General features: G+C 50.8%; 1 protein-coding gene across 1 annotated transcript; it reads left to right on the top strand.

Moving 5' to 3' along the window:
* Nucleotides 1–20,535: 20,535 nt before the first annotated feature.
* On the top strand, nt 20,536–58,759 carry IGDCC4 (immunoglobulin superfamily DCC subclass member 4; the record flags this gene model as incomplete). The annotated part of the gene is made up of 20 exons (XM_080691640.1): nt 20,536–20,599; nt 32,555–32,905; nt 33,491–33,632; nt 41,521–41,657; nt 42,794–42,934; nt 44,885–45,040; nt 45,698–46,111; nt 46,596–46,760; nt 47,705–47,842; nt 48,534–48,704; nt 50,008–50,244; nt 50,347–50,448; nt 51,886–52,069; nt 53,807–53,934; nt 54,232–54,402; nt 54,516–54,653; nt 55,652–55,757; nt 57,019–57,247; nt 57,706–57,867; nt 58,364–58,759. 20 exons carry the CDS (start codon nt 20,536–20,538, stop codon nt 58,757–58,759), a joined length of 3,732 nt encoding a protein of 1,243 aa, XP_080547766.1.
* Nucleotides 58,760–63,118: the final 4,359 nt, after the last annotated feature.

Genomic DNA, 63,118 nt, shown 5'->3' with positions numbered 1-63,118 from the left:
GACTTTTTGTAGGCTTAATAGTACACTTGAACAGCCATCAACAGAATTGCTTGAGCTTTGTTGAGCAGTCTATCTCAAAATTTAAGCTTCATCTGGGACACTAAAAGAAATGTAGCCTTAGACCTCACTCTTAGTTATGTTATGCTCTGTTGAATTAGCTTTAGATAAAGACCAGGATTTACTTTTTAAATTTTTAATTATGCCGGGCGTGGTGGCACACGCTTGTAATCCCTGCACTTGGGAGGCTGAGACTGGAGGATCACACAGGTTCAAAGCCAGCCTCAGCTACTTAGTGAGGCTCTCAGCTACTTAGACCCTGTTTCCAAATAAAATATAAAATGGATCTGGGAGTATAGCCCGGAGGTAGAAAGCCTCTGGGTTCCACCCCCAGTACCACCAAAAAAAAATTTTTTTTTAATTATTACTATTTGTGTGTGTGTGTGTGATACTGGAGATTGAACACAAAGGCTATATCCCCAGTCCTATTTTATTGTTTAATTTTAAACAGGGTCTCACTAAGGTGCGGAGGGCCTAATGTTGCTGAGGCTAGCTGCAAACCTGTTGTCTCAGCCTCCCAAGTACTAGGTTGCAAAGTTATGAAACCACACCTGGCTGTGCTCCTCTGTCTCTGTGTGTGTGTGTGTGTCTCTGTCTGTCTGTCTGTCTCTAGTTTAGTGTGTGTTACTGGGGATTGAACCCTGAACTATACACTCAGCGCTGTATTATTTTTTTTTTTGAACAGGGTCTCACTAAATTGCTGAGACTGGTCTCAAACTTGCAATCCTCCTGTTTCAGCTTCCAAGTCCTGGGATTATAGGTAGATGCCACCATGCCCTGCTTAGGAATGTGAATTTCTAATAAACTTTCTAGGTGAGTCTAAAGTAACTCATGAAGCCCAGTATAGTAGCTCACGCTTGTAATCCCAGCATTCAGGAGGCTAAGACAGGAGGATCGCAGTTTGCGGACAGCCTCAGCTATTTAGTGAAAGCCAAAAAGCACTCAGGGAGACCCTGTTTCAAAATAAAGTTTCAAAATAAAGAATAAAAAGTAGGGCTGGGTTCCATTTCCAGTATTGCAAAAAAGAAAAATCTCGTGGACTACTTTAAGAAACTCTTGAGCTATGCTGTGGATATAACTCAGTGGTAGAATGCTTGCCTAGCATGTTGGAGTTTAATCCCCAGTAAAACACGCACGCACGCACACACACACACACACACACACACACACACACACACACACCCCTCTTCTAGGAGCTGATAATCTAGTTCTGTGATAGAGCTCTTGCTAGCATGCTTCAGGCCCTGGGTTCAGTCCCCAGCATAGAAGGAAGAGGGGAAAAAACTCTTCTGTAGAGAATAGAATTGGATTGATAATAGATGGCCTGTGTGGTGGGGCCCACCTATAACCCTAGTACTTGGGAGGCTAGGACAGGGGCATTGCAGGCTGGAGGACAGTCTTAGCAAGTAGTGAGATTCTCGTCAACCTAGTGAGACCCTGTTTCAAAATGAAAATAAGATAGGGCTGAGGGTATAACTCAGAGGTAGAGTGCTCCTGGGTTCCATCCCCAGTACCACAAAAAAAGAAACAGAGGTGATTTTTCCACTGAACCAATTCATAAGAACCTAAAATAGTCCAGAAAGTTTCTCATCTGTGAGAGCGGCAGGCCCCTTCTTCAAAGAGCAGATGTTAACTTTGTATCTCCATTGTGTGGAGATTCATTTTGAAATTTTTTTCCCCCTCTGTGCCATTTTTGACTCTCTTCCAAAGACACAAAAAGATGAAGTCACAGTGTATGCATTACCTCATGTGGGGGAGGCACTGGGGATTGAACCCTGGGGCAGTCTGCCTCCAAGCTATACCCCAAGCCCTATTTTATTTTATTTTCATTTTATTTTGGTGGTACTGGGGATGGAGCCCTTCTACCTCCATTCTACACTCCCAGACTTATTTTATATTTTATATTTTATTTGGAAACAAGGTCTCTTAAGCCAGCAAGACTGGCTTTGAGCCTGTGCGATCCTCCTGTCACCGCCTCCCAAGCGCGAGGATTACAAGCGCCCCCACGCCCTGCTTTTTTATTTTTATTTTTATTTTAAAACAGGGTCTCACTAAATTTCTCAGGTTGGCCTCGAACCTGCAGTCCTGTCTCAGCCTCCCAAGTACTGAGATTACAGGTCTGTGCCACTACACTCAGCTAATGCATTACCTTTCAAAAGAATGAAATATATTGGTGTGTGTGTGTGTGTGTGTGTGTGTGTGTGTGTGTGTGTGTGTGTGTGACAGAGAGACAGAGACAGACAAGACACTGGGGATTGAACCCAGGGGCATTCTACCTCTGAGCTACACCCCTAGTCCAATTTTTTTTCCCCAACAGGTTCTCATTAAGTTGCGGAGGGCCTCAATAAGTTACTTACTGAGACTGGCTGCAAACTGCGATCCTCCTGTCTCGGCCTCCCAAATGTGGAAATTATAGGTGTGTGCCCCCATGCCCAACTTGAAGCTTGCTTTCTTTTACTAGTTTTATTTCTTACAGAAGGTATATCCTACCTTCCTATAACACTGTTTGTTCTTTCTTTAAGTAGAATGATTCCAGTAAGACCTCTCATTATTATAGACTCATTGATTTCAAGCTGGAATAAATCTTTGATTTATTAACATTCTCATTTGTAAGAAGAGGAACCTACAAACTATAGAGAGGAAGAAATACACTGTGGACACACATTTAGCATGCAGTTGGTGCTAGATTCCAGGTGTCTTGCTTCATGGTAGTTATATGATAATAAAGAAAAGTAAGTTGTTGGGTTGTTTGTTTGGGGTGGTACTGGGGATCGATCCCGGGGCATTCTACCTCTGAGTTTACCCCCAGTTGTTGTCTTTTTATTTGGAAATAGGGTCGCACTAAGTCACAGAGGACCTTCCTAAGTTGTCAAGGCTGGCAAAGACTTGTGTTCCTCCTGTCTCAGCCTCCCAAGTACTGAGATCCAGGCATGCCCTATTTACTTTTTATTTTGAAAAAGGTTCTTGCCATGTTGCTGAAGGCCTAAGCTGCTGAGAGTTGGCCTTGAACATGCCTGTAGTTCTCCTCTTTCAACCTCCGAGGTACTGGGATTATAGGTGTAGACCACCATGCCTAGCTAGAAAAGGTAGATTTTTATAAAAGTATTGTAGTCCTATAAAACATTTTAAAGGTAACCACATAAAAATGGTTAATTTTTCCATTCTAAAGTAAATGCTAAGCATGCTTATTAATGAAACAGTACTTCTAATTAGTATATGATATTCTAAAGTTAATATCACACTAAATACGTCTTCCTTGGTGTAGTGAGGGATTGAGATATAAAGTATTGCCTTTGCTGAAGCCCAAGAGCCCATCTTACAGCAGTTAGATAAACAGACTTGGTCTCTGAACTAAGATGGATGAGTGCCGTTTCCAGCATCTGTGAAGGAATTCCCTGACTCCCCTCTCGGCACCCAGCCTCACCTACATGCCTTTCAGGCCACAGCACCCAGATACATCAATGTGAGGTGCTGGGTCTGGGCCATTATTTCAGAAGTCCCATATAGAGGAGATCATATTTGTATGTTTTTAAATAACCCCAATACAAATTTATTTTATAATCGGCAAAATTGGAGTTGAGGTCTTTAATTTTAGAGTTTAAAGTGCCTGCTGTTTAAGCACTGACTTGTATAAAATGAATTGCATGTCTCACGCCAGTGAGTTTATGGGCTTTCTCGTTTTCAGTTACTAATCATGTAAAATGAAGCATTAGTTTTGTTGCATTTGATTATAGGTTCTTGGTTGCAATAAAGATGCTGTTGAAATTAATTGATTTACATGTTCCTCACCACCACCCCCCATTTGTACAGCCTTGCTTTGATTAGTTACAACACTGGTGTGAGTAATAAACACAACAAGGTCTTGTGCTGCAGTGGAGCAAGGAGACTGCAGGTGAAGGGTTACATGCAGGTTTTAGTATAAATTCTAACCAAAATGCACCCAAGCCAAGCGGGAGGTAAGCAGAGAACTACCTTGTACCTTCCCAGGGTTCCCAGTGGCCAACAGCTATTATTACCAGGGTAGGTGGTTCTTGGAGCCTGTGATTAGCAATTCCCCTGAACAGCTGGTTTCTTGAGAATGCCACTTGGAATTGAAAGTGGCTTCTGCATGCCTTCAAGAATTTTTTTTTTTTTTCCAGTACTGGGGATGGAACCCAGGGGCATTCTGCATCTGAGCTACACTGCCATCCCTATATTTATTTATTTATTTGCTTGTTTATTTATTGGTGGTACCTGGGGTGGAACCCAGGGGCTTTTCTACCTCTGGGCTATACTCCCACACCTATTTTATACTTTATTTGGAAACGGTCTCACTAAGTAGCTGAGGTTGGCTTCGAAGCTGTGCGATCCTCCTGTCTCGGCCTCCCATTTTATTCTTTATTTTGAAACAGGGTCTCACTAAGTTGCGAGAGCCTCACTGAGTAGCTGGGACTGGCTGCGAACCTTCGATCCTCCTGTCTCAGCCTCCCAAATACTGGGATTATAAGCGTGCACCACCATTCCTGGTGGTTCTTCAAGAAAATTTTGGGGGGCTCAGGATAATTCTTTTTTTCAGAGGTATCTTTGGTAGTTTGCTGTTTGCACCTTCCTGAATTCTTTTTTTTTTTTTTTTTTGCTGGGTCTGGGGATGGGACCCAGGGGCATTCGACCTCAGATCTATAGCCCCTGCCCCTGCCCTATTTTTTATTCTTTATTTTGAAACCGGGTCTCACTGAGTTGCAGAAGGCCTCACTAAGTAGCTGAGGCTGTCCGTGAACCATGATCCTCAGGTCTCAGCCTCCTGAATGCTAGGATTACAAGCATGCGCCACCACGCCCGGCTTGCACCTTCCTGGATTCTGTTCTTTCAAATTGTTCTCAGTCTTGAGGGTTTGTTGTGGCAGGATGGTGGTGGTACTGGGGATTGAACCCAGAGGCATTTCACCTCCAAGCTATACCCCCAGCCTGATTTTCTCATTTGGAAATAAGGCCTAAATTGCTGAGGCTGATTTCTAGCCTGCAGTCTTCTTACTTCAGCCCAGGGTATTGGGATTACAGATATGTGCCACTGCACCCAGCTCTTTCCTCTCCCCAGTGCTTGGAATGGAAACCAGGGCCTCATAAATGCCAGGCAAGCTCTCTACCACTGGGCCTACCACATCCCAGGCCCTTTTTTTTTTATTTTTATTTTTATTTTTATTTTTGAAATTGGGGATGAAACTCAGGGGCGTTGTACCTCTGGGCTATACCCTCTTAGTTTTTATTTTGTAATAAGAGTCTCAGTGAGTAGCTGAGGGTCTTGCTAGGTTTCTGAGGCTGTCCTGTAACCTGCAATCCCCATTTCAGCTGGGATTACAGGTGCGTCAGAAAGTACTGGGATAGCCTGGCGCACCTTGTAATCCCAGCATTTGGGAGGCTGAGACAGGAGAATCGCAGTTTGCAGACAACCTCAGCTACTCAGGCCCTTTGCAATTCAGTGAGGCACTGTTTCAAAATTAAGAATAAAAATTAGGGCTGGGGTATAGCTCAGAGGTAGAATGCCCCTGGATACAATCCCCTGTACCACAAAAATAACAAAGTACTAGTATTACAGGTATGTGCCACCACACCCAGCTCCTATATATGTATGTATGTTTATGTTTGTATGTATGTGTCTATGTATTTACTTTTGAGATAGGGTCTCAAAAAGTTGCCCTCAGGTTCAACACCCAGAATCACAAAAAACGCCAGCTTCAGCAACTTAGTGAGGCCTTTTGCAATTTAGTGAGACCCTATTTCAAAAAATAATAATAAAATAGGGCTGGGCATCGCCTAATTCCATCCCCAGTAACAAGCTTCAAGTCTTCTTCATGTGGATATCCATTTTTCCCAGCCCCAAATAGTGAAGAGGCTGTCCTTTTTTTTTGGTGGTGGTACTGGGGTTCCTGGAAGCCCTTCTACCTCCAGGCTACACTCCCAGACCTATTTTTATGTTTTTGTTTGGAAACAGGGTCTCTTAAGCCAGAGGGGCTGGCTTCGAACCTGCGCCATCCTCCTGTCTCCGCTTCCCAAGGGCGGGGATTACAAGCTGGCGCCACCACGCCCGGCTTAGTTTTTATTCATTATTTTGAAACAGGGTCTCACTAAATTGCGGAGGACCTCACTAAGTAGCTGAGGCTGTCTGCAAACCACGATCCTTTGGGCTCAGCCTCTTGAATGCTGGGATTACAAGCGTGCGCCACCACGCCCAGCTGAATGTATGCTGTTAGTACCTTTGTCAAGAATTAATTGGCTTGCATCATTTGTAGGAAAAGGGATGGACCTGGAGAATATTATGTAAAGTAAGATTAGCCAGTCAAAGAAAGTGAAAGGTCAGGTCGTGTGTTTTCACTCATATGGAGGGAGTGAAAACAAAAGGGACTTGAGATGAAGGAGGAGGAGCCTCAGCGCTACAGAGGGGACCTACGGGAGGGCGGGCAGAGGGCTGAGGAAGGAAACACTTCCATGGACACTGTATATACATGAAGTTACCAGGGCCAATCTCGGTTTCACATATGGGGAAGCAGAGGGAGCCCGGGTAGGGCAATTAGCTATAGGTGCGTGGGTTTATTTCTGGGACCTATATTCTGTTCATACATATACAAACTATAGACCAGGCCAGGCTCAGTGCTGCACACCTGTAATCTCAGTACATGGGAGGCTGAGACAGAAGAATTGCGGGTTCAAAGATGGCCTGGACCACTTAGAAAAACCTTGTTTCAAGATAAAATGTTTGGCCGGGCGTGGTGGCGCACGCTTGTAATCCCCGCGCTCGGGAGGCGGAGACAGAGGATCGCACTGGTTCGGAGCCAGCCGCACTGGTTTAAGAGACCCTGTTTCCAAATAAAAAAATATAAAAAATAGGTCTGGGAGTGTAGCCCTAAAGTAGAAGGGCTTCCAGGAACTCCAGTGCCACCAAAAAAAAAAAAAAAAAAAAAAAAGATAAAATGTTTGAGTGATGTTTGAGTGGGATGTAGCTCAGTGGCAGAGCGCCTGCCTTGCAACTGCATTGCCCTGTGGTTCAATCCCCAGGGCCAAAAAAGACACAGACACACAGACATGTGTGTGTGTGTGTGTGTGTGTGTGTGTGTGTGTGTGTATTTTTTTAAAGCCAGGCCTGGGGAGGAAAGAAAAAAAAACTATAGAGCAATATCCTTGATGATTGAGATGTGAAAATTCTGATAAAACTTCTAGCAAATAAGATGGGTGTGGTGGCGCATGATTGTAATCCCGGCATCGGGAGGCTGAGACAGGAGGATCATGGTTTGAGGACAGCCTCAGCTACTTAGACCCTTTGCAACTCATTGAGACCCTATTTCAAAATAAAGAATAAAAATAAATAGGGCTGGGGGTGTAGCTAGGAGGTAGAAAGCCCCTGGGTTCCATCTCCAGTACCACACACACACACACACACACACACACACACACACACACACAGACCATTCACCATGATTAAAGTTGGATTTATTCTAGGGTTGCAAAGATGGTTCCAGATATGCAAATCAATCGAATGAAGGATAAAAGTTATGTTCATCTCATAAAATCTGATACTTTTTGGTTATGAAAATCCTGAATTAGGTAAGGAGCAAACCTCTATATAATAGAGGCCATCTAGCCAGACATGGTGGTACATGCTTGTAATCCCGGCATTTGGGAGGCTGAGACAGGATGGTTGTGGTTCACAGACAGCCTCAGCTACTTAGTGAGGCCCTCTTCAACTCAGTGAGACCCTGTTTCAAAATAAAGAATAAAAATAGGGCAGGGGGTGTAGCTCAGAGGTCGAATGCCCCTGGGTTCCATCCCCACAAGCGCAAAAAAAAAAAAAAAAAAAAAAAGAATAAATAATAGGGCTGGGGTATCACTCAGAGGTAGAATGCCCCTGGATTCCATCCCCAGCATCGCAAGAAGAAAAAAAAAAATGCCATCTATGACAAACCCACAGCCAATGTCATACTGAGTGGGGAAAAGCTGGAAGTATTTTCTCTAAGATCTGGAACAAGACGAGAATGTCCACTCCAGTTTTAGCCAGAGCAATTGGGCAAGAGAAAAAATGAAAGGCATACAGATAGGAAAGGAGGTGAAATTACCCATTTGCCCAAGACCTGAAGACCGCCTATAGATTATTAGAACTGGTACGCAAATTCAGTAGTGTTGCAAGATACAAAATCAACGTACAAAAACAGTATGACTTTCATACACCAATAATGAGATTGCTGAGAAAGGAATGAAAACAATCCCCTTCACAATACCACAAAAAAATCTCTCCAGCTGGCATGGTGGTGCACGCTTGTAATCCCAGCATTCGGGAGGCTGAGACGGGAGGATCGCGGTTCACAAACAGCCTCAGCTATTTAGGCCCTCCGCAACTCAGTGGGACCCTGTTTCAAAATAATCGAAAATAGGGCTGGGGAAGCCAGGCATGGTGGCGCACGCTTGTAATCCTAGCATTCGGGAGGCTGAGACCGGAGGATTGCAGTTTGCAGACAGCCTCAGCTACTTAGGCCCTTTGCAGCTTAATGAGACCCTGTTTCAAAATAAAGAATTTAAAAAAAAAAATAGGGCAGGGGGTGTAGCTCGGAGGTGAACGTTCCTGGGTCCCATCCCCAGTACTGCCAAAGAAAGAAAGAAAAAAAATTAAAAAGCAGGAGGCAGCACAATACTTGATTTCAAGCCATACTACAGAGCAGCAGTAACAAAAACAGCCTGAAACTGGCATCAAAACAGAGGCAGAGACCCATGGAACAGAGTAGAGATCGTTAGAATTTTTATTCTTTATCCCCCACTGGGGCTTTCGGACAGGAGGAGTGGTGTTGCTCAACCCTGGTTGATGCTATGATCGCCTGGGGAGCTTTTAAGAGCACTGATATCTGAGTCCCCCCGGGATCAGTTACATCAAAACAGCAGCGAGAGGTCCTGCCAACTTTTAACTTTTTTATAAGCCCACTAAGTGATCGTCATGTGCAACCACAGTGACGGGTCTCTGAGGCAGAGAGCAAGGGGAAGATTCTATTCAGTGTTAGAGTCTTAGAAATCATCTATCTACTGCTTTACATGTGAGAGGCTGAAGCTGGGATGGGAAGGGATTGCCCCACAGTCATGCCAGCTGCTGACAAAACAATCTGTGCAGCCAGCTCGGCGGTGCGTGCCTGCTGCAGCCTCAGGGAGACTGAGGCAGGGGGATCACAAGTTTGGAGCCAGCCTGGGCAACTTAGTGAAACCCTGTCTCAAAAAATAAAAAGAGAGGCTGGGTGTGGTAGCGCACGCTTTTTTTTGTTTTTGCTTTTGTTTTTGTTTTGCGGGTCTGAGAATAGAACCCAGGGGCATTCAACCTCCAAGCTACATCCCCTGCCCTATGTTTTTTACTTTTTATTTTGAAACCAGGTGTCACTAAGTTGCAGAGGGCCTCATTAAGTAGCCGAGGCTGTCTGTGAACTGTGATCCTCCGGTCTCAGCCTCCCAAATGCTGGGATTACAAGCGTGCACCACCACGTCCGGCTTTGGCGCACGCTTTTAATCCCTGCACTTGGGAGGCAGAGACAAAAGGATCGCGCAGATTCGAAGCCAGCCTTGCTGGCTTAAGAGATCCTGTTTCCAAATAAAAATATAAAAATAGGTCTGGGAGTGTAGCCCGGAGGTAGAAAGGGTTTCCAGGAACCCCAGTACCACAAAAAATAAAAATAAAAAGGGAGCCAGGCATGGTGACGCATGACAGGAGGATGGCAGCTCACGGCCAGCCTCAGCAACTTAGTGAGGCCCTCAGTAACCTAGTGAGACCCTGTCTGAAAATAAAAATAATAAAAAATAAAAAGGGCTAGAGGTATAGCTCAGTACTAGAGCGCCCCTGTATTCAATCCCCAGGACCAGAAAGAGGAGAGACAGAGTCTTCATAAGCCCAGGTCATCTCTGTCCCAAACTCCAATTTAGCAGAAGAATTTGTCAAACCAAGGGTCCAGGGTAGAGGAGGTAGAACCACAGATTCCTGGTCTCCCCAACTTTTTTGTGTGTGGATCTGGGGATGGAACCCAGGGGCATTTGACCTCCAAGCTACACCCCCAGCTCTATTTTTTATTACTACTTATTTTGAAACAGGGTCTTACTGAGTTGCAAAGGTTCTCACTAAGTAGCTGAGGCTGTCCAAGAACCGCGATTCTCCTGCCTCAGCCTTCCGAATGCTGGGATTACAAGCGTGCGCCACCACGCCCAGCTTCTCCTCAACCTTTCTTCCATCCAGAGTAGCTCAGCTTTTCACTTATATATGATTAGAGAAAATAGGTTTGTAGCTTAAATAAAGATGGGCATTCCCTTCATTCTACAGAAAAGTGAGGTCCAAGGGTGCCTCCAAACCGACAGTTGTCAGTGGCAGGGCTGGCACCCAAACTCAGGCCCACCAACTAGAAGGAGGAAAAGGGTCTTCTTCAGGGGCACAAAACCAAAAAGGGACACTTGCGTGTAGTCTCTAGAATTCTCCATCTAGAGCTCTTAACTAAATTTCCTGCTGGGCATGGTGGCACACGCTTGTAATCCCAGTACCTGGGAGGCTGAGACTGGAGGATCACAGGTTCAAAGCCAGCCTCAGCTACTTAGTGAGGCTCCCACCAACTTTGCAACTCAGTGAGACCCTGTTTCAAAATAAAGAATAAAAAATAGAGCTGGAAGTGGAGCTTGGAAGTTGAATGCCCCTAAGTTCTATCCCAAGACCTGCAAAAAAAAAAAAAGTGAATTAAAGCCAAGCATGGCTGTGTACTCTCATAATTCTAGTACTTGAGAGGCTGAGAATCACAGGCTCAAAGAGGGCAGCCTCAGCAACTTAGCAAGATCCTGTTTCAAAATAAAAAAGCCCAGAGCCGGATGTATGGTGCACACTTGTAATCCCAGCACTTGGGAGGCTGAGACAGGAGGATTGCACAGGTTCAAAGCCAGCCTTGGCTACTTAGTGAAGCTCTCAGCAACTTAGTGAGACCCTGTTTCCAAATAAAATATAAAAAATAGGTCTGGGAGTGTAGCCCGGAGGTAGAAGGCCTCTGGGTTCCACCTCCAGAGAAGAAGGGCGCTCGGAACCTGATAGAAGTAGGTTCAAGTGCTGGGCGTAGTGGCGCACGCTTGTAATCCCCACGCTTCAGAGGCAGAGACAGGAAGATGGCGCAGGTTCGAAGCCAGCCTCGTGAGCTGGCTTAGGAGACCCTGTTTCCAAATAAAAATGTAAAAATGGGTCTGGGAATGTAGCCCGGAGGTAGAAGGGCTTCCAGGAACCCCAGTACCACACACACACACACACACAAAAAAAAAAAAAGAAGTAGGTTCAAGTCCAGCAGCTTTGATCACCAGCGACCCTCTGCTTCCCTAAGTGGGGCTGCCTGGACTTTGAATCGGGGTTTCACTGCCCACAGAGTCCAGCAAGGCGAGAGCTAAGCACAGGCCTGGCCCGGGACGGCGCTTGGAAGTGACCTACGAGTTGAAGTTGGCACTCAGCGGTGAGCTGACCCAGTCCCTCCCCGGCTGCCAGTGACTTTGCTCTCCAGGACCTGAGCTATCAGGCCAGATCCCCGGAGAAGAGAGAGGCTGGCAGGGGAATGGAGCATGACTCAGCCCCGGGGATCTCGGGAGAACAGCGGGTTCTGGGCCTTGAGCAAGGGTGGGGAGGTACAAAGCCTGAGCCACTTTCCACCTGCTGACCCAAACACTGACCTCAGGAAGGCAGTATTGCACCTAAGGCCCTGGGAGGAGGGCGTGTGTTACCTGTGAGCCGGTTGCATGCTGCTAACGTGGGGGGAGTTGTGTGTGCACATGTGCTTTGGACTGGGGATGGAACCTGGGATGTTCTGCCACTGAACTACAACATCCCAGCCCTATTTTTTTATTTATTTATTTTTATGGTATTGGAGATTGAACTCTGAGACAGTCTACTTCTGAGTTATACCCCTAGCCACCCCCTTTTTTTTTTTAACCAGGTTTCAAAATTGCTAAATTGATGAGGCTGTCATCCAACCTGCGATCTTTCTGTCTCAGCTTCCAAGTACCGGCTTTATAGGCATGTGCCACCATGCCAGGCTACCCCCAGCCTTTTCTATGTTTTACCTTGAGACAGTCTCACTAAGTTGACCAGGATGGCCTTGAACTTATGGTCCTCGATCCACCTACCTCAACCTCCAGACACGTGCCCCTGTGCCCAGCCAGCTGCTAACATTTGTATGATGAGTGCCCAGCCTCTTGTAGGATATTTCCTCGTGCCATCATCATTCGCTCGGTCGTCACAATGCAGGAGGGATGCTGGTTCGGCATATCACTATCCCCCACCACAACTTGCTCTTTTTGAAATGAAAGCTGAGAGAGACTGTATACCTTGCTCGTGGTCACAGTGCAAGAGTGACCTGCTAACCCTGGCTTAACTCGCTCATTCACAGCACGAGTTGAGCAGCCATCAGGGCCTGGCTCTTGCTGAGAGATCCGGGGATCTGGGGAACGTCAGAGCAACCAGACACGTTCTTTGCTCTCAAAGGGCTCTCTGTGTCGAAGTGGAGATGGATGCAGAGATAAAAAGGGTCAGTGCAAAGAAAGATGTGCTAGCCGGGCGTGGTGGCGCACGCTTATAATCCCCACGCTTGGGAGGCGGAGACAGGAGGATCGTACAGGTTCGAAGGCAGCCTCAGTTACTTAGTGAGGCTCTCAGCAACTTAGTGAGACCCTGTTTCCAAATAAAGTATAAAAATAGGTCTGGGAGTGTGGCCCGAAGGTAGGAAATCCCTGGGTTCCACCACCAGTACCACATAAAAATTAAAAAAAAAAAAAAAAAAAAGAGAATAAGCCAGGCCTGGTGGCACACACCTGTAAACCCAGTACTTAGGAGACTAAGACAGGAGAATGCGAGTTTAAGGTCAACCTCAGCAATTTAATGAGACACTCAGCAACTTAGCAAAATCTGGTCTCAAATTTTAAAATAAATATAAAGAGAAAATAAATAAAATATGAGCCGGGCATGGTGGCGCACACTTGTAATCCCAGCATTTGGGAGGCTGAGACAGGAGGATCTGGGTTCTTAGCATCAGCTACTTAGGCCCTTTGCAACTCAGTGAGACTTTGTTTCAAAATAAAGAATAAAAAATAGAGCTAAATCACCAGATTTACAGATTTACAGCTCAGAGGTAGAATCTCCCTGGGTTCCATTCCCAGTACTGCAATAAATAAATAAATAAGTAAGTAAATAAAAGCTGGGGGTGTTGCTCAGAGGTAGAATCCCCCTGGGTTGGTTCAATCCCCAGTAACACACACACGCATGCACACACACATACAAATTCAGAGATGAATTAATATGCTCTCAATCAGCTTTCATTCATGCAGAAATTTTTGTTATTATTTTCTGTGGTACTGAGGATTGAACCCGGGAGCTCCCTCTATCTCTCATCTCTAACACAGCCCTTTTTATTTTTTATTTTGAGATAAGATCTAAGTTGCCCAGGCTGGCCTGGAACTTGTGATCCTCCTGCCTCAGTCTCCTGAGTCACGGGTATTACAGTGTAGGACATTGTACTGCACTTGCCTTTTACCTTATTAATAATCTTTTTTTAGTTTATATATTTGCTAATTCAAGCCCAAACTATTCAAACTTTCCACTGATTTATCTGTTTTGTTTAATTGCTATGTATTTGTTTAATTTGTTTATTTAATTGCTATATATTTGTTTTATTTCCAATGTTTTTTCTGCAATATATTTTCCTTGTTGAAGTAGAGCATTTCAGATATTTTTTTGTGGGGGGCAGTAATGGGGATGGAACCCAGGGGCATTCTACCTCCGAGCTACAGCTCTATTTTTTATTCTTTATTTTGAAACAGGGTCTCACTAAATTGCGGAGTCTGTCCCTAAACCGTGATCCTCCTCTCTCAGCCTCCCAAATGCTGGGATTACAATCATGTGCCACCGGGCCTGGCTGCGACATTTCAGATATTTAATGAGTTAAACAGATTTTGTTTGTTTTTGTGGTACTGGGATTGAACCCAGGGGCATTTTATTTCCGAGCTATCCCCAGATCGATTTTATTTTTTATTTGGAAACAGCATCTCAATAAAGTGCTGAGGGTCTAAGTTGCTGAGGCTGGCCTCAAACCTGTAATCCTCTTATCTTAGCCTCCCAAGTACTGGGATTATAGGCATACCCAGGCAATTGCTTTATTAATGTAGTATGGTTCTGCCCACCTGTTGAATGCCAGTTTCTGTCCCTTAGGACCTTTTAGTATCACCTGGGTGCAATCCTGATCCTGCTAAAAAAAAAAAAATAAATAAAAATAAAAATAAAAATAAAAATAAAAAGACAATCATATTTTTTCTAATGAGAATCAGCCTAAAGCAAATTTATGAAATTATCATTTTTTCTTTAGCAACAGATTTGTGTGAGTCTGTGTATGTGCACATGTGTGTATGCATGTATGTGGTGCTGGGGATGGAATCCAGGGATATTCTATTTATCCCTGAGAATCATCACAGCTCTATTGTACTTTATATTTGAAAACAGGGTCTCCCCAGGCATGGTGGTGCACACTTGTAATCCCAGTACTTGTGAACCTGGAGGAACACAGGTTCACAGCCAGCCTCAGCTACTTAGTAAGATCCTCCGAAACTTAGTGAGACCTGTTTCAAAAAGAAATAAAAAATAGGGCTGAGGGTGTAGTTCAGAGGTAGAATGCCCCTGGATTCAATCCCCAGTACAGAAAAAAAGATGCACCTCCTACCCCAACTCTCTTAATCCTCTCAGTGATGAATCGGAGGCTGAGCGGTTGTAGCAGGTCTGCAACAGACGCAGGCCAGGAGCTGGGCTCCTACTTCCTGTACTGGGTTTGGCTGGCCTGAGCTGGCCAGGCCACTCTCTCCATCCATTTCCCACTCACACCTATGTTCCCCTCAGAGCCCTTGTGCTGAGAATGGTGTGTGTGTGTGTGTGTGTGTGTGTGTGTGTGTGTGTGTGTGAACTAGGGGTTAAACCAAGGGGCATTCTACCTCCAAGCAACACCCCCAGCCCGATTTATTTATTTATTTCTGGTGGGACTGGGGGTGGAACCCAGGGTCATTCTACCACCAAGCTACACCCCCAGCCCTATTTTTTATTCTTTAATTTTTTTTTTTTTTTTTTTTTTTTTGCAGGTCTGGGGATGGAACCCAGGGGCATTTGATCTCCGAGATACACCCCCTGCCCTATTTTTTATTCTTGATTTTGAAACCGGGTCTCACTAGTTGCAGAGGGCCTCACTAAGTAGGTGAGGCTGTCTGCGAACCATGATCCTCCGGTCTCAGCCTCCCAAATGCTGGGATTACAAGCGTGCGCTACCACACCCAGCTTTATTCTTTTTTTTTTTTTTTTTTTTTTTTTTGCGGGTCTGGGGATGGAACCCAGGGGCTTTTGACCCCTGAGCTATACCCCCTGCCCTATTTTTTATTCTTTATTTTGAAACCGGGTCTCACTGAGTTGCAGAGGGCCTCACTAAGTAGCTGAGGCTGTTCGCGAACCGCGATCCTCCAGGTCTCAGCCTCCCGAATGCTGGGATTACAAGTGTGCGCCACCACGCCCGGCTATTCTTTATTTTGAAACAGGCTCTTACTGAGCTGCAGAGGGCCTCACTAAGTAGTAGCTGAGGCTGTTCTCGAACATGTGATCCTCTTGTCTCAGCCTCCCAAGTACCTGGATAACAAATGTGTGCCACCATGCCCGGCTCTATATTATTTATTTTTATTTATTTATTTATTTTGCAGTATTGGGGATTGAACCCAGGGACATTCTACCTCCAAGCTACGCCCGCAGCTTCATTTTTTTAATACTGTTTATTTTGAAACAGGATCTCACTAAGTTGTGGAGGGCTTCACTAAGTAGCTGAGGCTGGCCACAAACCTGTGATCCTCCCCTCTCAGCCTCCCAAGTACTGGGACTATGATTACAAGTATGTGCCACCATGACTGGCTTTTTTTTTTTTTTTTTTTTTTTTTTAGTGGGGACTGAACCTAGGGCCTGGTCCATGCTAACCACGCAGTCTAAAACTGAGCTATATGCCCACGCCTAATGCTGAGATATAACACAAAGAAATTACTTGGGGACAGGCATGCTGGCGCATGCTGGTAATCCCAGTACTTGGGAGGCTGAGACAGGAGGACCGTAGGTTCCTGGACAGCCTCAGCTACTTAGTAAGGCCCTCTGCAACTTAGTGAAACCCTATTTCAAAATAAAGAATGAAAAAAATAGGGCTGGGGGTGTAGCTTGGAGGTAGAATGTCCCTGGGTTAAATTAGGTGGGGTTTTTTTGTTTTGTTTGGTTTGGTTTGGTACTGAGGATGGAGCCAGGGGCGTTCTACCTCTGAGCAACACCCCCAGTCCAATTTTTTATTCTTTATTTTGAAACAGGGTCTCAATTAGTTTCAAAGGGCCTCACTAAGTAGCTGAGGCTATCTGTGAACTGAGAGCCTATCTCAGTCTCCCAAATTTTTTTTGGGGGGGTCTGGGAATTAAACCCAGAGGCATTCAGCCTCCGAGCTACACCCCCTGCCCCATTTTTTATTCTTTATTTTGAAACAAGGTCTCACTAAGTTGCAGAGGGCCTCACTAAGTAGCTGAGGCTGTCTGAGAACCATGATCCTCTGGTCTCAGCCTCCAGAATGCTGGGATTACAAGCGTGCGCCACCACGCATGTCTTTTGAAATCCGCCCCCCACCCCGTGCGTGGTACGGGTAATGAAACCCAAGAGCATTCTACCTCCGAACTATACCCTCCAGCCTTATTTTATTATTTTTATTTTGAAGCAAGGCTGAGGCTGGCTGGGAACCTGCGGACCTCCTGTCTCAGCCTCCCAAATACTGGGATTACAAGTGTGCGCCACCACGCCGGCAATTCATCTCTTTATATGATGACTGCTTGTTTGCTGGTTCATTTGACAGCTAAATCACCAACTGCTTTCTGGACGACATCTGAGGCCACTCCATCTGGCCCACCTCCCTACTTGGCTTCACCTCCTGCCGCTGTCCTGGCCCAGTACAACCTCCTGCCCTCTTCTTACACAAGACTCTTTCCTGCCTCCCCCAAGTCTGGACCCCAGCCCTATTTATTTATTTATTTATTTATTTATTTATTTATTTATTTATTTTAGTTTTATATTTATTTATGTGGCATTGGGGGTTGAACCCTGGGGTATTCTACCTTCAAGCTACACCTTCCAGCTCTATTTTATTTTTATTTTGAAACAGGGTCTCACTAGGTTACTAAGAGTCTTACTACTTACTGAGGCTGTTTTCAAATCTGTGATTCTCCTGTCTCCGTCTCCCAAGTATTCAGATTACAGGCATGTATCACCACACCCGGCTTTTTTTTTTGGTGTGTGTGTGTGTGTGTGTGTGTGTGTGTGTTACTAGCGATCTAGGGATTGAAGCCAGCAGCACTTTATCTCCGAGGTATAACACCCTCAGCCCTTTTTTTTTTTTATTTTGTGGTACTGGGGTTCCTGGAAGCCCTTCTACCTCCGGGCTACACTCCCAGACCTATTTTTTTTTTTTTTTTGGTGGTACTGGGGTTCCTGGAAGCTCTTCTTCCTCCGGGCTACACTCCCAGACCTATTTTATATTTTTGAAACAGGGTCTCTTACGCCAGCGCGGCTGGCTTCGAACCTGCGCGATCCTCCTGTCTCCGCCTCCCAAGCGCGGGGATTACAAGAGTGCGCCACCACGCCCGGCTTCCCAGACCTATTTTTATATTTTTATTTGGAAACAGGGCCTCTTAAACCAGCGTGGTTGGCTTCAAACCTGCACGATCCTCCTGTCTCTGCCTCCCAAGCGTGGGGATTACAAGCGTGTGCCACCACGCCCTGCTATTTATTTTTTATTTATTTATTTTTGCAGGTCTGGGGATGGAATCCAGGGGCATTTGACCTCCAAGCTATACCCCCTGCCCTATTTTTTATTTTGAAATAGTGTCTCACTAAGTTGCAGAGGGCCTCACTAAGTAGCTGAGGCTGTCTGCCAACGGAGATCCTCCAGTCTCAGCCTCCCAAATGCTGGGATTACAAAGTGTGTGCCACCACGCTCAGCCCGTATTTTTTTCTTTATTGTAAAACAAGGTTTCACTGAGTTGCTGAGGGTCTCACTAAGTAGTTGAGGCTGGCAGCAGACCTGCAGTCCTCCTGTTTTAGCCTCTCAGAGACTGGAATTACAAGCGTGCACCACCTTGCCTGATGCAAGAATACTTTTATTGGCCACTCTGCTCCCAGTGCCCAGAGCAGAGCCTGAACCAGGACAGGTGCCCATGAGTATCTGTGCCATCAACAATGGGATCTGGAACGTTTCCGGTGCTCTTGGGCACAGCGTCTCTGCGGAGGGTGTTTCGTATACCGCCTGTCAGTTCTACCTCCTTCAGTTGTCCAGACCCAGCTTAAACATCCAGGACAACCAGCAGTTCTGTACAGCCTTCCTCCTCGGGCTAATGTCCCCTGACCATGTACACGTTTAATCCCTCCTCCCTGACACACCACGCCACTGAGGACCCTCTTGTCTCTGTAGACAATGAATTGAACCTTTTACCCTGGGCCCCAGGCACCTACACAGTGCTGGATACTGGTCTAGATTCCTGGATCTCAGCAGTGAGCCTTACAAGTGAAAAGCCATGTCCTCATAAAGCTTACACTGGAGGAGGGGGGGGCACGCTATAGCACTCTGTGTGTGTGTGTGTGTGTAAAGGGGGGAATTGGACCCAGAGCCTTGGGCATGCTAGGCAAGCACTCTACCACTGAGCCATATCACATCCCTAGCACCAGGCTAAAATAAAATAAGTAGGTCTAAGCTGGGTGTGGCGGTGCAGGTTTGTAATCCCAGTACTTGGGAGGCTGAGACAGGAGGATCACGCTTCACGGCCAGCCTCAGCTACTTAGTGAGACCCTCTGCAACTTAGAGTCTGTTTCAAAATAAAGAATAAAAAATGGTGCTGGAGGTGTAGCTCCGAGGTAAAATGCCCCTGGGTTCCATCCCCAGCACCACACACACACACACACACACACACACACACACACACACACACACACACACCACAGTAGGTCTAGGAGTATAGCTTGGTGGTAGAGCGCTTGCCTAGCATTCCAGTGACCCTGAGTTTATTCCCCATCACTGCCAAAAAAGAAAAAGAAAGGTGAAGAAAATAAGTAGAATGTAGCACATAGGGCATGTTAGAAAGTGGTAATTATTGAGGACAAGAACAGAGCAGATGGAGCTGGGTGTGATGGTCCATACCTGTAATCTCAGTAGTTGGGAGGCTGAGACAGGTAGATTGCAGATTTGAGGCCACCCCTAGCATCTTAAAGGGACCTCAACAACTCAGTGAGACCCTGGTTCAAAATAGAAAGGGCTGGGGTATAGCTCAGAGGCAAACAGTCTGGGGTTCTGGGGTGATGGCCATGCGGAAGGTACACATTTGGATGTCAGCAGCATAAGGGTGCTCTTCAAAGCTCTGAGGACCAGATTAGACCACTAAGAGAGCAAGTGTTTCAGGGAAGGGGGAATGAGCCTTGTCAAATGCTGCAGATGGTCAGCCAGGCGTGGTGGCACAGGCTTGTGATCCCAGCATTGGGGAGGCGGAGACAGAAGGATTGCGATTCGCAGCCAGCCTCAGCTACTTAGTGAAGCCCTTTGCAACTCAGTGAGACCCTGTTCCAAAATAAAGAATAAACCGGGCGTGGTGGCGCATGCTGCTAATCCTAGCATTTGGGAGGCTGAGACAGGAGGATCCGGGTTCAGGACCAGCCTCAGCTACTACTTAGGCCCTTTGCAACTCCGTGAGACCCTGTTTCAAAATAAAGAATAAAAAATAGGGCTGGGAGGTATAGCTCGGAGGTAGAATGACCCTGGGTTCCATCCCCAGTACAGCAAAAAAAAAAAAAAAAAAAAGATAATAATGCTGATGGGTCCAGAAAAAAATGGGGCCTAGCGGTGTAGACAAGGTCAGGTGCCATTCGCTCTGCAAAGTACAGGCTCAGTAAGGGTTATCGGACTACAGATGGGAACAGACAAAATGGCCAAGTCACAGAAGGAGGCACAGGAAGACACGGAGACCCAGGTAGAAGGACTGCGGCACGTGGGTTGGAAGGAGCCTAGAGGCGACCTCGCCGGCCCCCTCGCTCTCCAACAAGAAACGCCTGCGGGCCGGGCGGCCGCCGAGCCCGCGCCGCGCTGCAGAGGGGCGCCCGCCGGCGTCTCCACCCCCGCCCGGCCCGCGGCATCGCCCGTCCATCCTCGCGGGGCCGAGCCTTCGGGTGCGCGGGCCGGGCGGGGGTGGAGACGGGCGCGGAGCCGAGGCCCCGAGGCGCGGACGCTCCGGCCGGGCGGCGCGCGCCCAAGATGGCGGTGGCGGGCGGGCGGGCGAGGCGCCGCGGCCCCCCTCGGGCCCGGGCCCCCGAGGCCGCGCCCCCGCCCGCCTCCCCGGGCCGCAGACGCCGCGCGCCGTCCCCGCGGCGGCCGGGCGAGGCGAGGCGCCCATGGCGCGCGGGGCGGGCGGGCGCGGGCTGCTGGCGCTCGGCCTCTGCCTGCTGGCGGCGCGCGGTAAGGGCCGGGCGGCGGCGCCCCTGGGCGGCGGGCGGGGGCTGCGGGGCTGCGGCGGGTCGGGGACTGCGGGCCGGGGCTGCGGGCTGGGGGCTGCGGGCCGGGCGGCGGGCGGGGGCTGCGGGCCGGGGCTGCGGGCTGGGGGCTGCGGGCCGGGCGGCGAGCGGGGGCTGCGGGGCTGCGGCGGCGCCGCTGGGCGGCGGGCAGGGGCTGCGGGGCTGCGGGCTGCGGCGGGTCGGGGACTGCGGGCTGCGGGCCGGGGCTGCGGGCGGCGGCGGCTCCAGCGCCCCCAACTTGGCGGAGGGCGTGGCCGGCGGGGTCCGGGTCCGGGCGCGGGCGCCCCGCTTTGTCCGCGGAGCCGGGGCCGCGAGGGCCTGGGCGGGGCGGGGGGACGTGAGCCCCGGTGCGCGGCCACGTGGAGGGCGGCGGCGGGCGGGAGGCAGGGCCGGGCTCGGGGGCGCGGCGGGGAGGCCGGGCGCGGGCCGCCGGCACGCCCCCTCCAGCCGGGCCGCGGGCGCGGGGCGGGGGTCGCCCGGTGAGAGCGGGAGACAGTGTCCGGGAGGCCAGGGGGTTAAGAAATGGTTGTGTCCCCCGGCCCCCTTCCATTCTCCCGAGAGGTGCGAGAGCGAGCCCCGGGTCGCCGGCGGGTGCCACGGCGTGTCGGGCACCTTCGGGCCCGGGCGGGGCTCGGCCGCTCCCTCGCCGGCCAGGCCGGCTCCGCGGGCGCGGGCTGGGAGGCCGCCGGGCCCTCCTGGCTGCCCTGCACGGCCAGAGCGGCCGCGCCGTGCCCTGGCGCAGTCAGCGGGCCGGGACACTTCTGCGGAGTTCTGACCGACCTCCCCGATCTCGACCCAAGGCAGCCATTCATCCCACAGCCTTTACTGCCCACGTGCCTGGTACCTAGACTGCCCTAAATAAGGAGCAGACGTCCTTGGAGGGAGGCTTTCACCCTCTGGAGGGGGCGCTGCGCAAGAGAGGCTTCTGAGCCAGCCTGGGAAAGTCAGGAAAGGCTTCAGAAAAGGAGAAAGTGATGGAATATCGAGGTAAACTTGGAGGGGGAGCCACCCCCGCAGGAGGACGGTGGGGAAAGTTCCAGAAGGAACATCATGTACAGACAGTGATGATTTTCTTTAGATCACTGGAGCAAAATCCAGCTGGAGTTTAGAATACAGGCGTGAGAGCCCAGAGTGGTGGCGCATGCTTGTGAGCTCGGTATTTGGGGACTAAAACAGGAGGATCACAGGTTCGTGGCCAGCCTCAGATACTTAGTTAGGCTCTCTGCAAATTAGTGAGAACCTGTTTCCAAATAAAGAATAAAAAATAGGGCTAGGAGCCAGGTGTGGTGGTGGACACTTGTAATCTCAGCACTTGGGAGGCTGTGATAGGAGGATCACAGGTTGGTGGCCAGCCTCAGCTACTAACGTGAGGTTTTCAGCAACTGAGACCATTTTTCCAAATAGGAATAAAAAATAGGGTTGGGGATGTAGTTCAGAGGTAGAATGTCCCTGAGTTCAATTCCTTGTACCACAAAAAAGAGAGAGAGAGAGAGAGAGAGAGAGAGAGAGAGAGAGAGAGAGAGAGAGAGAAAGAAAACAAGTGTGGGAGTTGTACAGGTGGGGAGAAATGGACCAGGAATCAGAAAGTAACAAGAGAGGAGGCTGAACCAGGCATCGTGGTGCACAGGTGCACACTTGTAATTCCAGTACTTGGGAGGCTGAGACAGGAGGATTGCAGGTTCATGGTCTTGCATCATCACCTCTGCAACTTAGTGAGACCCTGTTTCAAAATAAGAGAGGAGGCTGAGCTGGGCATGGGGGTGCATGCCGGTAATTTCCGGACTTGGGAGGTTGAGACCATAGGATCACAGGTTTTAGGCCAGCCTCAGCAGCTTAATGAGATAGATTCTCAGCAACTTAGCAAAACCCTGCTTCAAAATAAAAAAGGAGCCCGGCATGGTGGTGCACGCTTGTAATCCCAGCATTTGGGAGGCTGAGACAGGAGGATCGCGATTCGCAGCCAGCCTCAGCTACTTAGTGAGGCCCTTTGCAACTCAGTGAGACCCTGTTTTAAAATAAAGAATAAAAAATAGGGCTGGGGGTGTAACTCGGAGGTAAGATGCCCCTGAGTTCCAATCCCAGTACCACACACAAAAAAATAAATTAAATAAAAAGGGCCAGGTATGGTAGTGTACGCTTGTAATCCCAGGACTTGGGAGGCTGAGACAGGAGGATCACAGATTCATGGCCAAACTCAGCTACTTATCAAGGACTCACTACTTGTGAGGTCCTCTGCAATTTAGTGAGACCCGGTTTCAAAATTAAAAAAAATATATAGGGCTGGGGGTGTATCTTGAAGGTAGAATGTCCCTGGATTCAATCTGCAGTACTGAAGAAAAAAAAAAAGGATGCTGAAGGCTCAGCTCTGGCTGAAGGGCAGTATCCCCTGCTGAGGCTTCTGGCCTGAGGGCCCCTGGTGAGCCCTGGGGTCAGCTTTGCATCAACCACCTAGCCAGTGTGGAGAAGTGATTGGGCAGGGGGAGGTGGGAAATCTCGGCCCCCTGGGAGGCAGTGGTAATCCGAGACAGGACAGTGGCTAGTAGTAGTTGAGGTGGCCAGGAAGGCTGGATTCTGGAGACATTAAGGTAGTGGAATCAGGAGGACATAAGAATAAAAAATAAGAAAAAAGGACTGCTCAGCAAAAGGATAATGCTGATGCCTGCCCATTCTCCTGTAGCATTGCCCCGCACTGGACTGGGGACTGCAGAGTTTATAGGAATGGGACTCCTGCCTGAGGGCAGTGGCAGAAAGCAGAGCTCTTTCACCACACGCAAAAGGTGGGGCTCCCCTTCCACTCAAGTCAACAGAGGGCATGGAGAACCCCGGGGTCAGCAATAGGAGAGCTCCAAGAACGGGACACCTTTCTTCTCATCAGGGGGCCCAGGCCTAGAGGCCATCTCAGTCCGTTGGGGTGGCCTTCTCTGACCACATTTGGAGGTTAGGAGCCACATCAAACATTGGGAATATCTGTCTGTCTGTCTGTCTGTCTCTGATATTGGGAATTGAACCCAGAGGCATTCTACCTCTGAGCTACGCCAGGAGCCCTTTTAATTTTGAAACAGGGCTTTACTAAGTTGCTAAGGCTGGCCTCAAAGCTGTGAACCTCCTGCTTGAGCCTTCCAAGAACTTGGAATTACATGTGGGCACCACTGCACCCACCTGGAGGCTTGTCTGTCTGTCTATCTGTCTCTTTCTCCTCCTTGGGATTGAATGAGGGGCATTCTGTCTTTGAGGTAGACCCTCAGCCCCCCCCCCTTTTTTTAAACAGATTTTCACTAAGTTGCTGATGGTCTTGCTAAATTGCCAAGACTGGTCTCAAACTTGTGATCCTCCTATTTCAGTCTCACAAGTACTGGGTGTGTGCCACCTTGCCCAGCTAAGCTTCTCTTAATAGTAAATCTTTTTCAGAAGTTACCTAAATCTTCACTGACACTGTAGGTCCTTTCCTGGCCCAACTAACCACACATTTGTGTGTAAATTAATATTTTCTCTCTTTTCTCCTAACAGTGTCTCATTCAAGGTAAGGGATGTCACATTTAGAACACATGGAATATCAGCATAGAAAGAAACTTAGGAATAATTTTAGCGTGATCCCATTTTACAGATGAGAAAACTGGGTGACTTCCCAAAGTGACACGATTAGGGACTGAACTGAGGTTCGCACGGGTCTCCTGGCTCTTGGACACCGTACAGCTGGAGCAGCTACCCTTTCCAGGGATTTCTCACATACATGCCCAAGTTCACCCTCTCTGCACTGCTTTCCCGCATATGAAAAGCTAGCAGCTCTAGGCTCTACCCACCCCTGATTCATCTACCTGGGATCTGGAACTTTTATTCCAGATGTGTGTGTGGTACTAGGGATTGACCTCGGTGGCATTCTACCTCTGAACTACACCCCCAGTTCTATTTTTTATTTTTATTTTGAAACAGGGTCTCATTAGGTTGAGGAGAGTTTCACTGCTACTTGCTGAGGCTGCTCTCAAATCTGTAATCATCCTGTCTCCGGATCCCAAGGCTTGCCCTGGGATTACAAGCATGTGCCACCACGCCCGGTTTGGGTTCTGGAATTCAACCCCTCTACCCACGCCACCACCTTCTATTCCCTCCAGTGTCTGAGGAAGAGCCACCGGACAGGACACAGAATTAGAGATGCAAAACAGACGCCATTGCTAGGTGGGCCCCAGGGCCCACAGGGGGGAGAATAAAAGTGGCTGTGAGAACCAGGCGTGGTGGCGCCCGCTTGTAATCCCAGCATTTGGGAGGCTGAGACAGGAGGATCGCGGTTCGCAGCCAGCCTCAGCTACTGAGTGAGGCCCTTTGCAACTTAGTGAGGCCCTGTTTCAAAATAAAGAATAAAAAATAGGGCTGGGGTGTAGCCTGGAGGTAGAATGCCCCTGGGTTCTATCCTAGTACCTCAAAAAAAAAAAAGTGGCTGTGGGGGACAAGACCCCAGCCTGGTCAGAGGTGGGTGATGGAAGCCGGCATGGTGTGCATGCCTGAAATCCTAGTATTTAGGAGGCTGAGACAGGAGGATCACAGGTTCAAGGACAGCTTCAGTAACTTTAGCAATTTAGCAAGACCCTGTTTCAAAAAAAAAAAAAAAAAGTGGGCGTGGTGGTGCACGCTTGTAATCCCAGTATCTGGGAGGCTGAGACAGGAGGATCGCAGGTTTACAGCCAACCTCAGATACTTCATGAGGCTCTCTGAAACTTAGTGAGACACGGTTTCAAGATAAAGAATAAAAAATAGGGCTGGTGTGTACCTAGGCGATAGAATGCCCCTGGGTTCAATCCCCAGTACCATATACACAATAAGTAAACAAATAAGTAAATAATTTTAAAAAAAGGTTTAGGAGTATAGTTCAGAGGTAGAATGCCACTGAGTTCAATCCCCGGTACCAAAAACAAAAAAGATGGGGATTCCGAGGTAAGACAACCAGAGAGAGTGCTCCAGGGCCCAGCATGCTGTCTTCCCCAGCATGGCTGCCAGGCTGAAGCCTCCCTCAATTTGGGGGCCATGGTGTTGGGGTCAGGGAAGCGGAGGATCAGTAAGCTCTCTCTCGGGCATAGATGCAAGACTCCTGGAGGATTCAGTAAGGGCTGATGACTTTGTCAAGGGGTTTGGAGGACAGGGCTCTGGGGAGTGACTAGAGCATACGGGAGGCACAGGTGCCACACGGCAGAACAGGAAGGTAGCGAGCACCCAGCCCTGGCTATGTTTAGGCTTCACATGAGCGGGGCCTGAGCCTCACCCTCAGGGGAAGGAGAGTTGAAGCCTGCCCTGTGTCCCAGGCAGCTGTCCCAGCTCTCCTCCCAGCTGTTGGCGGGAGGTGGCCAAGGTCCTGGAGGAAGCTACTGTGTCCCTTGGGAAGGAAGAGTGGGGATGGTGTCATGGAGAATTGCCCCTGGACTAAAAACGAATTGGAGATGTTTTGGGTCCTGAAATGCAGCTGTGGCGAGGCACTGACGTTTGTGGCAAGTTCTTGGCCTGATGAAGGAGCTGGTCTTGGCTTCCTTCCCCTCCCCACCCACGGGAGGATGGGGAAACAGCACTGCGCTCCCAGCAGTGGGCCGCCAAGATCCTTTCTGTTTGGGCTCTAATTGGCCTCATAAAATCTAATTTATCCTGTAAGGTACAATAATAGGTCAGAAATAGAGACGGAGAGATGGTCCTGGTGTTCTCAAATGCAGGGGCTCTGAATCCCTCTTGGGGTCTCACTGACCAGAAGGAGAAGGGACCGTGGGAGAAGAAGGCTGCCTCCAGGCAGAAAGCTGGCCCGTTTCTGGGCTTATGTGCTGCGTCCGCCCCATTCCTGGCAGAGATGACTAAAGTTCTGGTGGGAGGGGCTTGGGGGTCCGCCATGCTGGCGGTGGGTGGGGGGATCAGAAGAGAGACGGAGCCGGCTGCGAGGCCCTGGACAAGCAAGGTCCACTCTGCAGAGCATCAGGTTCATTTGTTTATTTCATAGTACAGGGATGCCCTACTGAAATATGTCTCTAGCTTTTTTCTTTTTCTTGTTTTGTGGTACTGGGGATTGAGCCCAAGGGCATTTTATCTCTGAGCTATACCAGATTTTGTTTTTTATTTGGAAACAGGGTTTCTTGGGCATGGGGATTTAGCTCAGTGGCAGAGCACTTGCCTAGCATGTGCAAAGCCCTGGGTTTGATCCTTGGCCCTGTAAAAAAAATAGAAAAAGTGGAAACGGGGTCTCACTAAATTGTGGAGGACTTCACTAAGTTGTTGAGGCTGGCCGTGAACCTGCGATCCTCCTGTCTCAGCCTCCCAAGTACTGGGATTACAGGTGTGTGCCACCACGCCTAACCTGTTGGGAGAATTTTGATGACTATATTTAAGTTTGGAGATGCTTCACTTTAAGTATGGGGAAACTGAGGCTGGACAGCGGAAAGGAACTAACCCAAGGTTTGTAACAAATGACTGGACATAGAGCCAAGGTTTGTCTCACCACATCCCATCTCTCCAGGCAGGAGGGAGAATGGGATTTGATTCAAGACTCAGGAAAACCTCAGCTGGGGGGAAGCAGGGACAGCCCTATGGAGGGGCTCCAAGGGTGCAAGTCCTGGCACAAAGTGAGGTTGGGCTGGGCGTGGTGGCGCACGCTTGTAATCCCAGCATTTGTGAGGCTGAGACAGGAGGATCACAGTTTGAAGACAGTCTCACCTACTACTTAGTGAGGCCCTTTGCAACTCAGTGAGACTCAGTTTCAAAATAAAGAATAAAAAATAGGGCAGGGGGTATAACTCGGAGGTTGAATGCCCCTGGGTTCCATCCCCAGACCCACAAAAATAATAAATAAATAAATAAATCTAAAATAAAGACTAAAGGCCCAGCGTGGTGGTGCTTGTTTACAATCCCAGCATTTGGGAGGCTGAGACAAGAAGATCGAGGTTCGCAGACAGCCTCAGCTACTTAGTGAAGCCCTCCGCAACTTAATGAGACCCTGTTTCAAAATAAAGGATAAAAAATAGGGCTAGGGGTGTAGCTTGGAGGTAGAATGCCCCTGGGTTTCATCCCCAGTATGCAATAAATAAATACTAAAAAAAAATAGGGCTGGGGGTATAGCTCAGAGGTAGAATGCTCCTGGATTCTATCCCCAGTACTGAAAAAGAGTCAGTTTGGGCACTGAGCAGAGGAAACCCTCTTCCTTCCTCAGTGCTGGTTCATCTCCAGAAAATAAAAGGACAGTGCTTCCTGACTGTATCCCAGAGACTTGAGACATCACACACACACACACACACACACACACACACTCTCTCTCTCTCTCTCTCTCTCTCTCTCTCTCTTTCTCTCTCTCTCTCTCTCTCCCTCCCCTTCCCTCCCTCCCTCCCTCCCTCTCTCCCTCTCTCCCTCTCTCCCTCACTTTCCCCATTTACAGAATGAGGACCCCCATTCTGCAGACATTTCCACCAATGGGTCGTCTCTGGCTCCCGGCACAGCACTGTGTCTCTCTGAGGGGACCCCTGCTTTCTCCCCATTTCCATCCTTGTTGATTTCCCTGTTCTGCCTTGCTGGGCTCCTCAGAGGTGGGGAAGCCAGACATCTGCCAATCCATGAATATTCAGGAAGGGAATTGGAGCCTCCTCTGGGCTCCCCAGCCAGGCGGACCCTGGCGGCTGTCCTGCCTGTCAGAGCCCAGGCTGCTGACATACCCAGCAGCTGCTCTGGGCCCCAACTGTTCACTTTGTTTGTTCAGCGCGGCAGGGGATTTTCCAAGCCCCGGACGTGCTTTAGGGGGTGGGGAGGCTGCTCGAGGGCCCAGGATTCGTATCATGTGGGGCTTTTTCTCTCCTGAAACCCAAACCTACTGACCGCTCAGTGGCTGGAAAGGCATTTGGAAGCCAGAGATTGAGAGGCAGGCTTGCCTTCCCAGCCCTGTACTTGGCTCATAAAATCCAGGGCCTGGGGATAGAAAAGACCGGTGCTAAGAACAGCAATTAGCGTTTGCATGGCCCTTCACAGGGCACAACGCGCCTTTAAGGAGTGAGCTTTCCCGCTCCTTGGGTCACGTCCCTTAGGCTCTGGGCTGTAGCCCTGACATACATCATCTCGTTTAATTCTCACAGGCTTAGTAGCATCATCGTAGTCTTACACAGGAGCAAATAGTCCCAGACAGGTTAAGTGGCTTGTCACACAGCCGGGAGGTGGAGCAGCAAGGCTGGAACCTTTACCTCCTGCCCCAAGGACAAATGGCCCTCCTGTCACAGCGCCACTGACGGCCGCTGAACACTGGTCTGGTTACCTCAGGGCAACTCCATGAGCCAGGAGCTGTGTCTCCCTCTGTCCCACAGTACCGAGCCCACAGATGGCCCGCGGACACTCTTCTTTTTTTCTTTCTTTTTCTTTCCTTCACTTCCTCTTTTTCTTCTTTTTTGTCATACTGGGGATTGAACCCAGGGGCATTCTACCTCCAAGCTACACCTCAGAACTATACCTGCCCTATTTCCTTCCTTCCTTCCTGTACTGGGATGGAACCCAGGGGCATTCTACCTCCCAGCTATACCCCAGCCCTATTTTTTATTCTTTATTTTGAAACAGGGTCTCGCTGAGTTGCAAAGGGCCTCACTAAGTAGCTGAGGCTGTGCACAATCCGCAGTCCTCCTGTCTCAGCCTCCCGAATCCTGGGATTACAAGCATGTACCACCATGTCCGGGCTATTTTTACTTTTCTTTATTTTGTTTTGTTTTATTTCTTTTTGGTGGTACTGTGGGTGGAACCCAAGGGCTTTCTACCTCCGGGCTACACTCCCAAACCTATTTTATATTTTATTTGGAAACAGGGTCTCACTAAATTGCTGAGAACCTCACTAAGCAGCTGAGGCTGGCTTCGAACCTGTGCGATCCTCCTGTCTCAACCTCCCAAGCTCAGGGATTACAAGTGTGCACCACCATGCCCGGCTCTTTTCTTTATTTGGAAATAGGGTCTCACTAAGTTGCAGAGGGCCTCACTATGTAGCTGAGGCTGGCCATGAACCTGCGATCCTCCTGTCTCAGCCTCCCGAGTACTGGGATTACAAGCATACACCACCACACTGGCTTTTATTTTTTGTTTTGAAACAGGGTCTGGCTAGGATGATGAGAGTCTCACTACATTGTTGAGGCTGTCCTCAGATCTGCAGTCCTGTCTTAGTCTCCTAAGTATGGAGATTACAGGTGTGTGCTGCCATGCTGGCCGAGGCTTTCTGATGGGTTAAGAGAGACAGTGGCTTGGTCAGGTCCTGTCTGTCCATCTATCCTTCATACTGGAGTTTCATAGCCCTGGATTTTGCCCCAGCGCCCTCATCCCAGCCAACTGGGACTCCTTCCCTTGGTCTAGTTTGGAGTTGTTGGAAAGGAACCTGGGGATGCTCAAGGGTCCAGGCTCCAGGTATTGACCTGCATGTGTCCACATGCTGACAAGATGAGGTGCTTGTGTCGTGGGTGTGGAGAAGCGGCTGGCCAAGGACGCACAGCTTGACTGGCAGAGCCGGGGCTCCTGATCCCCTGGCCATCCTGTTTTGGGCGCTGACAGCCCAGACTTGCCTCCTAATGCGTGTGGGCTGCGTTCTCACTCTGTCTCTGGTCCATGTTCAGAAGTCAGGCCAGAGGCTGAGAAGGGCCCTTGAGCTCTTCTGGGGCAGGGGGGCAGCAAGTAGAGTCTCTTGAAGACACAGCGGGAAGAACCTGCCGTTTCTCTTTGAATAATGGTGACACGCTCTGCTGAAACGTTGGTTAAAATAATAAACATTGTCTTTTGTGGTTTTTGCCTTGACCCTGAGATGGCATTTCCTTCCTTTGCCTTTGTGGCAAGGGTGGCTTTGGGGTCTGCAGGCTCTTCTGGGGTGTGGGGAGAAGAAAGAGCCCTGGCTGCTCTTCTGCAGGGGCTTGGGGCCCTGGCTACAGGAAGGAGTGCTTAGCTCTGTGTGTGTGTGTGTGTGTGTGTGTGTGTGTGTGTGTGTGTGTGTGAGAGAGAGAGAGAGAGAGAGAGAGAGAGAGAGAGAGAGAGAGAGAGAGATTGGGGATTGAATCCAGAGGCATTCTAGCTCCAGACTATACCCCAGCCGGATTCTTTATTTCTTATTTGGAAATAGGGTCTCACTAGGTTTTGGAGAGCCTCACTAAGTCGTAGAGTTTGGCTTTGAAACTTTGGCCTTCCTGTCTTAGCCGCCTAAGTACTGGGATTAAAGGTGGGCACCACCATGCCTGGCATGTTTGTGTTTGTTTGTTTGGTAGTGGGGTTTGAACCCAGGGACATTTTACCTCTGAGCTACACCCCCTGCCCTTTTTATGTTTTTATTTTGAAACAGGGTCTTACTAAGTCACTGTGGCTGGTCTCGAACCTACAATCTTCCTGTCTCAACCTCCCAAGTACTGGGACTGACTACAGGCATGTGCTGCCATGTTCAGCCTCACAATATATTTGAAGCTTTGCTGGCTCCAGGAGTTTCCTAGCCATGGCGTGTTTCTGGTTGGGTAGTAGTGGTGGGCATGCTCTGCTAGGTCCCCGGGGCGGGGAGGACATCACCACCCCACTGTGTACCAGGCGCTGCTGCGCTCTTCTCAAACATCACTCCATTTAACGCTCACAAGAGCCCTGTGAAGAAGGAATTACTGCCTTTGCTATCGAGACATAAATCCCATACTGCAAAATTCACCCCATTCAGGGTACACCTCTGCAGTTTTGGTGCATTGACAAGGTTGTGCAGTGCACCAGGGTTGGCAACCATCTAATCTAGAACATTTTGCCATCCCAAAAAGAAACTTCATGCTCATTAGCAGTCCATTCCTCATTCTCCCCTGCCCGCAGTCCGCGGTAACCATTAATCTACTTTCTGTCTTTACGGATTTGCCTATTCTGGGCATTTCAGGGAAATGAGATCATGTACTCTGTGGCATTTTGTGGCTGGCGTCTTTCACTTGGCAGTTTTCAAGCTTCATCCACAATTCATAGCTCCCCCTAGTCAGACAAAAAAATCACTCAGTATCACCCTGGGTACTGCCACTGTCTCCTTATTATTTATTTGTTTATTATTTTGTGGTACAGGGGATCGAATCCAGGGGCATCTACCTCTGACCTACATCTCCAGACCTATTTTAGCTTTCATTTTGAAACAGGGTCTTGCTAAGTTTCAGCCTTACTAAGTTGCTGAGGCTGGTCATAAACCTGCAGTCCTCCTGTTCAGCCTCCCAAGGACCGGTATTAGAAGCTTGCCGGTATTAGAAGCTTGCGCCACCACGCCCAGCTCCCTTATTCAATGCCCCTCAATTGCACCAGAGGCTGCCACCCCCCTGGATTATTCCAGCATTCTCCCCTGAGTGGTATTGCCAACTTTAGGAATAAATGATCCACATTGTATCATTCCGTTTGCTGGCTGAGTAATATGTTTATCCACAGAGCCATGCATGCCTCTGAATGCCCCTGGGTTCAATCCCTGGTCTCACTCACACACACACACACACACACACACACACACACACACACACACACACACACAGTTTATCCATTCATCAGGTAAAGAGCAGCATTTGGATGGTCTACTTTCTGTCTATTATGAATAATACTGTAGTGAACAGTGAACTTTTTTTTTTTTTTTTGGTGGTACTGGGGTTGGAACCCAGGGGCTTTCTACATCTGGGCTATACTCTGAAACCTATTTTATATTTTATTTTGAAACACTAAGTTGGAGGGCCTCACTAAGTATCTGAGGCTGGCCGTGAACTGCAGTCCTCCTGCCGCAGCCTCCTAAGTACTGGGATTATGAGCAAGCGTGCACTACTACGCCTGGCCAGATGCAGGTCTTTCCATGAGCGCTTTTCTCGCTGGCTGGCCCTGCCCTGGCTGGGTGGCTGGAGCAGAGGCTGTGAAAGGAGGAGGACACACACTGACATCCCCCTCCTCTACACAGGGGAGCTGCCGTTGCCCCGGGAGACGACCATACAGCTGAGCTGTGACACAGGGCCACTGCAAGTGATCCTGGGCCCGGGGCAGGCTGCCGTGCTGGACTGTAGCTTGGGCACTGCTGCCGCTGGACCCCCCGCCAGCGTGACGTGGAGCAAGGATGGGGATGCCCTGCTGGAGCACCAGCACCTGCACCTGCTACCCAATGGCTCCCTGCGGCTGTCCCAGCCACCAGCACCTGATGACGGTGACGAGGCAGCCCCTGGGGCCTCGGGAGGCATCGAGGGCAGCTATTCCTGCCTGGCCCATGGACCCCTCGGAGTGGTGGCCAGTCAGACGGCGGTGGTCAAGCTGGCCAGTAAGTGCCTGCTCCTGGGGCTGGGGCTGGGGCGGAGACCTGGAGACCCCTGTGCTCTGAGTTAGCTTCCTTCTGTGCAGTAGTCCTCCCTGCTTCTTCTCCAGTCCCCCCATTCCCATTCTGTCTTTCCATGCCCTTTGAGCTCTAGAGAGTGGCGTTTTGCTGTCCTCTAAAAAGCCTGGACAGAGGCTCATGAGAAACCAGGCCCCACAGGTGCCCTTCGGGGAGCCTCCTACACGGTGGGCACAGCATGGGAGCCTCGATGTCCTGCACCTGCCCCTCAGGCGCTCGGAAGCCAAGGCCTGCTAGTGCGGCGTTTGGGGACAGAAGAAACTTGTATCTCACTGTATTGTGATCGCTGATATAGCGATGCAGGGCAGGGGCCCTTGAAATTCGTCTGACCAGTAACCGCCACTTCTCATCCTTGGCCACCTCTCCCCACCTGCCTGACTTGGTCTGAATTTCCTCTGCTGTGTTTCTATGACTGTGGTGCGTGTGTGCGTGCGTGTGTGCTCTACAGCCCCCACCCTGCTCTCTCACGCACTTGTCTGGTCCCTGCCACCGCCTCACTGTCCTCATTCCTAGCACTGGGGGACTTCTCTCTGCACCCGGAGTCCCAGAGGGTGGAGGAGAATGGCACGGCTCGCTTCGAGTGCCATGCCGAAGGGCTGCCAGCGCCCGTCATTACTTGGGAGAAGGACCAGGTGCCATTGCCCGAGGAGCCTCGGTGAGTGTCCTGTGGGGCAGTGAGTGGGTCCTGTGGGTGGGGTAGAGAGGGCTGTGTGATGTGCTTGTGAGAGTCAAGGGGCTCTGTTTGCCCGACTAGAGCATTCACCACTTCCTGCTGCCTGGCTCCCAGCTCGGTTCCGGACTCAGAGAAGTTGGACAGTTGGCTTGGGTTGGGGGGGAGGGTGGTAGAGTCCACAGGGCACATCTAGTCTAACTGTCGCCTCATCAGGGAGACTGAGGGTCTATCCAAGGCCACTGGAAGACTGTTGGCTGTTCATTCAGGGCCTGGAGGCTGCTGGGGGAGCTTTCTCTTTGCAAAGTTCCTAGGGCATCTCCATCCAGTAGGGGGTAGCCAGCTGATAAATGGACCGTGAGGTTCTTCCCAATTCACCGTTGTCCCTCCCAACAAAGGCAGGGGATTGGTGGACCGGTCCCAGGGAAGGGTTCCAGGGCAGAAGAGAAGCAGAGGTTAGTCCCAGCAGGCCTCCTGGGCGGGTCCAGATGCATACAGCGTGACTAGAAACCGGAGCTCTCTGTCAAAGCACGGTGCATCCTTATACAAAGACCTTTCCCCGCCACCCTCCAGGCCCTCCCTGCATCTCTGTAGTTGCCAGATAGATCTTTGTTCTCTGTTGGGTGGAAGTGGGGTTTCTTAGGCCTTGAAATGCTGGTTTCCAGATTACCCTCTCAGGAACTCCCCTCCTCTTGACTGTTGAGTGGGCCTGGCTCCTCTGGTTTTTGCTGAAGTGTAGGTCAGGGCGCAGGGCATGGGGGAAACTCCCAGGCAGAAAAGCCACAGGACATTCTCAAGGACGAACACTAGAGAAGGGTAGGAGGTCAAGATCCACTGGCTTGCTGACAGCGTACCCCCAGCCATTGACCCTGCCTGTCACTTCTCACTCAGCCATATTCTCCTCCCATCTGTTAAAAAAAAAAAGTCTTCAGATTATGGTTTCCCAAAGTGTGATCTTTGTAGAATATCAGTTCCTTAAGATGCTTCTTGCAAAAAGTATTCCATGATCAAATAAGGTCAGGGAAATGCCTCAAAATTTCTCTCCTGGAGTCAGCAAGGCCCTGAGACGTACTGTTTAGCTGAGTGTGGTGGTGCCCGCTTGGAATCCCAGTACTTGGGATTACAAGGAGATCATGCAGGTTTGAAGCCAGCCTTAGCTACTTAGTGAGGCCCTCCACAACTTAGTGAGACCTTGTTTCAAAATAAATAATAAAAAAATAGGACTGGATGCTAGCTCAGAGGTAGAGTGCCCCTGTGTTCAATCTCCAGTACTGGGGGAAAAATAGGCGGAGGGGGGGGGGACTACAACTAGTTTTTAATTTTGTTTTGCAGTGCTGGGGATTGAACCCAGGCCAGGGCTTACATATTTGGCAAGTGGCTTTCCCACTGCGTTCTACATTCTTCCATTCCCTTTTTTTTTTTTTTTTTTTTTTTTTTTTGGGTACTGGAAATTAAACCTAGGGGTATTCTTCCTCCAAGATATACCCCCTCAGACCTTATTTTTGTGTGTGTGGTACTAGGGATGAAACCCAGGGGCATTCTACCTCTGAGTGGCACTAAAAATAAGCACTCTCTCTTTTTTATTCTTTTTATTTTTGAAACAGGGTCTCACTGAGTTGTGAAGGGCCTTGCTAAGTAGCTGAGCTGCCTGTAAACCGAGATCCTCCTGTCTCAGCCTCCCAAATGCTGGGATTGCAAACATATGCCACTACTCCTGGCTTCCCAGGCCTTTTTATTTTGGAAAAAAAAAAAAAGGTCACACTAAGTTACTGAGGGTCTCGACATTGTTTTTATGTCTGTCCTCCTAGACTTATTTCCCATGTTTATAAATATTCTTTATTAGCTGGGCATGGTGGCGCACGCTTGTAATCCCAGCATTTGGGAGGCTGATCACAGGAGGATCACAGCTTCATGGCCAGCCTCAGCTACTTAGTGAGGCCCTCCACAACTCAGTGAGACCCTGTTTCAAAATGAAGAATCAAAAATAGAGCTGAGGGTGTAGCTCGGAGATAGAATGCCCCTGGGTTCCATCCTTAGTACTGCAAAATAAATAAATAAATAAATAAATAAATAAATAAATATTCTTTATCTTTTATTATATTGTACATACTAGGTTTTTCCATGCAGCCATCTTTTTTCTCAAAACAATAAAATTTCCCTGTAACAAGTAGTGAACATCCTTGACGGTTTGTGTATATGAATATGGTAGATATTTTTGTCTGGATTGTCAAATGAGGAAGCTTGAGGATTAGAGACAGAAGTAACTTGTCCCGGATCACACGGCTCGTCTGCAGAGTGTGGAAATCACTTCTCATGAGTGTGCTTTGGTGGTTGGGTGGGGAAGCTGAGTGGTCTGACGGCGTCTGTGCTCTGGTGGGTCGAGAGGTCTGGAGTTCAGCTGTGCCTCAGAGCAGAGAAGCTGCTTCTGCAAAGCTTCTCAACAGACCAGTGGGGCTCAGACACCCCCATATCTAATTCCAGCATGAAACCACAGGCCTCACCCAGGAGGCTGGAGCTGCCAGTTCCTAGGCTCTGGGAGTGTTTGCCCCAAGTCCTCTGAAAAGTGATCCTCATCTATAAATAAGCCAGGCTCACATGTCCTAGCACATTGTGTGGGGGAATAAAGAAATGTCTAAAACAGCAGCTTGGTTATGCCAAGGTATGTATTTTTACACGTGCCCCAATAGAGTGCATGTAAAAATATGCTATTCATAAAGCAGCCCAGCAGTTTTAGGGAGACCATATGCTTCGGCGTGGGGTGCGCACATGTGCACTTAATAAACGCACGACGCTGAAGACTGTACGCGAGGCAGTTCCCTGGTACTCACGCCAGTTTCTTAATCATAGGGGATAGTTTTCTCCCAGGGGAGCCAGTAATCAATGAGAACAATGTTTCCTAAGTGCCAGGCGCTCACAGCCACCTTCATGATTTCAGCTTCCCTTAATGCCACTTACACAGTCGCTGAGTGCTTTTCTTGACATTAGCTTTCTCTTTTGTAACTTTAACACATATTCAAAGAAGATTAAGTCAGGTGGCACATGCCTATAATCCCAGTACTTGGGAGACTGACACAGGAGGATTGCAGGTTCAAGGCTAGCCTTACCTACTTAGGAGGTACTCTGCAACTTAGTGAGACCCTGTTTCAAAATAAAAAATAAACAGGGTTGGGGATGTGTCTTGAGGTTGAATGCCCTTGGATTCAATTCCTGGTACTGGCAAAAAAAAAAAAAAAAAAAAAAATATATATATATATATATATATATGTGTGTGTGTGTGTGTGTGTGTGTGTGTGTGTGTGTGTGTGTATGTGTTGGGTTGGAGGTGTAGCTCAGTGGTAGAGCGTGTGCTTAGTATGTGTGAAGCCAGGGGGTGTAGCTCCAGGTCCAGGTCAAATGCCCCTGAGTTCTACCCCAGACATGCCAAAAAAAAATTAAGAAAAAAATAAATTCGGGCTGAGGGTGTAGCTTGGAGGTAGAAAGCCCCTGGGCCCAGCCCCCAGCACTACAAAAAATCAAAACAAAGCAGAAACTCCTGGAATAAAAAATGTGTCTCAACCCATTTGAAATCATTGTCATCACTATTTACTCATGCACTTCAGTAACCTGCGCGCCCTCGCTAGTCTTCTTGGCCTCCCCTTGTGTCCGTCACACCGGTCAGCCCTGGGACCGCTCTCAGGAGCTCAGTGTGGGGCTTCTTGGTCCTTGGAAAATGCAGAGCAGCTGTGACATTTCTTTCTATTCCTTCCTTCCTTCCTTCCTTTTTTATTTTTATTTGTGTGTGTGTGTGTGTGTGTGTGTGTGTGTGTGTGTGTGTGTGTGTGTGCTGGCAATGGAACCCAGGGGCCTTCTGCCTCAGAGCTACACCCCCAGTGCGGAGGGCCTCACTAAGTAGCTGAGGCTAGCTGCGAACCTGAGATCCTCCTCTCTCATCCCCCCAGGTACTGGGACTGCAGCGTACGCCACCACGCCTGGCTCGGCTGTGTCATTTCTTTTGTGTCAGTGAATCTCTGGGCTCAGTGGCCTTTGAGGGTAGGAACAGCAGACTCTGGCTTGGGCTTGGAAAAAGAATAATCTTTTCTGCCAAGCACAATGGTACTTCCTATAATTCCCCTACCTGAGACAGGAGGATCACAGGTTCCAGGCCTGCCTCAGCAATTTTATTTATTTATTTATTTATTTAGTTTGTTTGTTTGTTTGTTTGTTTGTTTGTTTTTGTGGAACTGGAGATGGAACCCAGGGGCATTCTGCCTCCAACCTACACCCACAGCCCAATTTTTTTATTTTAAGTTTAATTTTTGCAGTACTGGGGATTGAACCTAGGGGCAGTCTAGCTCTGGGCTACCCCAGTTCTATTTATTTTTTATTTGAAAATAGGGTCTCTCTAAGTTGCAAAGAGCCTCACTAAATTGCTGAGGCTAACTTTGAACCTGCAATCCTCCTGTCTCAGCCTCCCTAGTACTGGGATTACAAGTATGTACCACCATGCCCGGCTTCTTTTTTATTTTATTTTATTTTTTGAAACAGGGCCTCACTACGTTGCAGAGGGACTAAGTAGCTGAGGTTGGCCTCGAACCTGCCATCCTCCTGTCTCTGCCTCCCAAAGTACTGGGATTACAAGCATGTGCCACCAGGCCCAGCTAGCCTGAGCAATTTAGCGAAACTCTCAGCATCTTAGTGAGACTCTCAACAACCCAGTGAGACCCTGATTCAAAATAAAAAAGGCTGAGGCTGTAGTTTGGAGGTAGAATGCCCCCGGATTCAATCCCCAGTAAAAGAAAGGAAGCTAAGGAGGGAAGAAGAAGAAGAGAGAGAATCTCTCCTTTGTTTATTTGACATTTGAATTTACTTTACAGTGGTAAAAGCCACAGCTGTACAGAAGAGGGTTCACCTACCGACTAAACACAGCTATTACCATTTTGAGTGTTCCATTTCAGTTTTTTAAAATATGGGTCTGGTTTGCACCATTGTCAACATGTTTAGAACATGAGACGCGTTGTGTCTCCATACCTTATCTAAGTGACTTCATGACAAGAGGGGCAGGGTGGGGCAGTAGATAGGACAGGAATTACTGAACCCATTTTTCAGGTGAGAAGTGATGGTCCAACGTGGGACATCACGCCCGTGGAAACCTCTTCTCTCCACCATGCTGCTGCTGCTTCTGTGTTGGAGCCAAGTTTAAACAAACAAAACACAGGAGTGCCTACGCCGGGCGTGGTGGCGCACACTTGTAATCCCCGCGCTTGGGAGGTGGAGACAGGAGGATCGCGCAGGTTCGAAGCCAGGCCCGCTGGCTTCAGAGACCCTGTTTCCAAATAAAACAAAATATAAAATAGGTCTGGGAGTGTGGCTGGGAGGTAGAAGGGCTTCCAGGAACCCCAGTACCACCAAAAACAAAACAAAACAAACAAAAAACGGGAGTACTTGTTTTTTTCTTGTATTGTGGTGATGGGGATTGAACCCAGGGTCATTCTGCCTTTGAGCTACACCCCAGCCCTATTTTATTTTTTATTTTGAAACAGGGTCTCACTAAGTTGCTGAGGACCTTGTTAAGTTGCCGAGGCTGGCTACGAACCTGCAGCACCTGGATTGCAGGCATGCACTGCCATCCCTGGCTAAAGTGCATTCACATTTTGGGGGAGGGGAAACTGGGGCTTGAACCCAGGGACATTTTACCTCTGAGCTACACCCCTAGTCCTATTTTATTTTTTTAAATTTTGAAATAGAATCTAAGTTGCAGAGGGCCTATCTAAGTTTACTGAGACTGGCCTTGATCCTGAGATCCTCCTGTCTTTGCCTCCCACATACTGGGGTCACAGGTGTAGTCTACCATGCCCAGGTTTAGAAATTTTTATATTTACAAACTAGCACAATTCATTGTTTTTTTAAAAAAATTTTAAAGCTCAACAAATAAGAGTTCCCAGTAATCAGAGGCCCAGAGAAAACCTCATGAATTACTCAAGCTTTGGCAACCTTGACATTTCAGCACATATCCCAACCTATCATTTATCTATTTTCCATAAATAGAATTGTTGCATAAACACCATTTGGTGACTTCCCTCCCTTACCATCTTTCCAAGGACTGATTTCTAAAACACATTTTAACAGCCGGGCGTGGTGGTGCAAGTTTGTAATCTCAGCATTCAGGAGGCTGAGACTGGAGAATCGGAGGATCGTGGTTTGCAGACAGCCTCAGCTACTTAGGCCCTTTGCAACTCAGTGAGACCCTGTTTCAAAATAAAGAATAAAAATAGGGCAGGGGGTGTATCTCGGAGGTACAATGCTCTTGGGTTCCATCCCCAGACTTGCAAAGAAAACCAAAACCAAAACTAAAAACACAAACATTTTAATAAAACAGAAAATATTTTAACTTTTTTTTTGTGTGTGTGTGGTACTGGGGGTGGAACCCAGGGGCTTTCTACCTCCGAGCTGTACTCCCAGACCTATTTTATGTTTTATTTGGAAACAGGGTCTCACCAAGTTGCTGAGAGCCTCACTAAGCAGCTGAGGCTGGCTTCGAACCTGTGTGATCTTCCTGTCTCAGCTTCCCAAGTGCAGGGATTACAAGCGTGCGCCACCACGCCCGGCCAGAAAAGATTTTAGTAAGCACTAAATTTGGTTCCACTTGCCAGTCTGTGGTGGCACACACTTGTAATCCCAGTACTTGGGAGGCTGAGACAGGAGGATTGCAGGTTAATGGCCAGCCTTAGCTTCTTAGTTTCTTAGGCCTCCAAAACTTGGTGAGACCCTGTTTCAAAATAAAGAACAAAAAGTGGGACTGGAGGTGTAGCTTGGAGGTAGATGCCCCTGGGTTCCATCCCCAGCACCACAATAAAAATAAAAGTAGCTGGGCGCGGCAGCACATGCTTGTAATCCCAGCATCTGGGAGGCTGCTCCAGCTATGGGACCCAGGAAAATCCCATATTTACCTGCGGCTTGGTTTTGTTATCTATCAAATGGAGGATGTGATCCCCTCTATCTCTTGGGCTTGTTTGGAGGGTCAGATGAGAGAGTGAATAAAGGGGATTATAGCAGAGGAGGGAGAAGGTGACAACAAGCAGGGCAGAAATAATTCAAGGTCTCTCCCGCTCCAGCGCCCAGGATGCCACTTCCCCTCCTCAGAGATAAACTGGACTACCAGGGACAGGCAGTGCGCGTATGCAAGCCTATTATCCCCATACATGTTATTGGTTTGCACCAAAACACATTTTGGAGATGGCCCTCTACCCTCTACCGGCAGGCACGGAGCTGCCGCTTTCCCAACAGCTGCTTAGCGCTCCACTGTGTGAAGTACCCAAGCCCAGAAGCAGCCCGCCCCGCCGATGGACGTGCTGGAGCGAGCGCCACTTGACATGTATTCTTGTGCATCTATGAGACTCTTGGGTTCGAAGCCTAGGAATGGCATCCCTGGGTCAAAGGTCATGCAGTTGTGATGTGGAGTTGTTACCACCTTGCCCTGGAAAGAGGCCTCCAGAAGGGAGGAGCGCCTCCCCCCACTTAATAAGAGCACCCTAGGTATTAAACCTCTGGGCCCTGCGGGTCTGATGGGTGCAAATGGTACCTTGTAGGGTTTTTTTTGCTTCTTTGTTTTTGGTGGTACTAGGGGTGGAACCCAGGGGCTTTCTACCTCTGGGCTGTACTCCCAGGCCTATTTTATATTTTATTTGGAAACAGGGTCTCACTAAGTTGCTGAGAGCCTCACTAAGTAGCTGAGGCTGGCTTTGATCCTGTGCGATCCTCCTGTCTTAACCTCCCCAGTGTGGGGACTACAAGCGTGCGCCACCACGCCCGGCTTACCTTGTAGTTTGATTGGCGCCTTTCACTGGGCGCCACCTCCCTGCGGCCCCCTCATGGTTGCCCTCTCCCCCTTCCCAAGGCTCATCACTCTCCCCAACGGCGTCCTCCAGATCCTGGATGTACAGGAGGGTGACGCAGGTGCCTACCGCTGCGTGGCCATCAACTCAGCCGGCCAGCGCTTCAGCCACGAGGCCCCCCTCACCGTGGCCCTCAGAGGTAAGGGAGGCCTGGGGTTTCTGGAGTCTGCGGCCTCAGAGTTGGGAAGGGGCCAAGAGGTCTCTCTACTTTCCCATAGGCCACTAGGAATCGTCCAGTGGACTGGACAGGAGAGGAGCCCATGGAGGGCAGTGGCCTCCGGTCAGTTGGGCATGGACCTGGGGTAGACCCCAGCCCTTGACTCTCAGAAGGGCTGCTCGGTCCTGCGGTCTCTGTCCCCTGGACTGCGGGCCTGTGGGCTCTGGCTGGAGACCTCTGCTCTCCCGCTTCTGTTCTGCCGATCTGGCCTCCACTCCTGCTGGTTTCTGCCTGTCTGAAAAAACTGATGCCCAGAGTGTGATAAGAGTGAAGGGCACAGGTTCGGGGTCAGAAAGCCCTGTTTGGAACCTGGCTCTTCTGCTAACCATCTGCATGGCCCTGGCCTGCTATCAAATGTCTAGCTCAGGGATTTAGAAGACTAGCCGAGGTGAGAGCAGACAGTGCCCAGCTTGGCAGGTGTTCGCAGGTCTCACTTCCACTCCGCCCCCCCAGGACCCCGCGCCCGCTCCCCTCAGCCCTGGCTTCGCCCCCAGCCGGCTTCCTCCTGGGCTTAGTCCTGGGTGGGTCTGATTCCCTTTCCTCCCCTCTCGTTTGCCCAGGGGCTCTGCCTCCACCTGCTGGATAAACCATGTACTCACCATTCTGCCCGGAGGGCCAGGGTCCCCGGAGAACTGGCGGGGATCCAAGGCTCAGGGAGCTGCCGTGCTGAGCCCACCCCCTGCCTTTTGCACATGGGAACCCCAGGCCCTCTGGGGAAGGAACTTGCTAAGGCCACACAGTGCGTTAATCACAGCACTGGAACTAGAAACTGCCGGCGCAGAGTCCAAGCCTGGAGCTCGGCCGGGACCCCGCTCCTCTGCCTTGGGTTTGGGAGGGAAGAACACGGGAGTAGGTATGGAAACGCCTAGTTATTTTCCTGGTGCTGTGTCAGAGGCCAGGCCATTCTCTCCTGGCTCCAAGAGAAAGCACCGAGTTCCAATCCCACCTCTGCAACCTCCCGCCAGCTGGAGCCGGGGCTGGCCTGCAGCTGGGCTCTCCAGGCTCCCTCAGGTGAGGGTGCCTGTTGGTGAGACACCGGGGGCCTGTCTTCTCTTCAGGGTCCCTGACGGCCACCAGGGGGCAGGATGTGGTCATCGTGGCAGCTCCCGAGAACACCACGGTGGTGTCTGGGCAGAGCGTGGTGATGGAGTGTGTGGCCTCGGCTCGCCCTACCCCTTTTGTGTCCTGGGTCCGACAAGGTGAGGGGAAAGGGAAGGATGGGGTTGGTTGGGGGGCCTGGACAAAGTCCTCAACCTGTGTGGCCGGTTTTCTTTATGAAGGATTTGGATCTGCCACACAGGAAACCGTTACCGCCACTCTGCTGAGAATGGGCTGGTCTCGGGGCTTTCTCTCTTTCTTTCTTTCGTTCTTTTGTTACTGTTGTTGTACTGGGGATTGAACCCAGGGGCTTTCTGCCTCTGAGTTACACCTCAGTCCTATTTTATTTTTTATTTTGAAACAGTCTCTAGGTTGCTGAGAGTTTCACTATTTGCTGAGGCTGTTGAACCTGCAACCCTCCTGTCTCAGCCTCCCAAGGACTCAGATTACAGGTGTGCACCACCAAAACCCAACTCAAAGATTTATTTTTGAATAGCTATATAATATTCGATTATGTGAATGTAGCTATAATGTAACCCACCAGTCCCTCCTATCAGATATTTAAGTTGTTTTAGTTAGGGTTAACACTGCAGTATTCTGCCCAGTTAACAGATACTTGCCTGTAAGCCTCTCGTCTTCGAGAACACAAGACAAATAAGTGGGATCTCTGGCCTCAAGGGCAGGATGGAGCCCTTATGACCCTTTCTCCAGCTCTGTAACTTACTGTTTTTGAAAAACATTTCAGCCAGGTGTAGTGGCACCCGCTTGTAATCCCAGTACTTGGGAGGCTGAGACAGGAGGATCCCAGGGTTCAGGCCAGCCTCAGCAATTTATTTAGTTGTTTGTTTGTTTTATGGTTTTGGGGATTGACCCCAGGGGCATTCTACCTCCAAACTATACCCCAGCCGTATTTTATTCCTTATTTTGAATCAAGGTCTCATTAAGTGGTGGAGGGCCTCACTAAAGTGGCCGAGGAGGCTGTCCTTGATCCTGAGTTCCTCCTGTCTCCACCTCCCAAGTACTAGGATTACACCACGACAGGTTTAGCTTCAGCAATTTAACAAGACCCTCTGCAACTTAGCGAGACCTTGTTTCAAAATACAAAATAAAATAGGGCTGGGGGTGTGGCTCAGAGTATAATACTTCTGGGTTCAATTCCTAGTAAAACACACACACACACACACACACACACACACACGCGCACGCGCGCGATAAAAGTCTCTGCACATATTCAAATCATTGGTCTGATCACACTTTACCTGAGCTACCTTGGTCACAGAATTAGGCTAAGAACATAGGGTAGGAGTATGTCCTTGAGAGAAATGAATTTAAAAATAACGGTAATGATACTGGACATGGTAGCACATACCTGTAATCCTTGTACTTGGAAGGCTGAGACAGGAGGAGGGCAAGTTCCAAGCCTGCTTCAGCAATTTAGTGAGACCTTGATCCAAATTAAAAGATAAGAAAGAGCTGGGCGAATATGTAGCTTGGAGGTAGAATGCCCCTGGGTTCAATCCCCAGGACCACAAATGATGGTGATGATGGTGGTGATGATGGTGGTGGTGATGATGATGCCGTGGTGGTGCACACTTGTAATCCCAGCATTCAGGAAGCCGAGACAGGAGGATTGAGGTTCAAGGCCAGCCTCAGTTACTTAGGGAGGCCCTTTGCAACTCGATGAAACCCTGTTTCAAAATAAAGAATAAAAAATAGTGCTGGGGGTGTAGCTTGGAGGTAGAATGCCCCTGGGTTCCATTCCCAGTACAGCCTGTATGTGTGTGTATATATGTATATGTATATGTGTATATGTATACACATACATATATATTAATAATAATAATGGTAACAGTAATGGCTGTCCCGGGCTGGGGCTGTCCCTTCCAGCTAGGGATTGTTTCGTTAGATGCCGAGACAGTAAGGCTCAGAGTAGAACTGAGACTCGGGCCAGGGACCGGGGCATTCCCTGCCTCGGGTGGCGGAGGGCGCCTGCGGTCCGGAGCTGGCCGCCCCGGGCGCGCCCCTCCAGCGTGCACCCTCTCCTGCCCCAGACGGGAAGCCCATCTCCACCGACGTGATCGTCCTGGGCCGCACCAACCTGCTCATCGCCCGCGCGCAGCCCCGGCACTCGGGCGTCTACGTGTGCCGCGCCAACAAGCCTCACACGCGGGACTTCGCCACGGCCGCCGCCGAGCTCCGCGTGCTGGGTGAGCGGGGGCGAGGCTGCTGGAACTGGGGACCAGGCTGGCTCAGGGTGGAGGAAACTGGGAAGAGGGTAAAGTTGGTAGGTGTGAGAGCTGGGCATAGTGGCACTCACCTGTAATCCCAGTACTTAGGAGGCTGAGACAGAGGATCATAAGTTCGAGGACAGCCTTAGCAAGTAGTGAGACTCATCAACCTAGTGAGGCCCTGTTTCCAAATAAATGAAGTCGGTCTGCAGCCAGGCATGGTGGCGCATGCTTGTCATCCCAGCATTTGGGAGGCTGAGACAGGAGGATCGCGGTTCGAGGACAGCCTCAGCTACTTAGTGAGGCCCTGAGCAACTCAGAGAGACCCTGCTTCAAAAATAAAGAATTTAAAAAAAAAAAAAAAAAACAGAATGCCCCTCCTGAGTTCTATCCCCAGTACTGCCAAAAAAAAAAAAAAAAAAAAAATCGGTCTGGAGATGTAGCTCAGAATGCCTCTGGGTTCAATCCCCAGTACAAAATGAAAAATAAATAAATAAATAAATAAATGGTAGGCGTGGGGAGGGGCAGGGAGGCTGCGGTGGGTGGGCAGGGCTGGGGAGCCCTAGGGCCCGCTGCAGGGCGGCGGCTGCAGGGGGCTGGGCGGAGGGGGCCGGCTCAGCGCGCCCCTCCCCGCAGCGGCCCCCGCCATCTCGCAGGCGCCCGAGGCGCTGTCGCGGACCCGGGCCAGCACCGCGCGCTTCGTGTGCCGCGCGTCGGGGGAGCCGCGGCCGGCGCTGCGCTGGCTGCACGACGGGGCGCCGCTGCGGCCCCACGGGCGCGTGAAGGTGCAGGCGAGCGGCGGCAGCCTGGTCATCACGCAGATCGGCCTGCAGGACGCCGGCTACTACCAGTGCGTGGCGGAGAACGGCGCGGGCACCGCGTGCGCCGCCGCGCCCCTGGCCGTGGTGGTGCGCGAGGGGCTGCCCAGCGCCCCCACCAGGGTCACCGCCACGCCGCTCAGCAGCTCCAGCGTGCTGGTGGCCTGGGAGCGGCCCGCGCTGCACAGCGAGCAGATCATCGGCTTCTCCCTCCACTACCAGAAGGCGCGAGGTACGTCTGCCCCCCAGGCTCCCCCCAGCGGGAAGGCGGGGCGCACAGATCCACGAGCGAAGGGCACCTTTGGGTCCAGGACGTATGGGGTGGAGCCCAGGGGAAAGGCCAACGATCCACGGCCAGCCCAGGAGGCTCAAGCATAGCGCAGCTTCTGCTCAGCGGTGCCCGCCTGTCCTCCCGTACTGGGGAGGCAGGTTGAGGCCAGCCTCAGCGACTTAGCCAGTCTCTCAGCCACTTACAGCAGCCCTGTTTGAACTGCAACAGAAGTCATTTCAGTTAGACACCAGAATGAACTTCCTACCCTGAGGAGAAATTAATATAGTGAGACTAGAGACCAAGGGGTTCATACTCCTCTCCAGCTCTGAGCTATAGAAAGACTGTTCCAAAGACCAGGACATAGAAGGATCCCCAGACAGTCCAGCTGGCCAGTGCCCGGAGTGGCCCTGTGACAGTCCCCTGGGCCCCTGTGTCACCACCCCAGGCATGGACAATGTGGAATACCAGTTTGCGGTGAACAATGACACCACAGAACTGCAGGTTCGGGACCTGGAGCCCGACACGGATTACGAGTTCTATGTGGTGGCCTACTCGCAGCTCGGGGCCAGCCGCACGTCCACACCAACGCTGGTCCACACGCTGGATGACGGTGGGCCCCTGAACCTGAGGCGGTGCCGGGGGCGGGGGGCAGGGAATTCCCGGGGATGGCAGCTCCCCCCTCTCTCCCTCTCCTTTTTTGGGGGGCTACTGGAGACTAAACCCAGGGGCATTCTACCTCCAGGTTCTACCCCAGCTCTATTTAAAAAACAAAAGAAGCCGGGTGTGGTGCAGCTTGTAATCCCCCCACCCCCCACCCCCCACGTGCTTGGGAGCCGGAGACAGGTTCAAAGCCAGCCACGCTGGCTTAAGAGACCCTGTTTCCAAAAATAAAAAAGTATAAAATAGGTCTGGGAGTGTAGCCCAGAGGTAGAAGGGCTTCCAGGAACCCCAGTACCACCAAAAACAAACAAACAAACAAACAGAACAAAACAGGGTGTCACTAAGTTGCTGAGGCTGGCTTCAAACCTGCGATCCTCCTGTCTCAGCCTCCCAAGTACTGAGATTACAGGTGTGAGCCACCACGCCTGGTGACTCCCCTTTTCTTACCGGTATATGCCAAGGCACTCTGCCTGCCTTGCATGATCTTTTGTGCCATACATGGAGTGGGCAGGGGTCCTTCTCCCCAGTTTACAACTGGGGAGACTGAGGCCCAGAAAATGAGAGTGCCTTGCCCAAAGTCAGTGCAGTTGAGCCTGGAGCCCAGGCCTCGAGAGTCCCTGTACCACACGGTTGGTCCTTCTTTCTCCCTGACACCATGGCCCATTGAGCTGGGATGGGGTCAGCTGATGCCATGGATGCGGGAGACTGTGCCCCAGAGCATCTCCTGGCTTCTGGGGGGAGGGTGTCCCCCACCCTTGCTGAGGGCTCTCCTGAGAGGCTCCCTTGCCGCCCTCAGATCCTGGGCCCCGACTTGCCTTGACACCGGGCAAGGTCCTGCGGCTCCTGGGCCTTGCCATTGCGAGCAGAGCTCACCCCGATGTTCTTCTGTCTCAGTCCCCAGCGCGGCGCCCCAGCTTGCCCTGTCCAGCCCCAACCCCTCGGACATCAGGGTGGCGTGGCTGCCCCTGCCCCCCAGCCTAAGCCACGGGCAGGTGGTGAAGTACAAGATAGAGTACGGCTTGGGAAAGGAAGGTGAGCGGCGGGGATTAGCCGAGGGGCTGTCGGCAAGGCTGCAGAGGGAGGCGCGGTTTCTAGTCCCGTCCCCTCTGCTTCTGGAGCGCGTGGCCCAGCTGAGTGCCGCCTCAGGCTCTTGATCTGTGAAATGAGGTGGGAGCTGGAGGACTCCTGGAAACCCATCCAGCTCAAAAAGCAGACGAAAAGCCGGGTGTGGCGGTGCGTGCCTGTAATCCCAGTACTTGGGAGGCTGAGACAGGAGATCACAGGTTCAAGACCAGTCTAAGCAACTTAGCAAAACTCTCAGCAACCTAGTGAGACCCGATTTCAAAATAAGAAGTAAAATAGGGCTGAGCTGGTAAATAGAGTGCCCCTGGTAAAACACACACACACACACACACACACACACACACACACACACACACACACACACACACACACACGGGCCTGGGGAGATATAGGTAACCTGGGGGCAGGTGATGAAAGCTGCTGGGGGTGGGGAGGAGGGAGAGGAGACAGGCTTGGATGAGGTTGGCCTTCCTGGCCAGAGGCAGCTCACGAGCAGACCCTGGAGCTGTGGAGTCTGTCCAGAGGGCCTCGGCCCCATGGACTCCAAGGACCCAGGATCTGGAAGGGAAGACGGCGTAGGGAGCTTAGAGGTCATGGTCCCAGGTGGACACCCATCAGCCAATCTTTTCTGTCCCAACAGATCAAATTTTCTCCACCGAGGTGTCGGGGAATGAGACTCAGCTTATGCTAAACTCGCTTCAGCCCAACAAGGTGTACCGAGTGCGGGTTTCGGCGGGCACAGGGGCCGGCTACGGGGCCCCCTCCCCGTGGACGCAGCACAGGACGCCCAGTGTGCACAGCCCGAGCCAGGGTAAAGGGTTGAGGTGACGGCCGCTTGTGTGCCTGTGTGGACACAGGCGCCCTGGGGACCCAGGCCCAGCGACTGGCTGGGGTGGCAGGCATGCACCACCATGCTGACTGTGACTGTTGGTTTTGTGGAAAGACCCAATAGTGAAGTGATTAAATGCAGACGAAACCTGGCACGTATACTATCTGTGTGACATTGGGCAGGTTACTTAACTTCTCTGAGACTCAGTTTTCCTATCTATGAAATGAAGACAATAATATTGTTTCTGGGCTGGGGGATATAGCTAGATGATAGAATACTTAGCTAGAATACAGTACTGCAACAAAGAAAGACAGCCAAGCATGGTGGTGCACACCTGTAATCCTGGTACTTGGGAGGCTGAGACAGGAGGATTGTAGATTCAAGGACAGCCTCAGCAAGTCAGTGAGGCCTTCGGCAACCTAATAAGAAAATGTTCCAAAATAAAAAATAAAATAAGAGCTGATCATGGTGGTGCACACTTGTAATCCCAGCATTTGGGAGGTTGAAACTGGACGGTCGCGGTTCGAAGTCAGCCTCAGCTACTTAGCTAGGCCCTATGCAACTCAGTGAGACCCTGTTTCAAAAATTAGAAAAACGACTAAAATAGGGCTGGGGGTGTAGCTTGAAGGTACAGTGTCCCTGGATTCCATCCCCAGTACTGCAAAAAAAAAAAGTAAATGAAATAAAATTGGGCCAGGGGTATATATTAAAGGTAGAATGCCCTCCCCGTTCATTTACCACACACATGCGCAAAAAGTATTTCTCTTATTTTATAGGGTTATGAGAATAAAGTTTTAAAAATATATTTTTACATATTTATATATTTTTTATTTTATATATATTTTATATTATATGTAATATATATTTATGTATATATTTTATATAAGAAGTGCCTCAGACAGCATCTGGCACATAGTAAGCCCCCACTCTTAGGACCCAAGGGGGCTACCTGCTCCAGTGGCTGACCCCCACTGGCCTGGGCAGCCCCTTCTGCAGTCCTTCCCTGGGGCTGCTTCCAGAGGCCTCTCTGCAGTTGCTATCAGCCCTGTCCACAAGCGCCCCTGGCCTCCCAGCATTTGCCCGGGAGTCCCTGGATTCTCAGCACAGGTGCTTGCAGCGCCAGCCCAGGCCTGCACTCAGGGTGGGCGAGGGGCGCTGGGTTGGAAGGCCTTGGCCAGGCTCTCACGGAGCGCTATCTTCCTTCCTGTCCGCTGGCCCCTTCCCCTCTCCCACCCTGGCCTTCTCTGCTTTCTTGCTCTCTTCCTCCTCTCCGCCCTGGCCCCAGTCCCTTTCGCCCCCACTGAGCTGAAGGTGCAGGCGAGGGTGGAGTCCCTGGTGCTGTCATGGCAGCCGCCCCCTCAAGCCACCCACATCTCTGGCTACAAACTGTACTGGCGGGAAGTGGGGGCCGAGGAGGAGGCCGCTGGTGATCACCCCCCTGGTGGCCGTGGAGACCAGGCCTGGGATGTGGGGCCCATCCGGCTTAAGAAGAAGGTGAAGCAGTACGAGCTGACCCAGCTAGGTGAGGGCCGGGCGCGGGCTCCCCGGGACCCACCAGCCCTGGGGAAGGTGGGTGACCGCGGCCCTCCCGCTGCCCGTGGCTGAGCCCTGTGGCCTTCCACAGTGCCCGGTCGGCTGTACGAGGTGAAGCTGGTGGCGTTCAACAAGCACGAGGACGGCTACGCGGCGGTGTGGAAAGGCAAGACGGAGAGGGCGCCCACACCAGGTGAGCGCCAGGGAGGGCCGCGGCGGGTGCTCCCGAGCTGCTGCCTTTCCCGCTCCTGGGCAGGCCTCGGCTGGCCCTGAAGCCCCTCCTCCTAGGCAGGGGTCCTCTTCAGCCCCACTCGAGAGAGGGCCCAGTTTGCGCTCAGGCGTGATGTCTGCGCATTTCCAATTTTTGTGAGCAGTGTTCATCTGCAGGGTTTGCATCAAGTTAGACATGGTCATGCCTGCCCATAATCACGGTACTTGGGAGGCTGAGACAGGAGGACCACAAGTTCGAAGCCAGCCTCAACCAGTTAGCAAGTCTTTCAGCAACCTAGCAAGACCCCGTTTCCAAACAAAAAATAAAATAGAACTTGGCATTGTAATTTCAGCACTTGGGAGGCTGAGACAGGAGGCCAGCCTTAGCTACTTAGTCCCTTTGCAACTTAGTGTGACCTTATCTCAAAATAAAAAATACTAGCTCAGATGTAGAATGCCCCTGGCTTCAATCCCTAGATGGATCAGTGATTCCTGACTCCAGGTCTGCCCTTAATTAAGACAGAGCTTCGAACACATCCGCCTACATCACACTGTGTAACAGACTGTCCCTCATCTCTATGCAGGGAGGGAATCCCTATGTGGTCTCCAAGAAAACGGAGACTCAGAGAAGCAAAGAGACTTGTCCAGGGTCACACGAGCCTAGTCTAGCACCAAGACCCCTAGCTCCCTGACCCCATTTGCCTCGGGCCTGCATCAGCTGCCTCTCTTGGTTGCCCCCATGATGCCCCCTCACCCCCAATTTCCCAGGCTCATTTTCATCCATATGGTTTAGCAGGAAAAAGTGCTCAACCAGAAGCTAAGAAGCCTGGGTTCTAATTTCAGTTTGTTCGTTTATTCATTCAGCAAATATTTTACTGAGTACCTACTACGTGCCAGCTCTGTTCTGGGAATTTAGTGATGAACCACACAAATAAGGTACCTGCTCTCACGGAGTTTATTCTACTTTATGTTCATATGATAAACACTTATCAAATAGTACATACGGTATGCCAGGCACTTTCCTATCTGATTTATAGATCTTGACTAATTGAATTTTCATAACAACCCTATGAGGTAGGTAACTTCTCATCAGATCCACTCACAGAATGGAGGCAGAGAGATGAAATCATTTCTCCAAGGTCACACAGCAGCTGGCTTCTGCGTCTGTTCTCAGTGGCCACAGTGTGAGCCCTATTACATTCTAATGTACTAGTGCTCCACAGGCTGCCATACGTGTGACCTCGACAAAACAAAGCAAAACAAAAAGGCACTCAGATTCTTGGGAGTCTCAGTTTCGTTGTCTGTGTAGGGGAATGAGCACCAGGATCGAGAGCGAGCGAGCCTCGGGAAGTGTAAACCGCTTCAGGTATTTAGAGCTGTGTGCCTCCCTCCGCCCCACGCTCTGATTTTCACCTTCTAGACCTACCCATCCAGAGGGGGCCGCCCCTGCCCCCCGCCCACGTGCACGCGGAGTCAAACAGTTCCACGTCCATCTGGCTTCGGTGGAAAAAGCCAGACTTCACCACGGTCAAGATTGTCAACTACACGGTGCGCTTCAGCCCTTGGGGGCTCAGGAATGCCTCCCTGGTCACCTACTACACCAGGTGCGGAAGAGGGGCTGATGCTGGAAGCGGGGCGGGGGGCCTGGGTGGTAACAGGAGAGGTAATGAGAGAGGGGCCCGGGGTTCAGAGACATGTGGGGTGCACCTGTCACATGGCGGCACACTGAGGCCTGCACAGGACCCACCTGGTACCTGCTGACAGAGGAGAACAGGTGAGAGGGAGAGCCAGTCCATCCCAAACCCTCTCCACAGAGCCTTGTTCTCAACCGGAAGTTAAAAACAAGGATGGAAGTTTTCAGCTTCAGAGGGCTCTCCATCTGAGAGTGGAGGGAGCCCTGCCACTGTCCTCAAGCTGCCTCTGTCAGGTGGGAGACTGAGGAGCTGCTGGTTTGACAGAGAAAACATTGCATTAAAGGCCGTTGGTAGAGCTGGGCGTAGTGGTGCATGCTTTTAATCCCAGTACTTGGGAGGCTGAGACAGGAGGATCGTAGGTTTGCGGCCAGCCTCAGCTACTTAGTGAGGCCCTCTGCAACTTAGTGAGACCCTATTTCAAAATAAAGAATAAGAGCCAGGCATGGTGGTGTATGCTTGTAATCCCAGCGCTTGGGAGGCCAAGACAGGAGGATCACACAGGTTCAAAGCCAGCCTCCAGCTACTGAGTGAGGCTCTCAGCAACTTAGTGAGACCCTGTTTCCAAATGAAGTATAAAATAGGTCTGGGAGCTGGGTGTGGTGGCGCACGCTTGTAATCCTAGCATTCAGGCGGCAGAGGCCAAAGGATCGCAGTTCGTGGACAGCCTCAGCTACTTAGTGAGGCCCTTCACAACTCAGTTAGACCCTGTTTCAAAAAAATAAAAGGACTAGCCGGGCGTGGTGGCGCACGCTTGTAATCCCCGCGCTTGGGAGGCAGAAACAGGAGGATCGCGCAGGTTCGAAGCCAGCCCCGCGTGCTGGCTTAGGAGACCCTGTTTCCAAATAAAAATGTAAAAATAGGTCTGGGAGTGTATCCCGGAGGTAGAAGGGCTTCCAGGAACCCCAGTACCACCAAAAATAAATAAATAAATAAAATAAAAATAAAAAAAATAAAAGGACTAAAAAATATATATATATAGGGTTGGGAGTGTAGCTTGGAGGTACAATGTCCCTGGATTCCATACCCAGTACCACAAAATAACAATAATAATAATAATAATAATAATAGTAGTAGTAGTAGTAGTAGTAGTAGTAGTAAATGGGGCTGGGAGTGTAGCTCAGAGGCAAAATGCCCCCTGGGTTCCATCCCCACTGTCAAAAAAGCAATTTGTTAGCTGGGTACATGGTGCGCATGGTGCACGCCTATGATCCCAGTCCTTGGGAGGCTCCTAGAGGTTGGCGGTTGGAGACCAGCCTCAGCCCCTTAGCGAGGCTGTGGCCAACTTAGTGAGACCCTGTTTCAAAATAAAATGGGCTGGGAGTGGAGCTTAGAGATAGAATGCAGCTGGGTTCAATCCCCAGGACCTCCACCACCACCAAAAAAAACCAAGTATACACAATTGTAGCTGAGGCAAAAGTAAGACAAGAAAAAGCTGCTTCAGAGAGTTCCTTGGGTGGAGAGTAACTTGGACTGATCCAGGAAGCCTTCCTGGAGAAGGGGTCTGGCTTGCAGGTTGGACGTGGAGCAATATCCAGGCCTCTCTTAGGTCCGTGGCCCCAGAGTACAGCCTGGCTGGGGGCCGGCTGTAGGCTTGGGGACTGGCCTTCTAGGAGTGTGCCCAGGCACTAACCTGTCCTGCCCTGGCAGTTCTGGAGAAGACATCCTCATCGGCGGGCTGAAGCCATTCACCAAGTACGAGTTCGCGGTTCAGTCCCACGGCGTGGACGTGGATGGCCCCTTTGGCTCTGTGGTGGAGCGCTCCACCCTGCCGGATCGTGAGTGGTCCCTGCCCCAGCCCCCTCCTCCCCACCTGCCCCTGTGCCCATGGCCCTCTTTCTGAAGCACCCCCTGGACCCCCAAGGTCTGGGCAGAGCTGAGTGGAGAACAAGGTTCTGGAGGTGGGAGGAGCCTGGTAAAGCACTGACTCCACTCCAGGCTTCCAGAAATTTCCCAACTAAAGCCCTCACTGAGCTTCCTGGTGTGGCCTTTCTGGAGGGGGAGGGGAGACCACGTCCTCATCCCTTGACCCCTGGGGCTCATGACGCTGCTCCCACCCCTTCCCTCCCCTCCAGGGCCCTCCACACCGCCATCAGACTTGCGCCTGAGCCCCCTGACCCCGTCCACGGTCCGGCTGCACTGGTGTCCCCCCACGGAGCCCAATGGGGAGATCGTGGAGTATCTGATCCTGTACAGCAACAACCACAGCCAGCCCGAGCACCAGTGGACGCTGCTCACCACCGAGGGTGAGCAGGCTGAGGTCCCGCCACTACCTGAGCTACCTGGGTGGGGGGCTCGCGCCCCTCCTGGGCTGCCCAGCCCCCCCATCCACCACCTGCTCCCATTCCTTCTGCCCTAGGGAACATCTTCAGTGCGGAGGTGCACGGCTTGGAGAGCGACACCAGGTACTTCTTCAAGATGGGGGCGCGCACAGAGGTGGGGCCCGGGCCCTTCTCCCGCCTGCAGGACGTGATCACTCTCCAGGAGAAGCTCTCGGGTAGGAGGCAGGGAGGGAGGAGGAGGTGCGCTCTGGGCACAGCATGCTTCCATCCTGTTGGAGGGCTGCCCTCTGGGTTTGGGACAGGGGGAACTTTAAGGGAGAAAGTGGTGTGGGTCGGGGTGACTTGTGCAAGGTCTGCTTCATAGGGGACTGGCGAGGCTTGGGGACCAGTTTCTTTGGGTGTTCACTGTGATTGGAGAATTGGCTTGGGGCTATGTGGGGGGCAGGGCTGGCCGGTAATTCATAGGGTCAAATTGATAATGCAGGGCCCTTTGTTTAAGAATTTTACAATGGGAGCCGGCTGTTGTGGCGCACGCTTGTAAGCCAGTACTTGGGAGGCAGAGACAGGAGGATCTCAGGTTCGCAGCCAGCCTCAGCTACTTTGTGAAGCCTTCTGGTACTTAGCAAGACCCTGTTTCAAAATAAAGAATTAAGCTGGAGCCGGGCGTGATGGCACACACTTGTAATCCCAGCAATTGGGAGGTTGAGCCAGGAGGATCACAGTTCATGGCTAGCCTCAGCTACTTAGTGAGGCCCTCTACAACTCAGTGAGACCCTGTTTCAAAATAAAGAATAAAAAAATAGGGCTGGAAGTATAGCTCAGAGGTAGAATGTCCCTGGGTTCCATCCCCAGCAACACACACACACACACACACACACACACACACACACACACACACGTTTTCTAATGGAGACCACAGAATGTCAAAGCAAGAATGGCGAGCACATGCCCTCCACCATGACATGAGCCGGTGGGCAGGTGAGGTGCATTTCACTGAAAGGCCAGTTTGATGAGGACAGGCCACAGCTTGTGGATGTGTTGTGGGGAGGCCCGTGGGAGTGGGCAGCGGTGGCCCTCCTGCCTTTGTATCAGACGACTGTGTGGGTCAAAGGGGAGGCTCGGCCATTCTCTCTAGTGGAAGCCATGGGTCACCTGATCTAGAGCCCTGTACCTTCACCTGTCCTTGACTGCTCTGTCCGTCTCCCCCCCACAGACTCTTTGGACGTGCACTCAGTCACTGGAATCATCGTGGGTGTCTGCCTGGGCCTCCTCTGCCTCCTGGCCTGCATGTGTGCTGGCCTGCGGCGCAGCCCCCACAGGTGGGCAGGGGCCGGGCTGACCCAAGACATTTCCAGGAAGGGCTGCAGAGGGGTGAACAGGGACTGTGGCCAAGACCTACCGACACACCCCCAGGAATGCCTTAGGACTCTAAACCAGGCGTGGTGGTGCACGCTTGTAATCCCAGCATTTGGGAGGCTGAGACAGGAGGACCGCGGTTTGTGGACAGCCTCAGCTACTTAGTGAGGCCCTTTGCCAGTGAGACTCTATTTCAAAATAAAGAATAAAAACTAGGACTGGAGGTGTAGCTCAGAAGTAGAATGCCCCTGGGTTCCAGCCCCAGTACGAAAAAAAAAGAAAGAAAGAAAAGAAAGGAAGACAGAAAGAAAGGAAAAGAAAAAAGAAAAAAAGAGAGTTAGGACTGTAGCTGAGCTTGGTGGCACAGTCCTGTAATCCCAGTACTTGGGAGGCTGAGACAGAAGGATTGCAGGTTCAAGGCCAACCTCACCAACTTAGTGAGACCCTTTTTTTTTTTTTTTTGGTGGTGGTACTGGGGGTGGAACCCAGAGGCTTTCTACCTCCGGGCTATACTCCCAGACCTTTTTTTACATTTTATTTGGAAACAGGGTCTCACTAAGTTGCTGAAAGCCTCACTAAGCTGAGGCTGGCTTTGAACCCGTGCGATCCTCCTGTCTCAGCCTCCCAAGCGCGGGGATTACAAGCGTGCGCCACCACGCCTGGCTTAGTGAGACTCTTTTTTAAAAAAAAAAAAAAAACAAAAAGGGCTGAGAGTGTCGCTTGGAGTTAGAGTGCCCCTGGGTTCAATCCCCATTACCAAAAAAATAAAATAAAATTTAGGACTCTGGAGCCTGGGGGTGTAGTCCAGTGATACAGCAGTTGCCTAGCCTGTGTGAAGCCTTGCATTCCATCCCAGCCTCATAAAATATAAACACATAAATAAATAGGAAAGAAGGACTCTGGATGAAAGGCTAGGGTCGTTTCTCACGAGGATGGGATGGGCTTGGGGAGCTCCTCTTCTCTCAGCAAGGGCAGGCAGAGCTGCCTCACACACTGCTCTGTAGCGCCCAGCCACCTGCCAGCCCCAAATCTCCCTGTGTCTGGAGGCAAGGGAGGCAGGGCCCCAGCTGCCACATCAGGCTGTTAACAGCAGTCCTCCGCTATTCATTGCATGGATCAGCAAACCATTCCCAGAGACAAGAACTGTCCAGAGACCTGGCTGGACTGGTCGCAGCCCCACCCACACCTCGCTGAGCCCCGTGCCTGGTTTTGCTTTCCTTCCAGGGAAGCCCTCCCGGGCCTGTCCTCCACGGCCACCCCTGGGAACCCGGCGCTGTACTCTAGAGCCCGACTCGGCGCCCCCAGTCTCCCCACTGCCTATGAGCTGGAGTCCCTTGTGCACCCCCGTCCCCAGGACTGGTCCCCACCGCCCTCAGATGTGGAAGACAAGGCTGAAGTGCACAGCCTTATGGGTGGCAGCATTTCAGATGGCCGGGGTCACTCCAAGAGAAAGGTGAGCCCAAGCCTGAGCTGGTCAGAGCCCCACACTTCTGCTCATTCCCAAGTGGGACACCAGGGGGCGCCAGAGCAGGGCCTTTACCTTCCCCCAGAAGAAGGTAGGTAGGGCTGGCCAGGACACCAGAGCCCTCCTCATCCCCAGAGATGGGGAGAGGAGGCTGGCCAGCCTGGCTGTGGCCACTTGAGACTGGGACCAGGATAAGATGAGGCCCCTGCAGAGCAGGTCACCTCCTGCAGGGCACAGCCTGGCCAGCTGACCAGCATCCTTCTGTCATCTCTGGAGACCTGAGGCTCTGCAGAGCTGCTAGTATTGGGCTAGTCTAAGGACACACACCTCACCAGTCTTCCCATGGCCCTTCCAGGAAGCTGGGCAGGGAGAGGGGGTGGGGGCCAGAGCCTGGGTCCTGTAGTGCCCGCCATGCTTCTCAGGGGCCCCTCCTTCCTTCTCTGCAGATCTCCTGGGCTCAGCCAGGTGGGCCAGGCTGGGCAGGTTCCTGGGCAGGTTGTGAGCTCCCCACTGCTGGCCCCAGGCCAGCCCTGACCCGGGCGCTGCTGCCCCCTGCTGGAACTGGGCAGACGCTGTTGCTGCAGGCTCTGGTATATGATGCCATTAAGGTCAGTGTCCTGGGAGGGAGCTGGAGGAAGGAGGGAAGGAAGGGAAGGGGTCTCAGTGCCGTGAAGAGCAAACTGTGAGCTCTCCAGGGACCTCAAGGTGGTGGCTTTCCTGGGGGTGGAAGTCTGGCCAGGGACCCCTGGAGCCTCCTGGGGGTTGAGTGAGTGACATTCAGGTTGAGGACGTTCCCTCCTCAGCCCGGACCTAAGTGGGCCACAGCAGAACTCGCCTGGTCCTGTCACTCAGCCCTCCCTTCTGTTCAGGAGGCCCTGCCTGACTTGGGGGTTTCTGGCGAGGGCGTGGGTACCTTGCACCTCCTCCTGCCTTCGCCTGGAGGAAGAGAGCTGGGCATCCTGGTGGGCGAGGCAGGTCCTCGTCTCCTCTGCCCCCTTACATGGGATGTGCTCTGACGGAGGGCTCCACCCCACATATATTGCTCATTTTTCTGATGATCTTTCTTCATGATGGTTGCCTGGTCCATGTATCCTCTCTGACCAGGCCAATGGAAGGAAGAAGCAGCCCACAGCCTGCAGGAACCAGGTGGAGGCGGAGGTCATCGTCCATTCTGACTTCAGTGCATCCAAAGGGAGCCCTGACCTCCATCTCCAAGACCTGGAGCCTGAGGACTCCCTCCCTGCAGAGGCTCCAGGCCTCGTGTCTGGTGTCATGGATCTCAGGCAGGGGACCGACTGGCTGGACAGGGAGCAGGCGGCCACTGGGCCAGACAGATTGACCTCCCTGCCAGAGACAGCCAGTGCCTCCTACCCCTACCTGGCCATCCCGCCTAGTGAGGCCCAGCAGGCGGCCCCTGAGAATGGCTGCCAGCCCAAAGCCCCCTGTCCTCTAGGGGCCAGCCCAGAGCCCCCTGCGCTGCCTCTACCTAGCTCCTCCTAGCAGGGGGTGCAGTTTGAGCAGGCTGGCTTGGCTCACGGGACATGATATGCGTGACCACGCATGTACATCTGTGGACCTGCAGATGTCGGCCACCTTCTGGAGCCCCCGGCGGCGCTTTGGCTGGGACAGAAGAAGGATTGGATTGCACACCCCCCCTACTCTGTAAACGCATACATGATATGTGAGAGACACAGCTACGTGTGCAAAGCCACGTGTTGGTGAGCAGGGAAACCTGGGCGCAAGCAGTGGTCGCTAAGGTTGCGGGTCCTCTAGCAGAATGCCCTGGTGTGGCCAGCCCCGGCCTGTGAGCCCCTGGCTCCTGCACCCAGCCTTTTATTACACACTCTGAGAGTGTCTCCAATGCTGTCCGGCTGGGTTGGCACAGGAGGCTCGGGATGCCTGACAATGTTACCACATCGCCTTCACTGACTCATACCCCAGGGCTTGCACGCAGAGGGCACCCTGCTCCCTTCATGGCAACCATGCGTCTGACTTTGTAATGGGGGAAGTGCCTGGCTTTGGAAATCTTTCTCTCTCCCAGCCCTTCTCCACCCTCCCAGCCCCTCTCTTCCCTCGCTGCCTCCCTTTCCTCCTGTTTCCCTTTCTCGTCTCTCATGCCTCTCCGCGCTGTGCCATCTGGTTCTCCTGCCTGGGTTCGACCTGTGCACCCTCCTGACAACCTGACTACCTCGTGTGGCTCAGTTGCCACTCCCTGTCCTGCCCCCCTCACCACTGCGCCCTCCTCTAGGCACCTCAGCCAGTCCCTCCCCAGGCAGGCCACTCAGCCCGGGGGCTCAGAGAAGACCCTTCTCCTGGGCTAGCATGGGTAGCTCCTTGGTGCCGACGATGAGTCCCCGTCACTGGGGGACGCTGGGAGGCAGGGAGGGGACCCTGACCCAGAGGCTCAGTAGAGAGGGACCGCCTCCCTTCTGTGCGGTAGAGCTGGTCAGTCTTTTCTGCCTGAGCTGAGGGGAGAGGGGAGCATTTTGGGGAAGCCTCAGGGCCTCGGCTCCGCCCTCCACGCTGGACCTCCTGGCTGGGAGGGAGGCCTGTGCAGGCAAAGAGCACCTGGCTCGTTTTGTCTTCTCTTGACACGGAATCTTGAAATGGTTTTCTGTTGATCTGCCGCACAGGGACAGGCTTGACTTTTGTTTCCTCTGCAGTGAAAACAATGTCATACATCGGCTATTTCACCTTGGTTCTCTCGTAGGAGCGTAGACTGTGGGGCCTTTGCTCCCTAAGTGCATTTTCTTAACTGTTCGGTACATCGAGAGTTAACTCTGGCTTCTGAGCCAAATCAGAAATAACCAGTCTATCTTTTTTTCTTTTCTTTTCTTCTTCTTCTTTTTAATGGTGAAATGCTTTCAGCAGAGTTAGGACCTCCGCAGACCGAGAGCATCCGCGTTTATTACTCTCGGGTGTCACTCACGTTTGACATCCTCACCTACACCTTCTCCTCCCCCGCCCCTCCTTCAGCCACCCTGGCAATGCTAAAGATTATTAATGTCGGGTTTGTATCTCGTTAAAGACAGAATCGTCACTTGTATGTTTCCGTAGCCTTCGGCTTTGCGGCAGCCAACACCACTGTGTACGCTTCATCACCGCTCTGAAGGTCAAAAGCTTTGTTTTATTTTCCTGGTTTGATTTTTCTTTTCTTTTTTTTTTTTTTTCAAGAAAAAAAAAATGCCCTGATTTAAATGGCTGTTTTAACAGTAGGCTCTTAGCATTACACTACATAGTCATTTCTCATGTTCTTGTTTAACAGGCACTGAGGTTCTGGTTTAAATTAAATAGCTGCAAATGAGACAATTTATAACCCATTAGGTTGGGTGGAAAATTGTTTCTCAAAAGCAAATAAGTAATAAATCTGGTATCTGCCTATAACTCACAGTTGATAAGAGAGTGGCCATTACTCACTCACATTATATATGATTTGGGCTCTGGGTAATTTGGAAGTGTTAGGTTTGTGTCTTTGTAGCAGTATTTTTATTAGAAAAGAGTCTATTGCCCTTTTACAGGGTATTAATCCCTTTGTCACCTACCACTGATGCCTTAAGTTTTTTGAGTCTCATTTAAAAATCTTTTCTTGATGCATGACATGTGTAATCGGTACGTGCTCATTTATTTGTCTGTATTTAGTTTATGCTGTATTATTTGAAAATGTTCAGCAATATTTTTCTCCTTATAAATATATTCTTTAGTGTTCAGCTAAGGCGTTGATCATGTATCTATCCCTGTAATGAATTAATAAACTATTTTCCAGACATGTGTTATTCTTTATGGAACCAATGACGAGAATTTCCTCAGCTTTCCTGCCCTGGGAAGTTTATTTTTCACCAGGATGGGAAATGGTAGTTTTTGAGGGTAGAGAGAAAAATGTCATGAGATAGAACCTGGACCATCTCCTCCCCTCAACATGCACTTAGGAAGAAGGACGGGGGTGACGTTCTGTGGCAGAGTGCCGGCCTAGCATGCACATCCACAAAACCCTGGCTTCAAACTCCTAAAAAAAAAAGAAAAAAGCCGGGCGTGGTGGCGCATGCTTGTAATCCCCGCATTCAGGGGGCTGAGACCTGAGGATCACGGTTCACTGACAGCCTCAGCTACTTAGTGAGGCCCTCCCTCTGCAACTTAGTGAGACCCTGTTTCAAAATAAAGAATAAAAAAATAGGGCAGGGGGTGTAGCTCAGAGGTTGAATGCCCCTGGGTTCTATCTCCAAACCTGAAAAAAAAAAAAGGTAGATAAATAAATAAATAAATAAACTCCTAAAAAAAAAGAACCACTCAGGAAAGATGTGTTCTTGGATGGCAAGCAGGCTCTCTGAGGATCTCTTTGAAGCTGGGCACATGCTTTTCTGAACTTTCTCGGATAGAAGGAAAGAGTTGTGGGTCCACACCTGCTCTTCTGTGTAGTCGGGTCACCAGAGTTACTCACGGCTGTGCACTCACACATACAGGCACTGTGTCTGTAAGCTCGGATCCACACATGCACAATCACCTTCACATAAACTCGAGTGTGCACACAGTCGCACATAAAATTCCATGCTCACACCCCCACACGTCTCGGGACCACAGCTGACCATGGCTCTGGGCTCTGAAAAGAGCCTGGAACAGGTCTTTCTTTCTTTCGTTTTCTTTTCCTTGTGGTACTAGGGATGGAACCCAGGGGCATTCTACCTCTAAGCTACACCCCAGCCCAATTTTTTATTCTTTCTTTTGAAACAGGATCTCACTGAATTGCAAAGGGCCTCACTAAGTAGCTGAGGCTGTCTGAGAACTGCAACCCTCCTGCCTCAGCCTCCTGAATGCTGGGGTTACAAGCGTGCGCCACCACGCCCAGCTTGGAACAGGCTTTTCTAGTGGAAGGAACCAAGATCCAGAGGCTGCCCTGCCCAGGACCACCCCCAGAGTGGCTGGTGGGCCAGACCCAGAGTTAATTGACAGATCATACAGAGAGATACTGCACATTTTGCATGCAGCAGAATAGCCATTATTTGCATATCACTCTCGGACCAAGGGTTGTGATAAAGAAGAATTAAACACTTGTCAAGATGAATTTAAAATGACAGCAATTCAGGACACCAGTTTGACCTCTCCAGAGTCCAGGACATGCCAAGAAGGGCTTGTCGAGGATTCAAGCCCTGCAGGGGGTGTTCAGGACTTCAAGCCTGGGAGGCCCTCCTTTCCTACCTTTTCCATGGCCAAATAGAGGCCTTACGTGTCTTTCCTTCTTCCTTTTCTCTTTCTTTCTCTCTTTTTTTCCTTTTTTTTTTTTTGTGTGTGTGTGTGTGCATATACTGTGGATTGAACTCAGGGGCATTCTACCTCTGAGTTATACCCCCCCAGCCTATTTTATTTTTTACTTGGAAACAGGGCCTCATCAAGTTGCTGAAGCTGGCCACAAACCCACAATCCTCCCATCTCAGCCTCCCAAATACTGGGATTACAAACAGGCGCCACCACGCCCCTTTCTTTCTCACAGTAAAACCCACATGGGGCTGCGGCCCTGACTGCTCACATGCTTCCAGTCCTACATCTCAGGTGCACCTTCCAGCGTCTACTGCGAGTGCGGAGACCCTGGGCTATACAAACCCTATCACTAGTAGCGTGTGTGTGGGGGGGGGCGGGTACTGGGGTTCCTGGAAACCCTTCTACCTCCGGGCTACACTCCCAGACCTATTTTATACTTTTATTTGGAAACAGGGTCTCTTAAGCCAGCGAGGCTGGCTTCGAACCTGTGTGATCCTCCTGTCTCCGCCTCCCAAGCGCGGGGATTACAAGCATGCGCCACCACGCCCGGTGGTGTGTATGTTTTACTGAGGCTTTCTACCTCGAATTATGCCCCCAGCCCCTTTTTGT

Source organism: Muscardinus avellanarius, assembly GCF_963383645.1.
Source record: "Muscardinus avellanarius genome assembly, chromosome: 3".
Lineage (NCBI taxonomy): Eukaryota > Metazoa > Chordata > Mammalia > Rodentia > Gliridae > Muscardinus > Muscardinus avellanarius.
Note: the sequence above shows the minus strand (reverse complement) of the source record. Positions and strands in the feature narration are given on the sequence as shown.